Below are 72,089 nucleotides of genomic sequence, written 5' to 3'. Positions count from 1 at the left end.
TAAATGTACAATTCAGCAGCACTTGCTACATTTACACTGTTGTACAGCTGTCCTATTTGTTTCTAAAACATTTTTATCAACAAAAATGATAAACTCTGTAATAACCATTAAGGAATAACTCCCACTCCTTCCTCCTTCCATCCCCTGATAACATCTAATCTACTTTCTGTCTCTATGAATTTGCCTATTTTACATATTTCATGTAAGTAAGTGGAATCGTATAACATTTGTCCTTTTTTGACTGGCTTATTTCACCTAGTATAAAGTTTTCAAGGTTCAACCATATAGTAGCATGTATCAGAACTTCATTCCTTTTTATGCCTGAGTGATATTCCCTTGTTTGTTTATACCACATTTTGTTTATCCATTCTTCTGTTGATGGATATTTGCCTTGTTTCTACCTTTTAGGTCTTGTGAAAAATGCTGCAATGAGCATTGGCATACAAGTATCTCTTTGAGACTGTTTTCATTTATTTTTGGTATATATGTAGGTGTGAAATTGCTGGGTGATACAGGAATCTATGTTAAGTTTTTTGAGGAACTGTCAAACTGTTTCTGCAGTGTTTGCATCATTTTACACTCCCTCCAGCAATGTACAAGGGTTCCAATTTCTCCACATTCTTGCTAACACTTATTATTTTCAAATTTTTTGTTATAGTCATCCTTATAAGTATGAAGTGGTATGTACTATGATTTTGATTTGCATTTCCATAATTACTAAAATTTTTGAGCATCTTTTCATGTGCTTGTTTTCCAGTGCATATCTTCTTTGTAGAAATACCTATTTCAATTCTTTGCCTGTTTTTTTTAAATTGTGGTGTTTTTTTGTTGTTGAGTTTTAGTTCTTTATATAATCTGGATATTAAACTCTTATTAGATATATGATTTTCAAATATTTTCTCCCATTCTTTAGATTGTCTTTTCACTTTCTTGATAGTGTCCTTGAATGTAAAACATTTTTTGATGTTGATGAAGGCAAGTTTATTTTTTCTTTTGTTGCTGATGCTCTTTGTATTATATCTAAGAATCGATTGCCAAATCCAAACTCATGGATGTTACCCTTATGTTTCCTTCTAAGAGTTTCATGGCTTTAGCATTCATATTTATATTTTGATCCATTTTGAGTTAATTTTGGTATATGGTATGAAATAGTTGTTTAACTTCATTCTTTGCATGTGGAAATCCAGTTGTTGCAACACCATTTATTGAAAAGATGTTTTTTCCCCCATCAAATGGACTTGGCACTCTGGTGAAAAATCAGTTAGTCAGATCGTTCTCTTTGTTCTTCATATCCATACCATTTCATGCCTTCTTTTGGGTTATTTGAACATATTTTAATATTCCATTTTAAATGATCTATTGTGCTTGGCTATATCTCTGTGTGTATATATATATTTTTAGTAGACAGACTCAGGATTACCATACACATAATTAACTTTTCAAATAATTAACTTTTTACTTAGAATCATCATTTTATCATTTCATGTGGAATGTAGAATCTTTGCCACCATGTAGCTACCTTTGCTATTGCCCCTTTATGTTATAATTTTCTTATATATTACACTTACATACATTAAAAAAATCCATTAGACAATGTTAACATTTGTACTGTCAAATACCAAATAGTTTTTAAAAACTCATGATGTAGCTTTTCTTGCAAAATAAAGTTGGTTATCTCAAAATGAATCTGTATTTTTGTGTATCCATGAAATGGAAATGAATGTATCATTATAATGCAATTACTCTTGTACTTTTTTATTACATCTGTAATGATAAATTCAACCCAATAAAGGAAATTTCATAAACTATATCATTGTATTATATGCAAAGAAAATAAACTCCGTAATTGAAATGCAGCATTCTCATTAATATTCATACATTTAAAACTGAATTCTTTTGTTGTTGTTGTTAGTTGCTTATTATAATTGATTTATTGTACAGAAACTAGAAGTTTTCCTTTTGACCACTAGGTAGAGCTGTGATATTAATGTAGTAAACAAGAGCCACTAAATCTATTGAAAACTTGATAGTTGTCTTATATACATGCATTGCTTTGCCTCTAGATGTTTTATTTCCAGACCTGTTTAACTAGGCTCTGAAAAGACATTTAATTTTTTCCTTTGTCATATAAAGCATGAGTTAGAAATTCCCTTACCTCAAAGCATGTCACTCAATGTTTTGTCCATAGCTCACTGCAGAAATGAGATGAGAATCAATTGGTTCTCCTCTAAGAAGCTCTAAAGTCAAAGAAGTAACTTTGGACCAATTTAAGGAATAATTAATAATTCCTAATTATTTGTGTCAGTGACCAGATTTATTAGACTGGTTGAGATAAAACTGTTTTCATTAAATCATAATCTAATCTTTGAGAAAATTCAATTGAAACATTACTAGTGTTGACCATAAGCATATTTAGCAGCTTCCTGAGATAGGAGCAAATGGTCTTCGCCAAAGGCATCAACTTCTTTATGTGTTTATTGATCCCCTGTGTAGGAACTAAGGGAAAAGACCTAAATATTCCCTCTCATAGAAGAATTGACAAGCACTCTTGGGCTAAGGACCTCTAGGTCTGAAAATAGTTCAGAACTAGGGCTGGAGAATCCAAGTAAACCCTCACACATGGCATAATCATTCTCCCTGCCTGGAGGGGAATTTCCATGGTTTCTACTGCTCAAACTATAAAGACCAAAATTAGGAAAAATTATTTTCTATATTTTTTAAAGTATAAGGCAAAGTGCACATGTATAGTTATCCCTTCAAAATTATATTCCAAAATTGGCAAGAAGTTTGATTGAACAATTAAAGTACCTGAAAATGTAGGCAAGACACCAAATTTTATGGAAGGTTGATCACAAATATATTTCAACATGAAGAAAAATGTACATATCAAATCAATTGGGTGGTGGGGCTATGGATTTGTTTATTTTTACTCTCTATTTTTCTAACATTTAAAATATGTGCTTAATTTTAAACTGGGACAAATACACTTTTAAAAAACAAAGGAAAATGGAACAAGAGAAAATTTATATATGTAAAAATTATCCACATTATTAGATCATCAATCTTCCTTACATTAAGGACAAGTAGTACCACTCAACATTCAAAAACAAAAGCGAGATACATTTTTGCCCAGAGATACTGCAATTTTCAAATAGGACGAAAAGAGTTAGTGAGTATTTGCTAGTGGGCTCCCTCGTTGATTTTCATCTGGAGACTAACGGATAAGTTCTTGTCCACTCTACTAGTACTTATATAGTTGGACATAGACTGAACACTGTCATGGAACATGGAAAAAACATTCATCTAATCCTATGGATTAGAAGGTACACACCAAAGCACACAAACAGAGAAGCTAAATGGCATGCTGATTCAAATAACTAAGGGCAACATTATTTCTGAGTTAAGATAGCAGTATAAGCATGAGCATAATTACACAACTCCCTACTCCTAAAATGATCATTGATCAACTACGTAAATATACAAATGGGAAAAACAAAATTCATCAACAATGAAAACCGAGTAGGTGTTCCACACCAGAAGGTCCTATTAGAGAGCCATGGAATACATGGAAGGAACCCAGAGAAGTAACCTATTTTGACAGAAAGTGATATTTCCAGGAAGTAAGTTGTAGGAGTCCCTTTCAGAACTGACACCAATATTCTGTAACTTATAGTTATGGCTGACATTATATGTGACTGAATAAAAAGGCAGACCAACGAGCTGTTAGGAGATGCAACAACTGGGTTTCTTCTCACCTCTGGATATGGGTATCTTTGCGATTCCATACTGATGTAAGGCAACATCTAGGTGTTCTTCTAAATCAAAGGAATAGACCAAGTCTTGGAGAACAAGACTCAGTTGTGGAAAAATTGGAGAGGGTCTTGCCCTACATAACCTTACCCTATTGGTGGCTCAGAGCAGAAGCTTTGAGGTAGTGATACCAATTGTTGACCTGGTATCACTGATTCTGTTTAGTTTTCTTTGATGAGGTCACAGGCGCAGGTTGGGAGAGAGAAGGCGTTATACTCAGAGCAAGGACCATGGGCTTTTGGTTCACTTCCCTTTATGTAACTGACTTGTACCTTCGTGACCTGCTCAGACACAATCACATAAATTCCACTTCCATTTGATAATGGAGTGCTGCTGTGTCCGCCCAGATTTATAGCTTGGTGGGTCCGAGAGCATACAGTTATGTGTAGCTCAGGCTGCCTGGTAAATTGGTGTCCCATCGTCAAGAATTCAGTCTCTACTTAGGCCCAGTAGCAAACCAAGAGCTGTTTCTCAAAAGGAGTTACCTGTGGATGATGGTAGGGCCTTGTTCTAAGATTCTAAAGGCCTGCACTGTGATTGACCTTTAGGGGCCTGTCAAAGGCTCCAAACAACATCCCTCTCTGCACTGATACTTCAAGGGCCATTGCATCTTCTGGATCATGTGGCCCAAGTGGCAGAGCAGCCCGGACCTGGGGCAGAACCTTCTCTTGCTCTGGGCCCTACTCAAAATGAGCAGCTCTTCTGGTCATACTGTAATAGGCTGGAGTGGCACACCCACGAGAGGAAGATTTTGCCTCCAAGCCCAAGGAGGCTTACTAGGCATTGTGCCTCCTCTTTGGTTGCATGAAGGGCCAGATGCAACAACTTATCTTTCACCTTAGAAGGGATTTCTCACATGGTCCGCACCACTGGCTCCCTAGAAATTTCACTGAAGTAGAAGGCCCCTGAATTTCAGTCAGATTTATCCTCCACTCTCTGACATGCAACTATCTTAACAGTAAGTCTAGTGTAGTTGCGATTTCTTGCCCACAAGTTCCAATCGGCATAATGTCATCAATGTGATGGTCCAGTATGATACTGTCTAGAGAAGAAAGGTGATCAAGATCTCTAGGAACCAGGGAGTGATGTCACCAAGATGGTGGAGTAGGAGACCCCAGCCTCCATCCACCCACAAAGATCAACATTAGACAGCTATCCCGTGAAAGAAAATACACGTGGGAGAGATCAGGAGTGAATTTAAGGAGCTTCAGCAACAAAGTGGAACAAAAAATCCTGAGAAGAACTGCACAATAAGGGTAAGAACAGCTTCACTTTGCCTGCATCTTCCTGTTCCCCAGGTCAGCAGTGCCCAGCACCAAGAATGAACCCTCAGGCTCAACAGTTTCCCTGCTGGGAAAAGAACAGCGGGTGAGTGACCCACTTCCCCAGCCTTTCATGGCACTGGTCAAAGGACTCACTTCAGTGTCCCCTCACCCAAAGACCAGCAAAGCTGAGACATTTAGGAACAAGGAAGAAGGGCGGGGGTAACCAGTACCAGCCAGGCAGCGGGAGGGTTGTTCCCAATGCCCTGCTCTGCAGACGACCCCGGCAGCCTGTGCTGCTACACACCTCGACAGCCCTTGTGGACGTTGCAGACCCACTCAGCCTTAATCACTGAGGACCTCACCACAGACCCCAGCTGACCGTTCTGCGGAAGACCCCAGCAGCCTTCGCCACTGTAGAAACCAATGGCCAGCACAGCAGCCGTGGAACCCCTGCCGATCAGCCGCTGAGGTTTTCACCGCACCAACCGGCTTGGCATTTGCAGAACCAGCTGCCGGAATCCCTCCCGCTCCCTTCCCTCCCCTTCCACTGGAGCCCGGGATCCACGCCGGCAGCCAGGTGCAGCCTCCGCAGCGATGAGTGTGCAAAAGGTCAGCCTAGCCCCCGGGCTGAGAGCCAAGATCACAGAGCTGCTTGTGGACCTGGATCCTGCCCTGGGTCCCATCTCTGGCCCACACCGTTGGGCTCACCTGAAGCCAGCAGCTGCAGCTGTGCACCTGCGCTCTGCCGGCCGCCTGCATCACTGCAGAGGGACCCAGCCCTGCCACTAGCCCCGGGCTTAACCACTCGGTGTGTATACACACTGCGCGCGCGCGCGCGCGCGCGTGTGTGTGTGTGTGTGTGTGTGTGTGTGTGTGCAGCCTGCCCTCCCGCTACACAGGAGCCTGCAGCTGCCTCCACCCCTACCCCTGCAGCTGAGGGTGTGCTCCTCACCAGCTCTGGCCACCACTTAGCTTGGGACCTGCAGGTACTGCGGTGGACCCCAGACTCCCCGGCAGCAGCTGAGAACCCCCCACAGAGCTTGCCAAGGATCACGCAGTAGGTGATGTCGTGGGCCCCAGCGGCCTGAGCTGATGAGACATCAGGACCAAGCGGACATGGAGCCACCGCACGCCGGTGTACTTGGTACCCTGCACTACTAGCCTTGGGGTCACGGCTCGCTCCAGACAGCCTCCACCCGCGGGCGAAGGTCTTTCCTTACCGAAGTCAAATATCATTTGAATATAACTTTAAGGTCTAATTTGAAGGGAAGATTAATCATGGGGACACATTTTAAACCCTAGGGCAACAACTCAATAGCGTATGGCTTGGCAAACTTTCTTTAAAAGGCCAGATACTAAATATTTTAGACTTCCGGGCCATGTAATTCTATTCAACTACATACTCTGCTTTTGTAGTGTTATATATGTAAAGGAACGGGCTTAACTGTGTTCCAATAAAACCTCATTTATGTAGAAACAGACAGCTGGTCCATGGGCCACAGCTTGTTGACCTCTGCTTAATGGTGGAGATTAAATGGAATAAAAATAGTCCAAAAGAAAGCATAAAGAGAGTAAAAATAATACATAGAGTAGGTGTAATAAAAAGACAGCTACTAGCAAGATGGTAGATTTTAATCCAACCATAATGATAATGTCATTAAGTATAAAGTTCCTAAAACACAAAGTAAAATATAGGCTGGATTTCAAAAGGCAAGACACAGATATAGGTTCTATACAAGAAATCCTTTTCAAATAAAGATAGATATATTAAAAGTAAAAGGATGGAAAATGTATAGCACTAAAAATCTAAAGAATGATGCAGTAGCTATATTAATCAGACAAAGTAGACTTCAGAATGAAGAATATTACCAGAGATAAAAAGAGATATTAACCTATTTATTAAAGGATTAGTCCTCCAAGACGTCATTCTAAGTGTGTGTGCTTCAAATAATAGATCCGATAGAAGAAATAGGCAAATCCACAACTTTATTTGGAGACTTCAACATTCCTTTTCTAGTTATAGATGCAACAGTTAGAAGGAAAGTCAGTAAGGATGTAGACGGCCTGAATGACACTCAACCACTTTTCTCTAATTGACATTTATAGAACACTTCAGGCAACAACATCAGAATATACATTTACTCAAGTGTACATAGAACATTTGCCAGTATAGATAATATTCTGGGCTATAAGAAAAGCTCAATGAATTTAAAAGAATTCAAATCATGCAAAATATTATTACTGACAACAAAAGAATGAAAATAGAATTCCGAAATGGACAAAAATCAAGAAAATACTCAAATACTTGGAAAAATAAATGACACACCTCAAAATAACCGGAGGCAGGGCTTCCCTGGTGGCGCAGTAGTTGAGACTCCGCCTGCCGATGCAGGGGACTCGGGTTCGTGCCCCGGTCCGGGAAGATCCCACATGCCGCGGAGCGGCTGGGCCCGTGAGCCATGGTCGCTGGGCCTGCGCGTCCGGAGTCTGTGCTCTGCAACGGGGGAGGCCACAGCGGTGAGAGGTCCGCATATCGCAAAAAAATAAAATAAAATAAAATAACCAGAGGCAAAGAAGAAATCAAAAGGAAAATTAGAAAGCATTTTGGGAATGAATGAAAAGGAAAACACAACATATCAACATTTGTGAGTGATTCACCCAAGGCAGTAATTAATTAAAATTTTTAAAGCATTAACTAACACACCATTGTAAAGCAATTATACCCCAATAAAGATGTTTAAAAAAAATTTTTAAAGCATTAAAATCCTACATAAAAATATCTGAAAACTTGATCAAAAGTTCCACCTTAAGAAACTACAAAAGTGAGAACAAATTAAACCCAGATAAGCAGAAGGAAGTAAATAATAAAAATAAGAGCATAAATCAACAAAATTGCAAAATTCGCAACTCAAAATATTAACTGCATATAGCAAAATAATTTGTATGGCACATATTAATTTGGACTTATATGTATGCCAGATGCCTGCAATGATTTCTGTTAGACTCTTAGTTCTCCAAAACCAGCCCCTGTCATCTGAGCAGAGGTGACTATAACTGAAGTCACTCTCGCTATGGTGCTCACAAAAGGTATGCAAATTCATTTAATCATCCTGCTTCACTCAAAATCCTCACACACAGGTGCAATCTAACTCCTGCTTCAGTATTCAGAAGAAAAAAATGGACAAACTCCATCACTAGCAACTGACCTCTGCAGAACTCAACTTCTCCATTCATAAAACAGTTATTTGCCAGAGTGCAATTATTGACTTGTCAAGTCAATACTATAAATTGTTAAAAAGTAAATTAATTATTTAAATAAAATATATGTTCAGGGACAATGTTGGAACACTGTTTGGCTTCTGAGATTTAGAAGAAAGGTTGAAGTATAATTAATAAAAGACTATTTCTTAATATTTCTCCCCAGGATTACTTTCTCATGGATTTGCATGAAAGGACATTTATGGCAAAAAAATTATTAAAAATATATTATTAAAGCAAATCCAAATATTATGGAAATTGCCAAATTTTCTGAAGTATTGAATTCCATAAGTGCAACCGTGAAATCAGAACAAATTGTTCTAGAATTCCAGGTGTATGTTTTGTTTTCAGGGAGAGAACAAATGCCCTTAAAACGCTAATAAATTCAAAACTGCTGTTACATCTCTTTTAATTAATGTTTTAATTTACACAACTATCAGTGAAGGAGAAAATAGAAATCATGCTAATGAAATCAAATGAGTATATTTCAACAATAAAAGAGAAAACATTAATATTTGTGACTTTAATCCATTGCAAACTACAATTAGTTGATTCTCCTCTAAACTATGCTGAATATTGCATACAAATTAAACCATTTACAGATTATGCCTACAGCAAGTAAGCATGCTTAGGTTAACATGTTTGACAAACTATCTCAAATGTAATCGTTTGCAAGATTGTTTCATGTGATTTTTAAGAGTTTGCAAATCACAATATATAACATTTGCTAGCATAAAAATAAAGTTTTTATTAATTACCAAAAAAATAAAACTAAGTGAAAGAAAACTTGCAAAGCTTTGTCTTAAAAACACCAGAGGAAGATTATTATTATTATTAAAATATATTCATTTGCTTTGGCTCCTCCTGACTGCTTATAGCAAAAATTGAGAAAAGAGAAATGACTTAAAGATAGAATTGTTAAACAAAAAGGAAGCAGAATTTCACCTCACACAAGTCAGAATGGCTATCATCAAAAAACCTACAAGTCGGGCTTCCCTGGTGGCACAGTGGTTGAGAGTCCGCCTGCCGATGCAGGGGACACGGGTTCGTGCCCCGGTTTGGGAGGATCCCACATGCCGCGGAACGGCTGGGCCCGTGAGCCATGGCCGCTGAGCCTGCACGTCCAGAGCCTGTGCTCCGCAACGGGAGAGGCCACAACAGTGAGAGGCCCGCGTACTGCAAAAAAAAAAAAAAAACCTGCAAGGAATAAATATTGGAGAGGGTGTGGAGAAAAGGGAACCCTCCTACACTGTTGGTGAGAATGGAAATTGGTGTGGCCACTGTGGAGAACAGTATGGAGGTTCCTTTAAAAAACTGAAAATGTGAGTCAGCAATCCCACTCCTGGGTATATATCTAGAAAAAATGAAAACTCTAATTCAAAAAGATACATGCACCCCAGTGTTCATAGCAGCACTATTTACAATAGCCAAGGTATGGAAGCAAACCAAGTGCCCATCAACAGACGACTGGCTTAAGAAGATGTAGTGTACACACACACACACACACACTGGAATATTACTCAGCCATAAAAAGATGAAAGGGGCTCCCCTGGTGGCGCAGTGGTTGAGAATCTGCCTGCTAATGCAGGGGACACGGGTTCGAGCCCTGGTCTGGGAAGATCCCACATGCCGCGGAGCAACTAGGCCCGTGAGCCACAACTGCTGAGCCTGTGCGTCTGGAGCCTGTGCTCTGCAACAAGAGAGGCCGCGATAGTGAGAGGCCCACGCACCGCGATGAAGAGTGGCCCCCGCTTGCCACAACTAGAGAAAGCCCTCACACAGAAACGAAGACCCAACACAGCAAAAATAAATAAATTAATTAATAAACTCCTACCCCCAACATCTTAAAAAAAGAGATGAAAGACTGCCATTTGCAGCAACACGGATAGACCTAGAGAATATTATACTTAGTGATGTATGTCGGACAGAGAAAGACAAATACTGTATGATATCACTTATATATGGAATCTAAAAATAATACAAATGAATATATATATAAAACAAAATAGACTCACAGACATAGAAAACACACTTATGGTTACCAAAAGGGAGAGAGAGTGGGAGCAGAGAAGTTAGGGGTATGGGATTAACAGGTAAAAACTGCTATACATAAAATAGATAAGCAACAAGGATTTACTGTATAGCACAGGGAATTATATTCAGTATCTTGTAATAACCTATAATGGTAATTATAATCAGAAAAAAAATAACTGAATCTCTTTGCTATACACCTGAAACTAACACAATATTGTAAATCAACTATATGTCAATTTTTTTAAAAAAAGAAGCAGAATGTAAATATTTGGAAAATTCTCAGCCTATCCATATTGCAAAAAATGAGAACACTAAGGGTGTGGCCAAGTGACCATTTGATAGGAAAATCAGTCTGAGTATAATCTGCATACTTTATCAGCAACCCCAGGAGGAAATCTGCCATTTTTGAACTGAAAGGAAAGGAGATGAGAAGGAATGAAGGAAGACTGTTGAACTTCTTGGCTTTTACAGGATAGGACCGTAGAGGTATATGGCTGAGCATGTGTGCTATTCTTCAAAAAAAGAGAATGACCCTGAAAATGATTCAGAGATCATTAGGGCTGCCTCCTCAGTTTCAAAAGGGGGGAAGGGGCTTTGCTTATACAAAAAAGGCAAAACAACTGTTCCAGTGTGCCCAGAAGACAGGATTGCCACCCCAGTGGGCCTGAAGGGCAAAGCATGGAGCCAAAGGAAATTATTCTAGAGCCTTAAGATCTCATGGAGTTTGTCTTGCTAGATTTTGGACTTGCTTAGGACCCATCACTCCTTCCTTCTTTCTTATTTCTCCCTTTTGAAATGGGACTGTCTATATTATGCCTGCCCCGGCATTGTATTTTGGAAACATAATTTGTTTTGTTTCTTATATTCACAGCTGGAGAGGAATTTTGTCTCAGGATGACTCTTACCTTGAGTCTCACCCATATCTGATTTAAATGACATTTAGATGGGCCTTTGAACTTCAGACTTTAGAGTTGATACTGGAACAAGTTAAGACTTTTGGGGGTTGGGGGGTGGAATCAATGTATTTTGCATGCTAGAAGCACATGAATTTGGGGAGGACGGGGCAGAATGTTACAAACTGAATGTCTGAGTGTCCTCCAATTCATATGTTGAAACACTACACTCCAGTGTAATAGCATTAGGAGGTGAGGCCTCTGGGAGGTAATAAGTATTAGATGAGGGCAGAGCCCTCATGAATGGGATTAGTGCCCTTTCAAAGAGTTACTGGAGTTTGTTTCCCCTCTCTGCTCTCCACCATGTGAAGATTCAGTAAGTCAGCAGTCTGCAACCTGGAACAGGGCCTTCACTCAAACCTAGCCATGCTGGCACTCTGATCTCAGACTTCCGGCCTCCAGAACTATAAGAAATAAATTTTCTGTTGTTTAGAAGCCACCTAGTCCATGGCATTTTTCTTATAGCAGCCCAAACGGACCTGTATTTACAACAAGAAAAAAGTTGGACAATCTGAAAATCAATGATTTTTCTCTTAGATCCATCAGAAAACTGAGTTGAGAGTCATCCAGAAGTCTGGAAAGACAGGTGAATCCAGAGTCACAGCCAATATCTGCTTACCTAGAATAGAAGCCACTGTGACCATAAACTGGTAAGAACACTAAAATGGTAATTTTGATGAATTTCTGTTGGCTTGCCACTAACAAATGACCAATCAATGGCAACTAAATTTATGTCTATTTTTTTATGCTGTATACATTCATATTATAGATACATAGGGATTATATTAAACCAGTCCCAATTATTTGCTTCAAATACTTCAGTATTGAAGAAACTGCAGTGATCATCCCTGCACATAATTTTTGGGCACATGAATAGTTATCTTCTTTAAAAACATCTGTAAGTGAAATACTTAATTCTAAGAGTATTCATTTTTTTGACATATAATTCATACACCATGAAATTCATCCTTTTACAATGTATAATTCAGTGGGTTTTAGTATGGTCACATGGTTGTGATACCATCCCACTATTTAATTCTGGAACACTTTCCTCTCTACAAAAAAGAAACCCCACTCCCACTAGCAGTCATTATTTGTGATAGTCAAATATTCATATTTTCATCTTTTCATTTTGGGGCCCCCAAATAGAAGCAATCCAAATATCCATTAACAGGTTTTCATATATCCCTACAGTGGAATTCTCAGCAGACAAAAGAGTAAACTATTGATACACACAACAATATGGATGAATTACATAAGGAATTATGTCAAGTGAAAGAAGCCAGACAAAAATAGTAAATACTATCTGATTTATTGACATAAAGTTTCATAAAATAAAAACTATTACATGGTGACAGAAAGCAGATCAATGGATGCTTAAAGATGGAGTTGGAGAGAGAGGCAGAAGAGGGTTACCAGGAGGCATGAGGAAACTTCTGAGTTTTTTTTTTCCTGAGCAAAACAAAATCAAATTTAATGGTCTTCAGTGCAAAAGTAAAAACAAAAAAGCAAATGAAAATTAACAGAACAACCCTAAACGTCAAGGCAGTTATGAGGAGAACTTTGAGCGTTAATCTTTAAAACTACAAATCAAAGATTTTTATTACTAGATAATTGGAAAAAAGTAGTTTTCTGCTGAGTGTTCATATGAAAGCAAAATTTCAAACAAAATCTGATGAACATAGAAAAAATTGGGGCGCTCACAAGATGGGATATGAGAAAAACAATGCTCAAATACTTATGTGTTACTAAAAAAAAATAGAACAATCTTACACATTCAGGCAATGTTAAATGCTCTTGAAAACTGGAGAACTGATAGTGAACCACAGTATCAGGTGTGTGTAGCACCACACATGCAAGGTGTGGACAGAAATTTGGGACGTGAGAGTAACAACACTTCTCCAGGTGTGCCTGGAGCTTAGATACGACTTGGAATACACTGGACTTTCCCTGAAACTCTGGTCCGTTCCCAGTGGCACTTGCACTTGTGAAACACCCAGATATGTTCACTATCTGGATTTTTTTTTTTTTTTTTTTTTTTTTTTTTTGCGGTACGCGGACCTCTCACTGTTGTGGCCTCTCCTGTTGCGGAGCACAGGTTTCGGACACGCAGGCTCAGAGGCCATGGCTCACGGGCCCAGCCACTCCGCGGCATGTGGGATCTTCCCGGACCGGGACACGAACCCGTGTCCCCTGCATCGGCAGGCGGACTCTCAACCACTGCGCCACTAGGGAAGCCCGACTATCTGGATTTTGGTGAAGGTTTCACAGGTGAATACATAGGTCAAAACTAATCAAATTGTATACTTTGTGCAGTTTACTGTATGCCAGTTGTATTTTAATAAAGCTGGCTTTAAAAATACTTTCTATGAGAAATAAAAAGCCACTTTGGAAAAGATCTTTAGGAGGAGGAGATTATTTCATCACTGGCATTACTTAGAAATGCTGGAGTATGGTGATGTTAAAAAAAAGACTGGCTTTTACTTGGTTTTAGTCTTGCTTTAAAATTCTCTACAATGCTGTCCTTTATTGCCTGCATGGAGGGGGGTGGACCACCCCACTCCTCACCCTTGGGAGGCCACCACTCCCCTCCAAAGTTTCTTAGCAAGAAAGCAGTCTTACAAATGCCAGGTTTGTGGCATCTGGTTTAGTTTCCTATGCAAAGGAAAGAACATGCATCAAATACATTAGAATAACTGCCTAGGAGAATGGGGCTAGGGAGTGGAAATAAAGGGCAACAGACAGTGAAGAAACAGGAGAGGGTCCTGAACAATTAACTCGAGGAACATGATTAACTCAATCCTCAATCCAGACATGAGTCAAAACAAAACCCCTTCAAAGTGTGGAACAACCAACCACAGGTGGGGAACAACCAGCACAAAGCACAGAACAACCAGCCACAAGGACTCAAGAAATGGAGAGGATGACCCCCTGTCAATCCAAATGCAGAGACAGTGTCAAGGTCGGATGCCCCTACCCATGATCCTCCTCTTCCTCATGGATCCCCCACCCCAGACGCCTATGCTGTCTGTGCAGAAGGCAGCCAAGCAGGTACACTTGATATTAAAACCCCTTCACCACCATCCCCCGAAAGTAAAGACTTGGGGGAAGAAGAGTATTTAATAACTGACATTATTTATAAATGTCATGGTGTGGAGGTGATGATAAAAACAGGACCAGCTTTTACTTGGTTTACCTCTTATATTAAAATTCTTTGCAGACTGTTCCCCGGCTCCAGGGGCAAACCACTCTGCCCTGTCCTGGGAGGCTACTGATCACCCCAGGTATCTTAGCAAGAAAGTGGCCCAATTAGTGTTGGGTTTGTGGTCTCCAAATACCTTTAGTCAATGAAGATGGTGTGCCGCTGGTAACTTTTAGTGAGATGAGTTTCTTAGTCCTTGCTTACAGCACAGGGTGGAAAGCAACAAATACCACTATGAGGTAGATGGCCTGGAGTCAGTTTGACATTTGTGGGTGGGAATGCCACCCACACACATCACAGTCTTCTTTATCTGGGTTCTGGCAATCTGAACTCTGATGCCTTCCCAAACCTCCATCCCATTCCATATTTGCGCCTCCTCCCACACACATACACTCATTCATGCAAACTCCAAATCCTTTTCTTCCTGCCCACGGGATAAAATGTTCAGGAGGAATCTGTCTTCAGGTCTCAGTCCTCACCTCATCTTTATCCCCCATGTCTGGCTAACTGTGGGCCTGCAGGTCTGGCCCCTGACTCAGCAGGACTCTTCTCCCAGCCCTCAGACACACCTGCCCCTCCCTTCCCTCCCTCCCTCTCCACCAAAACAGAGAACTGGCACACGTACCCCCCCCCCCCCCACACACACACACCTCTTTCTCAGATCTTGTTGATGTTATTTCAACCATCACCACCTGTGTACGCTGTTGGCGCCCACTTTGGTGTCTGCAAGGGTGGCCGTTTCTCCACGGGCTCCTCTGGGGACGCAGCAGACAGCTGCTGGTGTCCAGGCCTCTCTAGACACAGGGCCGTCTGGGACGGGCCGGGTTGTCCGCGGCGTCTTGGTTCTGCTCCGGCTGCAGCCGTGGTCTCTGATTTTGATTCCTTCTGCTCATCAGCTGGAGGTAACAGTCGGAGGTCGTTGCCCTTGTTTCTCTCGTGCGCTTTCTCGAACAGGTGATAGATGGTTCAGGGGATCTTGGGAGTGCACACTCTTGCAGGGACATTTCTACCCACCTGGTTACCTTCTGCACTGGGTGGGGGGGTGGGGTGAGCACGGAGCACAGCACGAGTTTGGGGGAAGAAGATGGAGACTGGATGGGGAGGGGGCTTCACATGGAGTGCAGGTTGAGGATGGGGTTTGTGCCTGGCACAGACAGCATAGGCGTTTGGGGTGGGGGATCCATGAGGAAGAGGAGGAGCATGGGTAGGGGCATCTGACCTCGGCACTGTCTCTGCACTTGGACAGGGGGCATCCTCTCCATTTCTTGAGTCCTTGTGGCTGGTTGTTCCCCACCTGTGGTTGGTTGCTCTGTACTTTTAAGGGGTCCTGTTTTGACTCTTGTCTACAATTAGTAGTGAGCATACCACCCTGTCATGTGATAATTTTAGGAAAAAAATCAGCAGACTGCATCAAATAGGGCAGGTCAAAAAATGATTTTAATTGTTGGAGGTAACAGCCTTTCATTTTTTATATAATTTTTTTCTAAATTTGTTTACCAAAAATGTCTTGAAGGGTCTGCTGCTACTCAGTGCAAATTATCGAAGTATTAGGAACACATTCAGTGCATATTTTGTATTAAAATGTTGCAATTGACTTTATAAAGTAACTCTCATTGATATCTTTAGTGATTCTCTTTTACATTTTCCACCAAAATGAATGACAAAAAGTTAAAGGTCCTCAGCGTGCACTGAGTTCGTTTTTACTGAAATTTTCCATTTCCGACATGTTCAGTTTTCAAGAATATTCTTCCACCTTCCAGGTTGAGGAGCACACTCAAGGTGACTCTCCCACGTCACACTGCACATCAGAGACACATCCAAGCCCAGAACCAGGGGCACCTACTTCCTTCTTCAGTTCTTGTTTTCTGGGCCGCTGTACAAGTGGTGATAAAAAGTGACACTCATGTCATTATAATAATAACCCTCAACTACTTTTGCAATGATTTCCTTCACCATCTTGTCTGTTTTAACTATAGAAGTCAGGTTTAAACACTCCACAGGGCACCAGATACAGGATGGAATCTGCTTGAGCGTTTGCTTCACTCTGGCCACAAAGGGCAGGTGTTGGAGGTCAGCCATCCGTTCTCGAGTCCAAGCACAAAAGACAGGAGAGAGCTGTGTGAGGACGATGGGAGGGGTACTTCCCACACACTTTGCCAGGATTCGCCACGTGGCTTTGGACAACACCAGAGCCTTCACCTCCACCGCAAGCTCCCCGCCACTTAACACGCCTACTGCTAGGAGCAGATTCCTGCACCAAGACCCGACCACGTACAGACTCTGTCCAATCATCTAGTACCAGTCAGAGTGCAGGAAACAGGACGCATAGAGAGATAAGGAGCTGGGCACAGGGAGACCGTCAGGGAGAGGGCGATAACGCAGAGCTCGCAGCAGCCCAGCCGCTGTCACCTCAGGCCTAAAGACACGGGAAGAGGGAGTGGTCACCCAAACCTGGAAAGATCACTTATCATGAGGACAAGGCCATCTTGGGAAGAGCAGTGACCTCTCCAAGAGGCTGAGCCAGTCCTCGATGACTAGCAGGGAGGGAGCCGGGAGATGAAGCACCCCGCCCCCACTCTCCTCCCCCCAACTGTCCTTGGGGCTCCCCAGCCGCCAAACCCAATGGAGGTCCCGGGGGCCCCTTGATATAATCCACAGGACACCGCCTCCCAAGATAGAGAGGGGGTCGAGAAGGGCAGAGAGTGGATCTGGATGTGCAGAGGGAAGATGCCTAGCAGAGATACAAGATGCACAGCAGTCGCAGGAGGTGGGTACCAATTACCGTTCCCACTGACAGTTCAGGGAATTGAGGCTCAGAGAAGCCAAATAACTTGTGCTACACTGTGAGGGAGGACCAAGACTCGGGTTCCCCAGGCCCTGCGTCTCGTGTTCTCTCTGGTCATCTGGATAAACTACATGCCCTCTCTAGGCTCCAGTTCCCCATTCATGGGACGAGGGAATTGGGATAACTGATGCTAACCTGAGAAAATGTGCTGTGGTTCTATAATTCTCACTTTTAATAATATTATGATTCCTCTAAATTTTCATCACTATGATTCTAGCCAACCGGTCTTACAACCCGGAAGTATAAAATGACAAGCGAGGGGCCATCCCGGCTGGAGCTGCTCTCTTGCTCTTTTGATTCACTCATCCCGGGACGGACACCAGACCCAGTCGGCCCCAAAGAACAAGGTCTCTGGTTGAATCTGGGGGATTATCCTGGAAAGAGGGCGCTTTAGACAGAGGTAAGCCATAGAACAAAGACTGTTAAGCCACTCAACAACCCTTGAAGAAGCATGTGTTCTTTGTCGAGCACAGAGATACAGAGACCAATAAGACATGGCTCTCGTCACACGCTTTCTGAAGAAAATGTATCTGCTCCATGCCTTCCCGAATGGGTACTTCCTCATATGGCATCCTGAAGAGACGTCTCAAAGTCATTTCCATGCTAATAGAAAATAAAACTGAACTCTTTTTTTTTTTGCGGTACGCGGGCCTCTCACTGCTGTGGCCTCTCCCGCCGCGGAGCTCAGGATCCGGACGCGCAGGCTCAGCGGCCATGGCTCTCGGACCCAGCCACTCTGCAGCATGTGGGATCTTCCCAGACCGGGGCACGAACCCGTGCCCTTCATCAGTAGGCGCACTCTCAACCACTGCGCCACCAGGGAAGCCCAACCTGAACTCTTAAAATCAAACATTCTGAATATTCAGACATTTTCTACAATGCTCAACACTTTAAGCTTTTTTTTTTCCTCTGAAATGCCTAAGGCTATGCAGTGTGACCCTTTATTACTAAGCCTAATATGAAAAATGCTTTAATGCCACATTATGGATGGAACATCAGTTTGCAGTAAGAAATACCTTCAATTGTACATATCAAAGAGAGAGAAAAAAGCATTCTGATTTCTTTTTGCCCCGTGGCCTGACAACTTGAAAGAATATTCTTTTATTCCAAAGAGGCTATTTGGGGGCACTTTTCTGGAAATCATTGCTAGGTATTTAGGTATTTTGAGAGTGAACAGAAGATCGTGGTGTTAAAAGTTTTTGCCTATCATAATAACAAATCAATAAAATAAAAACAAAGAGACAATACACATAGGAACAAAACAAATGTGGATTCTTTAAAAAGCCTAATAAAATAGGTAGATATTCAACAAGAATGAGCAAGAGAAACAAAAGAAGGCACAAAGAAACACTATTGGGCATGAAAAGGAGCCATAACTATAAATAAAGTGAGGATGTTTTTTTAAGTATGAGAATTCGATTCTCTACTTTAAAGCAGTAAAACTAAAAACAGATGAAATGGAAGATCTCCTAGAAAAATATGTTACCAAAGTTGACACCAAAAAATAGAAAAAGAACAAAAGCTGCTGAATGTATCTTTATAAGTTCAGTCTAAAGCTATACTTTAGAAGTAGACGGTACAAAAAAGGAAAGCAGTAGGTCAATCTCAGTTAAAAACATCAATGCAAAAATCCTAAATAAGGTATTAGCAAATATATCCAGCAGTGTGGTGTGTGTATAAATGTATATTTATTTTAAAATATGTTTTTGATATGATATACATCATGTATCATATATATCATGATCACATATATCATATTTATCACATGGTAAATATATGGTATGTGTGTGTGTTTGTGATGACCAGTAAGTCTTATCCCAGAAGCTCAAGGAAGATTCAACATTAGAAAGTCTTACTGTAATTCACCACACTGACAGATTAAGAAGGAAAGACTAATCATCACAATAGATGCAGAAAAAACATTTACAAATTTTAGTACCCATTCACAATTTAAAAGTACAATAAAATACCTAGCCAACCAGGAATAGAAGGAAGTTTTCACTAAGCAGTTTCTGCTAAAAACCTACAATAAACTTTAGGAACATATTTCCTTTAAAGTCAGGAACTAGACAAATATGTTTTTTCTAACACCACTCCATTCATCATTGTGTGACATATCTGGCTGACACAATAAACAAAGGAAAAGGACTTAGAGAAATAAGGATTTGAAATGGAAAAAAAAAAAGAAGAATCATGTGCACATAAGATTGTCTACATAGAGAATCCATGAGAAACTACAAACAATTAAAAGTCATAAGAGAGTTTGGCAAGAATGCTGGAGACAAGATTAATATACAAACATCCATGGCATCCTGATCAGCAACAACGAATTAGAAAATGTAATTTTTAAAAGATCCCATTAACAATAGCAATAAACTATGACAAACCTAGGAATGAATCTAAAGAAAGAGGCGCAAGAGTTAAATGAAAGCAAATTATGAAACTTCACTGAAAGTCCTAGACCTAAATAAACAGAGATATATCTCATGCTCAGGGATGAGAGGATTCAGCATCAATATCAGTCCCTCCTAAGTTAATACATAAATTGAATGTGATTCATATTAAAGTCCCAGAAAGGTTTGTTTTTGGTTTTGGTTTTTTTTGCGGTACACGGGCCTCTCACTGTTGTGGCCTCTCCCGTCGCGGAGCACAGGCTCCAGACGCGCAGGCTCAGCGGCCATGGCTCACGGGCACAGCCGCTCTGCGGCATGTGGGATCTTCCCAGACTGGGGCACAAACCCGTGTCCCCTGCATAGGCAGGCGGACTCTCAGCCACTGCGCCACCAGGGAAGCCCCTTAGAAAGGTTTTTCATGAACATTTTTAGCTGGTTTTAAAATTCATATGGAAGAATTAAGGCCAAAAAACAGCTAAGCCAATATTGAAACAGTATAGGATGGACACTTGTCCTACCAGATATCAAGACGTTTATTAAAGCCTTACAATTAAGACACAATAGGATTGGTGCAGGGTTAGACCAACATAATAGAGAGAGCCCCTCTGTGTATAGGAACTTGGGATGTGACAGAGGTAGCATTACAGAACTGCGGGAAATGACTGAACTATTTATTAAATGGTCCCGGGACAACTGGTTATTTACAGGGGAAAAAAATGGATCTCTAACTCATGCTATATCCAAAAATGAATTCCAAGAGAATTACACTTAACTTTAAAAGATTTAGGAGAAAATAAAGACACTATTTTTATAATCCCAGACTAGGCAATGACACAATAGCACAAACCATGAAGCAAAAAAAGAAGAAAATGTTGACCAACATGATTTTAAAACTTATGTGACAAGACACCAAAAAACAAAGGTTAAAGGCAAGAAATGGAGAGAGCTGGAAGCTGTAAGAGGCCAGGCTTGCTGACACCTTGATTTTAGCTCTTTAAGACTCATTTTGGACATTGAACTCCAGAATTGTAAGAAAATTAATTTTTGCTGTTTTAAACCAAAACAAGGCAAAACAGAAAAGAAATGGAGAGAGTAGTTTTGTTTCTGTTTTTGTTTCTGTTTTTTAAGTGTCCAGGATATGTAGTGAACGTTTGGTAACTGTAAGGAAAAACACAAATAACCCACTACAAAAAATGAGCAAAATCTATAAACTGGCAATGCATAGAAAAAGAAACCCAAATGACCAACAATCATGAGAAAGAAAAGCATAAATCACCAGAAATCCAGAGAAGTATAAATCAACACCACAATGAGATACCTTTCAATCTATCAGATTAGCAAAATGTAAAAGCCTGATAATGCCAAGAGTTGGAGAAGATGCAGAGCAACGAGAACTCTCATACACGGTTCTGGAAGTTTAAATTGAGAGCAATTCAGCAACATCTACCAAAGTGGATGATGTTTGTCCCCTAAGACCCAGAAATCCACGTCTGCATCTATACCTTTGAGAAGCTCACATGTCCACATGGAAACAAGCCCAAAGAAGTACACAACAGGGGCTTCCCTGGTGGTGCAGTGGTTAAGAATCTGCCTGCCAATGCAGGAGACACGGGTTCGAGCCCTGGTCTGGGAAGATCCCACATGCCTCGGAGCAACTAAGCCCGTGCGCCACAACTACTGAGCCTGCGCTCTAGGGCCTTCGAGCCACAGCTACTGAAGCCCGCGAGCCTAGAGCCCGTGCTCCACAACAAGAGAAGCCACCGCAATAAGAGAAGCCACTGCAATGAGAAGCCCGTGCACCGCAACGAAGAGTGGCCCCCGCTCGCCACAATGAGAGGAAGTCCGCGCACAGCAACGAAGACCCAATGCAGCCAAAAATAAATAAATAAATTTATTAAAGAAAAAAAAAAAGAAGTACACAACAGCTCTGTCTGTAAAATGAAAAGGTGGAAACAATCTAAACTCCCATCAATTAGAGAATGGATATATTATGATATATTCATTGAAAGGAATAATACAGCAGGTAAGGAAACTAGCTCTACATCAATTAATTAGGATAAATCCTAAAAACGTACCTTTGAGTGATAAAGCAAGCTGAAGAAAGATGGATTACTGAGTAAGAACATTACCATAAATGTTTTAAACTCACAAAATAATAGTAGTTATTGTTCATGACACATAGCCGGGAGCCAAATGCAACAACATGTATGTAACAACACAACCTTGGAAGACTGGCTCCCTCTAGGAAAGCTGCAGGGGAATGGGATCAGGGTGAGGTAGAAAAGAGGCTTTAACTGCAACATTTTCTGCAAAAAAAAAAACAAAAACTTTAAAAAATGTGGCTAAATGTCAACATTTATTAAATCTGATTAGAGGACGAAACAAAAAAAAAGGTTTTTGCCTATCAATATTTAGAATATTTCCTATTTTAATTTTTTTAATTAATTAATTTATTTTTGTTTGTGTTGGGTCCTCGTTGCTGTGCGCGGGCTTTCTTTTAGTTGCGGCGAGCAGGGGCTACTCTTCTTTGCCGTGCGCGGGCTTCTCATTGCCGTGGCTTCTCTTTGTTGCGGAGCACGGGCTCTAGAGCGCAGACTCAGTAGCTGTGGTGCACGGGCTTAGTTGCTCCGCGGCATGTGGGATCTTCCCGGACCAGGGCTCGAACCCGTGTTCCCTGCATTGGCAGGCAGATTCTTAACCACTGCACCACCAGGGAAGCCCCTATGTTAATTTTGTCATGTTACCAGTGACAATGTAAATAAAAACCTAGAATAGTACAGAATTGAAATTTGCCCCACATTTTTCTTTACCCCCACGTGTATCCTGATGAGAAGAACTTCCTGTTTTACTCATATTTTAGACTCAATCATCTTTCCAAGGCCTTCTGAACTCCAAGCAGAAAAGTACCACCTGAAGGGCAGTTCAAAGACAGAGGTACTTAGGTCTGCAGTCCACACATGTCTCCAAAGTGAACCCCAAGGTGTCTTGTCCCTCTAACCATGTGAATACACCAAGAAGGGGTTTTATTACTATAAAGATTAAACTGTTTGACATTTAAAAATCATTTTATCAATTTCTATAGCCTTAATTAAATTATAAGTTTCAGGAAATTATAGTACCAAGCAGAAATGTCATAAAGCCAATAATAGCCTCGCTGGCATAAAAGATGATCCCCATGGCTCCACGAATAATCCACGTCACTACTGTGCAGCCCACATTCAGCTTGAAGTCAGCTCTTCTCACTTACCCTGGTTTACTTTCCTCTCCAGCTGATGGCTATTCTGAATGGGTGCACTTGGCAGATACCAACATATTTGCCAGGCATACTTACCTCGGTTAGAGACTATTGAGTTCACTACCCCAGGAACATAACCATTTAAGATGCATTGAAAATTTTGTTTTAGAATTTCCTTTCCAATCATTAAACAATAAGCAACTTTTTCCTGCTATTTACTTACACGTAAGTATGATATTTTCTGTTGTATAGCACTTTACATTTAATAGAACATTTGCACTTTATAAAGCATATATTTCTAACACAGGAACATATAAGTATAGGTAGGATGGGTGGTGGTTCTTTCTCATTTACATTCATCAGAAGAGCGGGCTCCAATGGGCCACTGGATGAACATACACAGACCTCCATTTCTAACAGACCCGTTCTGTTCCTTCCACAGGGGACACAATCCACCTTTCACCTAAGGTTCACACACTCCCTCTGAAGCCCTTTTGGTTCAATCAGAATCAAGAGCTGTCGTCTGCGAAGCTGTCAGGATGTCACAGAGGAGAACATGGATTCCACATGCTCTGCCGGGGGGATTCCAGGACAAGGAGGAAAGTAAGGGCAGACAGATATCCAGTTTTCCAAAAACTGGACCTAGAATTAGCAAAGTTCTCACTCGGGATGAGCTTGGCTCTAGGATCAATGACAATTACCCACTGGCAATGATAGGGAAAAATATGCTTTTCACTAATAATGGTTTGTTTCAACAGAAGTCTGCAGTTAAATTTATTTTGTCCTTACGTGGGAAGATGCTTACATTTCACCAGGATCAATCTGATCATGAGAAAAATTGTGGGTGCACTGCTGACAGATAACAAGGATTACAAATGGTGACAGAATCCCATGAGGTCACCCCCAGAAACAGCCAAAGTCATGAAGACATCCGTGTCATATTACTGGACATCCAGACGCACTTGCAGCCAGAATGCATTCTGCCCCTAGGAGCCCAGCATTGGATGCCCGCACCAGAGAAGCTCATGGGGATGCCAGGGTCCACTCCTCAGCATGTTCCCCATTGAAATCCCTGATCATCTCCTGAGCTCCTTCCCTGGGCCAGGCACTGAGCTGTGAGGGACACCCCGATGAACTGACATGTAGTTTCCATGGGAAATAGCATGTGATATGGCATGAGCAAGAGAGACAGTTAAAGAGGGGTAGGGGACATTGTCGGGGCTCAAAGAAGGGCAGATCATATATTCACAATGGCCAAGATGTGGAAACAACCTGTGTGCATCAATGAATGAATGAATAAAGAAGATACACACACACACACACACACACACACACACACACACACACACAAAATGGAATACTATTCAGACATGAGAAAAAAGAAAATCCTGCCATTTGCAACAAGATGGATGAGTCTTGAGAGCATTAAGCTAAGTGAAACAAGTCAGAGAAAGACAAATATGTATGATCTCACTTATATGTGGAATCTAAAAGAGCCATACTCGTAGAAACAGAGAGTAGGCTGGTGGTTACCAGGGGCTGTCAACTGTCACTTATCAATGAGTTTCTGCTACTTTTTCTTATACCCATTATATTTCATTAATTTATGTTGCCTGTCTGACCCCCGCAGGCCTTGACTTTGCAACGCCTGTTCTCATCCAATCTCCTCCTTTTCCAGATAAGAACATAGCAACCCGGAAGGAAATGAAAGGACTTACTTAAGTCACACAACTGCTTTGTGGTGGGTGGGGTTAAAACTCAAGTCCCTGACTCTCAGTCCAAATCCCATACAGCATCATCCAGTTTCCCCCTCACTCTAGAAAAGGTTTTATAAATGTCACATACTGTTTATTTTGTTCAAAAATAATCAGGAACAAATTCAAGAACAGCAAACACATAGTATCTCCAGAGGGCCAGACACTGCTCTGAGTGCTGGTGGAGTAGAGATGGAGCAGACAGGACCCCTTCCTGCTCAAAGAAACTCTGTAAAAGTCTATGGGAGGATGGAGGAAGGAGCTCCTCAACCTCCTGAGGAGCCAGGAGACAGCAGGGAGAGGCTGATAAGATAGAGGGAACTATGCCTTTGCCCAGTGAAAAGTCAGTGGGGGCACATAAAGGGGGAAAAGTTACTCTGGACAAAGAGAGTCAATCATCTTTTTCCTTAAAATTCTTCATAGCATGTAACAATATAGGAAGTCAATTTTCCCTGGCAGATCTATATGCTTGCAAAAACAGGTCCAAACAACTCAAGTCATATACTTGGAGTTGGGGATGGAGTGAAGAATTTGATCCCTCACGGCTCAATGCCAACCGAACATCTGTTCTTGAATCCTCTTTTAGTTCAAATCCCAGCCCCACATCAGATGAGAGAACTGTACATCCAATGAAAATCAGCTCCATCTGTTAGGCCACCCTCTGGCAGAATAAGGGCACCTCACGTCTCACCAGTCAGTAGAACCCACCTTCAGACTGGCATTACTAGGAACGTTAAAAATCACTCAGGAGAACAGATGGTCCAGAAATAGATAATCATACATAGACAACAGATGTTCAACAAAGGCAAATCAATGGAGAAAGAATAGACTTTTCAACACATGTTGTTGGAGCAACTGGACATCCATACAGAAAACAAAATTAAACCTCAACCTAAACTTCATACCTTATAAAAATTAACTAAAATTTGTACATGGACTTAAAAGTAAACTTTAAAACTATAAGGCTTTTATAAGAAACCATAGTAGGAAATATTTGGAACTTAGGGCTTGGTGAAGAGTTCTTAGATATGACACCAAAAGCATGGCCCATAAAAGAAAAAAATGAATGAACAGAACTTAATCAAAATGTGTAAAAAAAAATCTTTACTCTGAGAAAGTCACTATTATGAGAATTAAATGACAAGCTACAAACTTGGAGAAAATATTTGCTAATCTTTTTTTTTGGTGTGCATATATCTTTTATCTTTTAATTGGGGTATAGTTTCTTTACAAAGTTGTGTTAGTTTCTGCTGTACAACGAAGTGAATCAGCTGTATGTATACATATATCCCGTCCCTCTTGGACCTCCCCCACCCCATCCCACCCATCTAGGTCACCACAGAGCACCAAGCTGAGCTCCCTGCACTGTATAGCATGTTCCCACTAGCTATCTGTTTTACACATGGTAGTGTATATATGTCAATCCCAATCTCCCAATTCATTCCATCCCTCTCCACCCCCCCACCGTGTCCACACGTCCGTTTTCTACATCTGCGTCTCTATTCCTGCCCTGCAATATATTTGCTAATCTTATATCTGACAAAGAACTTGTATACAGAGTAAAGAACATTTAAAGCTCAACTAAAAACCAATTTTTAAAAATTGGCAAAGCTGTGAACAGACCCTTCACCAAAGAGATAGAGAAGGCAAATAAACACATTAAAAAGGTGTCATTAGGAAAATGCAAATTAATGCCACACTGAGCTACCACTATACCTGTTAGGATGGGAAAATAACAATCTGGCAATACCAAGTCCTGACAAGGATGCAGAACAACTAAATCTCTCATAAACTACTGATTGGGATGCAAAAAGGTATGACATTTTTTGAGAATTATTTTGCAGTTTCTTATAAAGTTAAACATATATTCACCATATGACCCAGCAATCCTACTCCTAATGTATCTGCCCTAGTCATTTACCCAAGTGAATTATGTTCACATAAAAACCTGTAACTGAATGCTTAATAGCACCTTTATTTATAATCATCAAAAACTGTAAATAACAGGAATGTCTTTCTGTGGGAGAATGGATAACCAGAAGTGGTACATCTATATAATGGAATACTACTCAGTGATAAAAAGGAACAAACTACTAATATAAGCAACCTGGATGATCTTCCAGAGAACTATGCTGAGAGAAAAAAATGATAATCTCAAAAGATTATACACTCTAGGATGACTTCCTTAAAAAGGCAAAACTATAGAAAGAAGTACAGATCAGTGACTGTCAGGTTTCCTGGCCGGGGGAGAGTTTGACAATAAGGGGGCGACATGAGAAAATTTTAGGGGGTGATAGAACTGTTTTGCATCCTGACTGTGTTGGTACTTATGTGAATTTATGCATGTGTTAAAATTCATAGAATTGTACGCACCAAAAAAAGTTAATTTTATAGTATGTTAATTAAAAACAATCACAGAGACAAGACTGGAGTTGGGGAGGGTTAAGTATGTGAAAAAAAATAGTGGTATTAGTCAGGATTCTCCAGAGAAAGAAACCAATAGAATGGAAGGATGGATGGATGGATGGACAGGTAGAGAGATAGATAGATGACAGATACATAGATATATAGATACACAATAGATATATTTATTATAAAGAATTGGCTCATGTGGTTACGGAGGATGAGAAGTCCCAAGACCAGCAGTCAGCAAGCTGGAGACCCAGGAGCTCTGATGTGGAGATCCAGTGTGAGTCCAAAAGCCTGAGAACTAGGAGAACCAATGGTGTAAATTCCAGCCCTAAGTTGGCAGTCTCAACTGTACTTGAGATCCAAGTCTACTATGGATGCTTTTATTCCTTCTCTTCCTATTATGAGACTTGTTTGGTAATATTGCTAAACCTACATCAAACATGGAGGCTAGAAACCAGTGACATGGACATATATACACTACCAAACGTAAAATAGATAGCTAGTGGGAAGCAGCCGCATAGCACAGGGGGATCAGCTCGGTGCTTTGTGACCACCTAGAGGGGTGGGATAGGGAGGGTGGGAGGGAGGGAGACAAAGGAGGGAGGAGATATGGGAACATATGTATATGTATAACTGATTCACTTTGTTATAAAGCAGAAACTAACACACCATTGTAAAGCAATTATACTCCAATAAAGATGTTTAAAAAACCCAGATATGAATCGCTTTAACGTCTCAGACAGCAAAATCTGATGTAAATTCCCCAACCCTAGTGCTATGGATTGAATGTTTTTGTCCTCTCAAAATTCATATGTTGAAACCCTAATCCCAATGTGATAGTATTAGGAGGTGAGGCCTTTGGGAGGCAATTAGATCATGAGGGTGGAGCCCTCAGGATGGGATTAGTGTCCTTATAAGAAGAGAAACAAGAGAGACATGGCTCCCTCTCTCTCCCAAGATGGGAAGACGGCCTTCTGAAAACCAGGAAGAGGGCTCTCACCAGACACTAGATCTGCTGGCACCTTGATTTTGGACTTCCCACCTCCAGAACTGTAAGAAACAAATGTCTGCTGTTTCTGAGGCACCCAGTCTGTGGCATCTTTGTTACAGCAGCTCGAACTCATGAGGACCCCTAGCAGCAATGTGAGTGCCTCGTGGAAGAAGGAATAGGTGACTCGGTCAGTGTTTGACAGGATGAGGTTCCAGGATCTATGGGGAAATCCAAGTGGAGACGCCAAGGAGGAAGCTGCGTCTCTAGAAGATAGGTGTGCACGGCGGATCTGGGTGTGAGGGTGTCGGCAGTGAGGGTGAGGATGAATGAGGGCCCCTGACCACGTCTGAAGAGCAGGAATGCCCAGTGCACAGGGCAGAGGTTCAGGAAACATAAACTTTTAAAGTGTGAGTAGTGAAAGAGGATTATCCAGCAGAGTCTGAAGAAGGATTGCACTCAGGATTGCAATCAGGAGAGAATGGTTTCACACAAAGAAAGCATATCAGGAAGAGGGTGGTCACAGTGCCAACGACTGCAAACATTCCTATAGGAAGAAAAAACGGGGAAGAAGAAAGTATCTCGTTCATGGATTATTTGAAAAAGTCCAGACCACTAATTTTCTATTGTGCACCCACTTTATCCAGGGAAGATAATGTTCTTCTGATTCGAAATGACAGAGCAGACAGTTCAAGGAGGGAATGGCAGCCACAGGTTAATCGGGAGACGGCAGGAGATTATTTAACCATTTACAACACATACAGGCCCTCCGGTCAGCCTAACGAATGATGTTCCTGCTACTGAAGGACCACACAGGTATCATCTCAGTCACTGTCAGTAAATTTTGTCATCACTTGTAGAACAGGAGACAGATGACAGGAGATTGGGGATGGGCAAAGGTTGCTGAGAATTTCAAGACAAGGGAAACAAATGTGGACTTAGAGAATAACACTGTCAGTCTGGCCCTGCATCCTAACAAGGTGTTTGGAAGCAGGAGGGGTCAGAGGTGACTCCAGGGCTTAGGACCAGGTCACTGATTGATGGTGGGGACATCATAAACTAACAGAGAAGCCTGGGCCACACTTTGGCAGGAAAGAGAATGTAACTTGGCTCTCTGGGGCCCGAGCTGATGCTGGGCTGTGCACATGTAAACACTGCAGACGAGGTGACACTCCAGAGAAGAGGACCGTCCCAGCTGCAGATTCACACATGGGAGCCCCCGCATGGCTGATGTTTCCTGTAATGGTATGAAAATAACCGCTCTCAGAAAGTGGTAGTAAGAGGAAGGCCCTGGGCTAAGGACTGGGCCTCGAGTGCTTCGTGCTGTTGGCAGTGAGAGGAGAAGGATGCTCAGGAAGGTCGGGGGAGAAGCAGGAACAGGCAGCGTCAGGAGTCCTGTGAGCGCACCAGCCTCTCGCTCCGCTTGTGACCTTTCACGACTTGTCCCCTCTACCTGGGATGCCCTTCCCCCACACCCCAGCCCATCACCAGGGAAACTTCTCTTCCCCCTTAAAACCGCATCTCACGTGTCACCATCTCCAGAGGACCTTCCCCGACCTCCTCCCTTCTGCCCCCTCAAACACACACACACACACACACACACACACACACACACACACACACACAGCTCACCCCCACCCCATTCCTTTCCTGTGCATGTGTTTTTACAGGCGCGCACACCACACGAGTATCAGCTGCCTGTGAGGGAAAGATCTGCTCCAGGCCTCTCTCCTTGGCTTGTGGATGGCCGTCTTCTCCCCCCGTCTCTCACATCATCTCCCCACTATCCATGCCTCTGTGTCCACATTTCCCGTTTTCATAAGACAGCAGTCACATGGGATCTCATGGTGTTTACTTGGTTACCTCTGTAAAGACCCTGTTTCCAAATACAGTCACATTCTGTGGTCCTGGGAATTAGGATTCAACATGCGTGTTTTGCAGGATACCATTCAACTCTTAACGATGTCCAAGCTGAACCCGTTTTCTAAGGGCTGGTCTTCTCCTTATTACCCATAAACAGAACAGAAAAATAGTGAATGATGATATCCTATGTAGAGGGTCCAGTCCTCAAATCCTTTCCATTTTATGTGAAAGAAAAACAGAAACGTTGGTATAGACCCATTTGAACACATGTACAAACACAAAACCAAAGGAGTTCTGGAACTTCAGCCTCATCTCCAAATGCTTCCCTAGAACAGACCCATCCCTGCCTTGGCTGCTCAGCTGACTTAGGGTTACTCATTTACCAATAGCGCGAGTCAGAGGGATCTCAGAATAAGCAAGACGTCCACTGCTGCCAAACAGAACAGGTCACAGGAAGCCCACGGCCAGGTAGAGCAACAGAAGGAGCCAGGCCGAACCTGGGAAAGTCTCCTCACCTCTCTCAGCCCCAATTTCCCATCAGTAAAGTGCAGATGAGGATAATAGTACAGCCCACTGGCTCATTCTAAAGATTAAGCAAGATATGAAGCTAAAATGTACATCACAGTGCCTGACAAATAGTAAGTGGTCCATAAATGTTAGCTTAAAAGGATGTAAGCGTAGCCAGGTGTGAGCTAAGTACTCATTCTTCCTGGTTCACTGGATTTAGAAGCGATAACCAGGTGGCCTCTTACTTCACTTAGCGTCCTCTGGAGGCCCCAATGCTAGCCCACTCCCATTGCTGGAGTTTAATGTGTTAAGACAGCTTCGCTCAGATGAGTCCTCGTTTCATAGAAGGCTTGCTTTGAGATCCATAATACAAGAGGGGTTCTCCCAAACACACACAGGCAGTATAGACCGAGGCAATCGTTTCCATGACAACAAGGAACCTAGGAAAGTGACAGGTAAATTTCTGCCACGTCCGTACCTCATCCCACTCTTCTCACAGGTGAGTTTTTTGCCTCATGGTTTTGAGACACTGAAAAATACAGCAGCCCACCTTAGAATATGCGCCACAGAAAAGATACTTAAAAGGCAAGTCCAGTCTGCCTAAGGTTTTGACTGGACATCAATCATTCCTTTAGATTAATGCAGATGTCAGACCAAGGGTAAGAGAATGTATGTATAGGGTGGGGGGGCATTCATAGCTTGTCATTATGTGTTGAAACAATTCTTTTTTTTTTGCGGTACGCGGGCCTCTCACTGTTGTGGCCTCTCCCGTTGTGGAACACAGGCTCCGGACGCGCAGGCTCAGCGGCCGTGGCTCACGGGCCCAGCCGCTCCGCGGCATGTGGGATCCTCCCTGACCGGGGCACGAACTCGTGTCCCCTGCATCGGCAGGCGGACTCTCAACCACTGCACCACCAGGGAAGCCCATGTGTTGAAACAATTCTTGATTTCACTGAGGATAGGCAACAAGAAGCTCTTTTCTTCAGGTCAACAAAGTCTGGTCAGGTGAGCTCTGGGGCGCTTGCTTCATTAAAGCAGAGGTAGGAGATAAAAACACAATATGCAATTGCAACTGGTATAGCTACATTAACATGAAATAAAATAGAATTACAGCAATATCAATTAGTAGGGAGAAAGACTTTAACTTCAGAATGATAAAAGGCTTAATTAATCATGAATATATAACAAAGTGTCCATCATTTTGTTTGTGCTAAAAATATGGCCAACAATATATAAAAAGATAATTAGTAGAATTATAATAAAATTGAAAACTTTTCAAACATTGCATACTGGTCTCCTTAATGGATAGGTCGAGCAGACAAACATATTAGTAAAGATATTGAAAACTGGAATTAAACCATTAACAATTTAAACTTTATAACTGCTGTGTAATTCCTGAAGAATACATATTCTAAAAACCATACACTGAACACTTGTAAACATTGACTATATCCTTGGCTACAAAGCTCGTCTCAATAAAAATCAAACAATTTCAGTTATGGCATATCCTCTGTGATCACAATGTCAGAAATCAACATCACAAAGATAAAATGAAAATTCTTGCTTTTCAAAATTTTTAAATATGCTTTAAAAATCTTTAGGTGAAGAAATAAGTCTTAATGGAAATTAGAACTATTTTGAAATAAAAGTTAATACAAATGCTATATCTAAATGTGTGGGATGAATTTAAAGCCATGTTTAGCAGGAAATTTATTCCTTAAATACATATATCAGAGAAAAAAATAAAGGATGAAGATTAATGCAGTAATAGTCTATTTTAGTAAGTTTAGAAACAAAATGGAAGAATTAACCCCCAGAAGATAAAAAGAAAATATTAAAGATGAGAGCCAAATTAACGAACCAGTACATGAATATACAATAAAAGAGGGTCAAGAAAACCAAAAATTTGTCCTTTGACATAAATAATAAAATTGATAGACTTCTGGTTTCAGCACTTATAGGAAAAGAGCTTGAAAGTCGCCATTTCATTTCTTACAAAAAGAAAAAAGCTGAACAATTGAAAATCAACAACTTTTCTTGGATCCTTCAGAGAATCAAAGTATCAGAGCAAACTGCGACCCCAAAGTCTATAATGACAGGCAAATACAGAGACTCATAACAGAGAACAGCTAACATATAGCAAAAGGCACTGGAGATAACCCTTAAATGGTAACAGACAAAATGTTGGAGTTTGAGTGTGGCCTAGCCAGAAAATGAGAAACTCCTGGGGACCCAACCTCAGGGAGAATCCCATGCTTTCATGGGCTTTCACTCCAGGAACCACACCATGTTCGCCAAGTAAGGATCCAGGAAAAATTTTCCCTTTGTTTCTAGCAGGAGGGGAAAAATAACCTCTTTGAAATATTCCCAGAGAGTTCTCCACAACAAAGACCTACCCTCCAGCAGAAAAGACTTTAACTGAGCCTTATCCCACCTGGGGGATAGAGCATGTGCCTGACTGCCAGCACCCTCTGTGTGTCACCTAAAAGGGGGATATCTGAGAAGCGCTTCCGAAGCTCACAGTTCAGGGACATAGGACCACTAAAATTTTAACTGTAAGATTATAGAACATTTACCCTTTGACACACACCACCACCATACCAATATAATTCACAGATGGAAGCAGAGACCCAGAGGAAGTATTTTCATGGAAGCCAGTAGACAACAGGGGAGACAAAAAGAAAAAAGAAAAAAAAAAGACATGACAAGAATTTGAAACCTCTGTCATCTACAGCTACAGCAAACATTAAATATAGGCAAACTTAACCAAAATGCATAAAACCTCACACTACAAGTTTATTTAACTTAGTGTGTATCACTCAATACATCATGCCTAGTTTTAACAACAAATTACAAGGTATGTTAAATAAAAAGAAAAAACAGTCTGGAAAGACAAAACAAGCATCAAAATAAGACTCAGATGTGACATATATTTTGGAATTATCAAGCAGGAAATTTAAAATAACAATGATAATATGTTAAGGAGTCTAATAGAAAAGTAGACAATATGAAAAAATAAATGAGTAATATAAGCAGAGAAACAGACACTATGAGAAGCAATCAAAAGAAAATTCTGGAAAACTAAAACATGGTAACATAAATGAAGAATGCCTTTGATGGGCTCATCAGAAGAATGGGCATGGCTGGAGAAAGAATCAGTAAACTCGAAGATGTGTCAATAGAAACTTCCTAAATTATAATACAAAGGGGAAAAAAGAATGAAAAATAAAAGAACAAAATATCTAAGAATTCCAAAAATGTGTAACACATGAATAATTTGAATATCAGAAGGCGAAGAAAGAGAACAAACTAGAATATTTGAACTAGGACTTTCGATGTCCAAGGGCAAGAGAAGATGGATGTCTCAGCTCAAGCAAAGACAACAAATTCACCCTTTCTCCACCTGTTTGTTCTATTCAGGGGCTCAAGGGATTGGATGATACCCTTCCACATTAGTGATGGAAGATCTTCTTTACTCAGTTTACCAATTCAAATGCTAATCTCTCTAAGAAACATTCTCACAGACACACCTAAAAATAATGTTTTACCAGCTATGTGGGCATCCCTTAGTGTAGTCAAGTTAACACATAACAAGGTTAGGGGGCCTCTCTTATTTTCTAAAGCCTTCAACTAGTTGGAAGAGTCTCACCCAACTTATGGAGGAAAATCTGTTTTACTCAAAGTCTGTTGATTTAAATGCTAATCTCACCTTTAAAAAAATAACTTCACAGTGACATTTAGACTTGTGTTTGACCAAATATCTAGGTACTGGGCCCTAGCCAAGTTGACACTTAAAATTAACCAGAGAGGGGCTTCCCTGGTGGCGCAGTGGTTGAGAGTCTGCCTTTCAATGCAGGGGACACGGGTTCATGCCCGGGTCCGGGAAGATCCCACATGCTGCAGAGCGGCTGGGCCCGTGAGCCATGGCCGCTGAGCCTGAGCGTCCAGAGTCTGTGCTCCGCAGCAGGAGAGGCCACAGCAGTGAGAGGCCCGCGTACCGCAAAAAAAAAAAAAAAAAAAAAAAAAAATTAACCAGAGAGGACTTCCCTGGTGGTCCAGTGGTTAAGACTCCCTGCTTTCACTCCAGGGGGTATGGGTTTGATCCCTGGTCAGGGAACCAAGATCCCACATGCCATGTGGCACGACAAAAAAGAAAAAAAAAAAAAACAGATTAATGAGGAATATTACATAATGATAAAGAGTTAAATTTTATAAAAAGACATAATGATTCTAAACGCATATGTTAACAACAGAGTGCCAAAATACATGAAACAAAACCTGATTGAAATTTAAGGAGAAATAGACAAATCATCTATTGGGGTTGGAAACTTTTGTCAAATAAAAACAATTCTGGACTTAGATAAGGAGAGATTTTATTCAGAAGAAAAACTATTGTAACAGGGAGATCTACCCCATCTCAGAAATCTGCAAGCATCTCAAAATCAAACAAAAACGTAAGCAGTACCTTTGGTACTGCCAATTAGAAGAAATGCCCAGCAGGGTCTGACAGGACACGTGTCACAATGTGGTCAGCCAATTCTCAATATAAACTGATAAGGGAAGATGCTCTGCACTTTAGTACTTGCTCACACTTGGGGACAAGCAAAGTTCAGGGGCCCTAGGGAAGAGAGAAAACTGACTAAATTTTGGTCAAGACAGAATAGAGAGTAAGAAATAGACAACTGTGGACACTTGGTCAGTCAAAACTCCCCTGTTAGTAATTGATAAATCAACCAGGTGGAAAATCAATAGGATGTAAATGACCTAAACAGCACCATCAGGTAAACTGGTCTAATTGAGACTTATGAAATACTCCATCCAACAAGAGTAGAATTCACCTTCTTCTCAAGTCACATGAATTTTCTCAAGAACAGTCACCAAGATAAACCACATTCTAGGCCATAAAACACACCTTAACCCCTTTAAAGGAAAGCGTATGGAGTGATATCAGCAAGATGTTGGAAACCATGGATCTTCCTTCCTCCCACAAACAAACTGGTTCAGCAACAATTCATGGACAAATTCCCATTGTGAGAAATCTAGAAACTAAGAGAAAGTCTCCTGCACCCGAGGAAAGCTAAACCAGACTCACTGAAGCGGGTAGGGAGATTTGGGACACCTCTCACTGGGGTCCCTGATCCCAGCCCAGCTCCATAGGATCCGGAAGAGATCCCCTAGCTCCCAACTTCACCCAAGGAAATGAAGGGGTTGGTTCACATATCCAACACCCCAACTTTTTCAAAGGGGCTCCCTAGAGGACTGGCTTTTGTCTTGCTAGTTGGACTTCTGACATGTCCGGCATAGTCTAGCAGCCAGGGCAGAGCTGAACTGATGGCTTGAGCTGGTAGATGCCATAGATTCTTTCCTCTGCTCAGCACAGAATGAACAGATGGAAAATCCCAGCTTTCATCTTCCTCCTGGGGAAGGAAAGAGTTGATCCGTGCAGCCAGCTTCCCAACTTCTCCTGAGATGCCCAAAGACCTAGCATCTATCTCACTAGTCCTAGAGTTCAAACAGGTCCAGCACCATCTACCAGCCCCAGGAGAGACAGAAGGCAATTCTCCAGAAACTAATCCTAATAAAAGAAATCACACAAAGTATATTCTCATACCACAAAGCAATTGAATGAGAAATAAACAGCAGGAAGGTAGCTCTAAAGTTCCCAAATATTTGGAAATTAAACAATACATTTTAAAATAATACAACAAAGAAAAAGTCTCAAGAGAAATTTTGAAAAATACTTTGAACCTAATGAATATAAAATACAACTTATAAATTTTGTGAGATGAATGGAAAGTAGTGCTTAGAAGGAAATTCGTGGTATAAAATACATATTTTAGAAATGAACAGTGATCTATTATCCATAATCTAAGTTTATATCTTAGGAAACTAAAGAAAAAATACATTTAAGTCTAAAACTAGAATAAAAATAGAAATAATAAATATTAGAGCAGAAATCAATAGAATTTAAAACAGGACAGAAATAGAGAAAATCAAAGAAACTTAAAGCAGTTTCTTTGAAAAGATAATAATAAATGATAAACCTGCAGACAGGCTAACTGAAAGAAAAAGAGAGAGTACAAGATACAAATATCATAAATGAAAGAAGGATCATATAACTGATCCTATGAAAATTTAAAAGATAACAACAGAATACTATTAACAATTCCATGCCCACAGTTCTCATAACCTGAATGAAATGGACCATTTGTTTGAACGACACAAACTACAAAAAGTCACACAAAGAGAAACAGATAATCTGGGTAGGCCTAAAACTATTACAGAAAATAAAAATTAATAGCCTTCCAAAAAGGGAAGCACTAGACCCAGATGATTTCACTGGTGAATTCTACCAAACACTTAATGAAGAAATAATATCGATTCTCTATAATCTCTTTTGGGAAATAGGAACAGAAGGAACACTTCCTAACTCATTTTATGAGGCCAACATTACCCTTTTATGAAATCCAGATAAAGATACCACAAGAAAGAAAAACTATAGACCATTCTCCCATGAGCATAGATACAAAAATCTTCAACAAAATATTAACAAACTGAATCCCACACTGTATTAAAAAATATACACCATGATAAAGTATATATGCAAGGCTCATTCAACATGCAAAAATCAATCAATGCAAACCATATCAATAGTCTAAAGAAAAAAATAACATGTGATAAGGTCAATTGATGCAGAAAAGCATCAGACAATAACTTACATCCATTCATGATAAAAGCTCTCAGTGGGGCTTCCCTGGTGGCGCAGTGGTTGGGAGTCCGCCTGCTGAGGCAGGGGACACGGGTTCATGTCCCGGTCCGGGAGGATCCCACGTGCCACGAAGTGGCTGGGCCCGTGGGCCATGGCCTCTGAGCCTGCGCGTCCGGAGCCTGTGCTCCGCGGTGGGAGAGACCACAACAGTGAGAGGCCCACGTACAGCAAAAAAAAAACTCTCAGCAAACTAGGAGTACACAGACAGATTCTCTACATGGTAAATAATACAAAAAATCTATAGCTAACATCATACTTCATGATGAGAAAGTAAATGCTTTACCACTTTGGGGAACAAGGCAATGATGTTCTCGCTCGCCACTCCAATTCAAAATTATACTGGAATTCCTAGCTAGTGCAAAAAGACGGGGGGGGCGGGGTAAGGGGTTACAAATTAGAAAGGAAGAAATAAAAATATCTTTGCAATTGTGATTTTCTATGTAGAAAATGCTCCCCCAAAAAGGTCAAGATAAACTTCTGGCACGAATAGCAATTATAGTAACTTTGTATTATATAAAGATAATATAAAAATGTCCATTGCTGTGGAGACCTTCAAGATGGCATAAGAGTAAGACGTGGAGGGCTTCCCTGGTGGCGCAGTGGTTGAGAGTCCGCCTGCCGATGCAGGGGACATGGGTTCGTGCCCCAGTCCGGGAAGATCCCACATGCCGCGGAGCGGCTAGGTCCGTGAGTTATGGCCGCTGAGTCTGCACATCCGGAGCCTGTGCTCCGCAACAGGAGAGGCCACAACAGTGAGAGGCCCACGTACCGCGTAAGAGAGGTGGGATAGGGAGGGTGGGAGGGAGAGAGACGCAAGAGGGAAGAGATATGGGAACATAGATACATGTATAACTGATTCACTTTGTTATAAAGCAGAAATTAACACACCATTGTAAAGCAATTATACCCCAATAAAGATGTTTAAAAAAAAAGGGTAAGATGTGGAGGTCACCTTCCTCCCCACAAATACATCAGAAATACATCTAGATGTGGAACAACTCCTACAGAACACCTACTGAATGCTGGCAGAAAACCTCAGACCTCCCAAAAGGCAAGAAACTCCCCACATACCTGGGTAGGGCAAAAGAAAAAAGAATAGGGACAGGACCTGCACCAGTGGGAGGGAGCTGTGAAGGAGGAAAGGTTTCCACACACTAGAAGCCTCTTCGCAGGTGGAGACTGTGGGTGGAGGAATGGGGGGGCTTTGGAGCCGCGGAGAAGAGCACAGCAACAGGGGTGTGGAGGGCAAAGCGGAGAGGTTCCCACACACAGGATCGGTGCTGATCGGCACTCACCAGCCCGAGAGGCTTGACTGCTCCCCCGCCGGAGCGGGCGGGGCTGGGAGCTGAGGCTCAGGCTTCGGTCGGAGCGCAGGGAGAGGACTGTTGTTGGTGACGTGAACACAGCCTGCAGGGGGTTAGTGTGCCATGGCTAGCCGGGAGGGAGTCTGGGAAAAAGTCTGGAGCTGCCTAAGAGACAAGAGACTTTTTCTTACTTCTTTGTTTCCTGGTGCGTGAGGAGAGGGGATTAAGAGCGCTGCTTAAAGGAGCTCCAGAGATGGGTGCAAGCCCGCGGCTAAAAGTGCAGACCCCAGAGATGGGCATGAGACGCTAGGGCTGCTGCTGCAGCCACCAAGAAGCCTGTGTGGGAGCACAGGTCACTCTCCACACCTCCCGTCCTGGGAGCCTGTGCAGCCCACCACTGCCAGGGTCCTGTGATCCAGGGACAACTTCCCCGGGAGAACACACGGCGTTTTCTTTAAGAAAATAATCTGGGCTTCACAGGCAAATTCTATCAAACATTTAGAGAAGACCTAAAACCTATCCTTCTCAAACTCTTCCAAAATACAGCAGAGGGAGGAACACTCCGAAACTCATTCTACGAGGCCACCATCACCCTGATACCAAAACCAGACAAAGATGTCACAAAGAAAGAATACTACAGGCCAATATCACTGATGAACATAGATGCAAAAAACCTTAACAAAATATTAGCAACAGAATCCAACAGCACATTAAAAGTATCATACACCATGATCAATTGGGGTTTATCCCAAGAATGTAAGGATTCCTCAATATATGCAAATCTATCAATGTGACACACCATATCAACAAACTGAAGGAGAAAAACCATATGATCATCTCAATAGATGCAGAAAAAGCTTTTGGCAAAATTCAACATCCATTTATGATAAAAACCCTCCAGAAAGTAGGCATAGAGGGAACTTACCTCAGTATAATAAAGGCCATATATGACAAACCGACAGCCAACATCGTTCTCAATGGTGAAAAACTGAAACCATTTCCTCTAAGATTTGAAACAAGACAAGGTTGTCCACTCTCACCACTATTATTCAACATAGTTTTGGAAGTTTTAGCCACAGCAATCAGAGGAGAAAAAGAAATAAAAGGAATCCAAATCAGAAAAGAAGAAGTAAAGCCATCCCTGCAGATGACATATGATAATATACATAGAGTATCCTAAAGACGCTACCAGAAAACTACTAGAGGTAATCAATGTATTTGGTAAAGTAGCAGGATACAAAATTAATGCACAGAAATCTCTTGCATTCCTATACACTAATGATGAAAACTTTGAAAGAAGAATTAAGGAAACACTCCCATTTACCATTGCAACAAAAAGAATAAAATACCTAGGAATAAATCTACCCGAGAAGACAAAAGACCTGTATGCAGGAAACTGTAAGACACTAATGAAAGAAATTAAAGATGATACCAACAGATGGAGAGATATACCATGTTGCTGGACTGGAAGAATCAACATTGTGACAATGACTATACTACCCAAAGCAATCTACAGATTCAATGCAATCCCTATCAAACTACCAATGGCATTTTTCACAGAACTAGAACAAAAAAAATTCACAATTTGTATGGAAACCCAAAAGACCTCAAATAGCCAAAGCAATCTTGAAAAAGAAAAATGGAGCTGGAGAATCAGGCTCCCTGACTTCAGACTATACTACAAAACTACAGTAATCAAAACAGTATGGTACTGGCACAAAAACAGAAATATACATCAATGGAACAGGATAGAAAGCCCAGAGATAAACCCACGCACATATGGTCACCTTATCTTTGATAAAGGAGGCAAGAATATGCAATGGAGAAAAGACAGCCTCTTCAATAAGTGGTGCTGGTAAAAATGGACAGCTACCTGTAAAAGAATGAAATTAGAACACTCCCTAACACCACACACAAAACTAAACTCAAAACAGATTAAAGACATAAATGTAATACCAGACACTATAATACTCTTAGAAGAAAACATAGGCAGAACACTCTATGACATAAATCACAGCAAGATCCTTTTTGACTCACATCCTAGAGAAAAGGAAATAAAAACAAAAATAAACAAATGGGACCTAATGAAACTTCAAAGCTTTTGCACAGCAAAGGAAACCATAAACAAGATGAAAAGACAACCCTCAGAATGGGAGAAAATATTTGCAAATGAAATAAGTGACAAAGGATTAATCTCCAGAATTTACAAACAACTTATGCAGCTCAGTATCAGAAGAACAAACAACCCAATCCAAAAACGGGCAGAAGACCTCCAAAGAAGATACACAGATTGCCAACAAACACATGAAAGGGTGCTCAATATCACTACTCATTAGAGAAATACAAATCAAAACTACAGTGACGTATCACCTCACACCGGTCAGAATGGCCATCATCAAAAAATCTACAGACAGGGCTTCCCTGGTGGCGCAGTGGTTGAGAGTCCGCCTGCCGATGCAGGGGACGTGGGTTCGTGCCCCAGTCCGGGAAGATCCCATATGCTGCGGAGTGGCTGGGCCCATGAGCCATGGCCGCTGAGCCTGCGCGTCTGGAGCCTGTGCTCCGCAACAGGAGAGGCCACAACAGTGAGAAGCCCACGTACCACAAAAAAAAAAAAAAAAATCTACAAACAATAAATGCTGGAGATGGTGTGGGGAAAAGGAAACTCTCTTGCACTGTTGGTGGGAATGTAAACTGATACAGCCACTATGGAGAACAGTATGGAGGTTCCTTAAAAAACTAAAAATAGAAATACCATATGACCCAGCAATCCCACTACTGGGCATATACCCTGAGAAAACCATAATTCAAAAAGAGTCAAGTACCACAATGTTCACTGCAGCACTATTTACAATAGCCAGGACGTGGAAGCAACCTAAGTGTCCATCGACAGATGAATGGATAAAGAAGATGTGGCACATATATACAATGGAATATTACTCAGCCATAAAAAGAAACAAAACTGAGTTATTTGTAGTGAAGTGGATGGACCTAGAGTCTGTCATACAGAGTGAAGTAAGTCAGAAAGAGGAAAATACCGTATGCTAACACATATATACACAATCTAAAAAAAGAAAGAAAAAAGAAAATGGTCAGGAACCTAGGGGCAAGACGGGAATAAAGATGCAGACCTACTAGAGAATGGACTTGAGGTTACGGGAGGGGGAAGGGTAAGCTGGGACAAAGTGAGAGAGTGGCATGGACATATATACACTACCGAACGTAAAATAGATAACTAGTGGGAAGCAGCCGCATAGCACAGGGAGATCAGCTGGATGCTTTGTGACCACCTAGAGGGGTGGGATAGGGAGGGTGGGAGGGAGGGAGATGCAAGAGAGAAGAGATATGGGAACATATGTATATGTATAACTGATTCACTTTGTTATAAAGCAGATACTGTTACACCGTTGTAAAGCAATTATACTCTAATAAAGATGTTAAAAAAAAAAGAAAAGATGAATAGAAGTAACTTTACCCTGGAGAAACCCTACCTCAGCCATGTGATCAAGGTCATTAAAAGTCATAAGTCTTGTTGATAGTGTATAACCGAACCCCAGTCTAATTATAAGAAAAGCATCAGACAAATCCCACTTTAAGGATGTTCTATAAAATACCTCACCAATACCTAAAAATGTTGACACCGAAACTACAAGGAAAGTCTGAAAAATTGTCACTGTCTTAGAGGAGCCTCAGGATACATGACAGCTAAATGTGATGTGAGGTCATTGATGGGATCCTGAAACAGAAAAAGGACATAATGTGAAAAGTTAAAAAAAATTGGAATAAGGTATGGACTTTAGTGAATAACAGGATACCAATATTGGTGGCTTGTTACCAAATTTATGATACTAATATAATATGTTAATAATAGGGGAAACTGGGTGCAAAGTATACAGGAAGTCTGTACTGTCTTTGCAATTTTTCTGTAATTAAATTTTGCAATTTTTCTGCAATTAATTAAAATTAAAAATAACATTTATTCTAAAAATTCAATAAATGTCTGCCAAGACACATTAAGAAGGAACAACAAAAGATTGTCACAGATCTTTCAGATATTAATAAGGGAATGTCATGAACAACTTTATGGCAATACACTTAATATTTAGATACAATGTATAAATTTCTAGAAAACTATAATTTACCAAAAATTTCCCAGAAGCAATTTAATACTGAATAGTTCTTTAATGATTAAAGCATTTGCATTAGTAATGAAAATCTTCCTACATTGAAAGCTGCAGGTACAAAGAGCTTCACTAGTGGTTCTACCAAACATTCAAGACAGCAATAATTCCAGCATTACGCTAACTATCATTCCCAATAATTGAATAAGAAGGTACAGTTTGCAACTCATCCTGTGAGTCTAACAGCTTGTTAAAACTCTAACAAGAGTTGTATAAGAAAGGAAAATTACTTGTGAATCTCATTCCAAAGTATACGTGCAAAAATCCTCACAAAGTATCAGCAACAGGAAAAAAGGATAATATATCATTAGATTGTGGAGTTATTTCAGAAATGCTTGTTCTGTTTTGCTCTAAAATTTTAATTAATGTAACGTACCATATTACCATATTAAAATGGGAGAATCATAGGATCATCGAAATAGGTGGAGTTAAATCACTTGATATAATTAATAACATAGTCATAATAGAAAGACTTGGCTAAATTTCTATAAGAAAACTAACTTCCTTTAAGGGAATTCCCTGGCAGTCCAGTGGTTAGGACTCTGCTTTCACTGCTGAGGGCCTGGGTTCAATCCTTGGTTGGGGAACTAAGATCCCACAAGCCGCACAGTGTGACCAAAAAAAAAAAAAATTTTTTTTAACTTTCTTTACTTGAAAACTGACGGTTACAAAAGATACTTAATGGTGACACACTGAGCAATTTCCATTGAAATGTGGAACAACACAAGGAGGCCCACTACCGCCACTTCAATTTAACATTTGTACTGAAGTCCTAGTCAGCATGGTCAAGTTATATTCAGCAGAAAGGGGGCAGGGCAAGATGACATTATATATATATATATATATATATATATATATATATATGCACATTGTATATATAATTATGCACATAGAAATACAAAATAATATAGAGATAAATTTTTAGAATTGATAAGTAAGTTTAGCAAGTTCTCCATAAAAAAACACATAAAAGAGAATGGTATTTCTATGTACCATCAACAACAGATAGAAAGTGACGTTTAAAAAGATAACATCTGGGACTTCCCTGGTGGTGCAGTGGTAAAGAATCCACCTGCCAATGCAGGGGACATGGGTTCGAGCCCTGGTCCGGGAAGACCCCACATGCTGTGGAGCAATTAAGCCCGTGAGCCACAGCTACTGAGCCTGTGCTCTAGAACCTGCGAGCCACAACTACTGAGCCCATGTGCCACAACTATTGAAGCCCATGTGCCTAGAGCCCATGCTCTGCAACAAGAGAAGCCACCCCACAATGAGAAGGCCGTGTACCGCAAAGAAGAGTAGCCACAACTAGAGAAAGTCCACGTGCAGCAACGAAGACCCAACGCAGACAAAAATTAAATTAAATTTAAAAAATAATTATAAAATTTTAGTAATTAAGGCAGTGTGGTGTTGGTATAGGGACAGTAAAACGGACAGAACAGGAGAAGGCAGAAATAGAGTTGCTATCATTGTTTGGGTCACCAATTTCCAATGTGGTGAGAGGAGTTTTTCCATACCAACAATTCTTGGGACACCAGCTGGGTGTCCTACAAGTTATCTCAATTCTGACACTATCTACCTGAAGATAGCATCACATTCCACAGGTTAAGAGCTCAGTTCTACAAGACTGCTCCTGACCCCAACTTCAGAGGCCAGTCTCAAGTCCAAGTTATCACCTGTTCTTCTGACCAACAAGCTATAAATCAAAGGTTCCCACAATCCCCTCTTTGGGCTTGATTAACTTGCTACATCAGCTCACAGAACTCAGAGTAACGTTTTACTTACTGGATGGATCACCGGTTGGTTATAAAATGACATGACTCAGGAACAGCAGGATGGAAGAGATGTATAGGCAAGTCATGTGGGAGGGGGTGCAGAGCTTCCAAGCCCTCTCAAGGCACACCACTCTCCCCAAATCTCCACGTTTGCCAAACCAGAATCTTTCCAAACTCCGTCCTTTTGGGGTTTTATGGAGGTTTCATTACATAGGCATGATTGATTGAATTCAACCTTCAGCCTCTAGGCCCTCCCCAGAGGTGGGGGAGGTTAGTGAAAGTTCCAACCCTCTAATCACGTGGTTGGCTCTCCTGGCAATCAGCCCCCACCCATAGGTTTCTCAAGTGCTTTCCAAAAGTCACCTCATTAACATAACAAAACACCATTATGGCTCTCATCCTTAGGAAATTCCAAGTGTTTTAGGAGCTCTGAGCCAGAAACAGGACAAAGACCAAATACATACTTCTCATTATAAATCATAATATCACATAGAACCTTGCATAAATGGATATTTGATTTTTGACAAAAGTAACACTGCAGAGAAGTGGAGAAAGGTCAGTTTTTTTTCTTCTTAAATGGTGCTGAGACAATTGGGTATACACAGGGAAAAAAATGAAATTTAACCCTGATTTCACCACACACACATACATCAATATACAAAATCCCTCCTCATTATTTACAGATTTGGTGCTTGTGGATCCATTTGCTCACTAAAATTTCTTTGTAATCCCCAAATCAATACTTACCGTGTTTTTGTGGTCATTTGTGATCATGCACTGAGTGGTGAATTTGAGTCTTTCAACACAGACATTGCCAGCTGAGGTCGAATAAGGCAATGCTCTCTGCCTTATTTCAGCTCTCATACTGTAAACAATTGTTCTTTTCAAGGTCTATTTAGCGCCATATTTCTTGCATTTTTTTTCACTTGTTTGCGGTGATTTTGCTGTTTGAAATGACCTCCAAGCACAGCATTGGAGTACTGTCCAAGTGTTCCTAAGCAGGCTATGATTTGCTTTATGAGTATTAATAAACTTTGTTCAGGCATGAGTTACAGTGCTGTTGGCCATGAGTTTGTCAACCTAAATAAACCTAGGAGGCAATAATCAAGTAGAAAGCATTTATTTGTGTCGACTTAAAAAATACACAACGTGAGAGTTGCAAGTTAAGTTTTATTTGGGGCAAAATGAGGACTGGAGCCCGGGAGACAGCATCCCAGATAGCTCTGAGAAACTGCTCCAAAGAGGCAGGGCGGAAGGCCAGTATATATGTGATTTTGGTGAAGGGGGAGTACATGCAATAGAGCACATATTTTTTTACAGAAGGTTTCTGCTTGTCTCGTGCAGGTTACTGCTAGTCACAAGGAGCAGATGTCACCATGAAGGCTTTTCGTGCTTTTCTAGATATGAGGAGATGCAAGAATTGGGCTCATAAAATCAGCTCCTGAAAATATCTAACTATCTGAAGACCTGTTCTGCCAGTTTTTCCCAGAGCACAGGGTGCCTCATTTCTGCTCTCCACCCTGAACTGCTTTCAGGGGTGTTGAAAGTCAGCAGCTGCAGCAGCACCTGAGTTAATCCTTGTAGCGATAGATGGCAAGTGCCAATGGCGAGTGCCAATTCGTAGTTGACATTTGAGATCAAAGAAGTGCAACTGGGGCACAAAGATTCGGGTTGCAACCCAAAGTGTCTCACCAGGGAGTAAAAGTTAGGAGCTTTTAAAGGCAAAGAAGAGGGTTTTGCATTACAAGGAATTTTAATTGGAATTCGGGGCAGAAGGGAGGTAAAGTTCCTTACTGTGACAAGTTGCAGGTGTTCTTGCCGACTCCCATTCCTTGGTCTGTAGTTTGACCCAGTTCAAAAGTTCATGGCTCTGAAACTGTGCAACACGCTGGGACTCGAACCCAGCCAGAAACCAGATTGGGGTTCCACCCATTTGGGACATGCATAAAGTCCACCTTGGTAATGGCCTCCCAGCTCTATTTTAAGACCCCTTAACATAAGTGACTCCATTTTATTTCACATTTCACAACTTCGAAGTTAATGAGTCAACGATTTGGTATATCCAGAAAAAGGAAGAGGAAATTTGTCCATCTTTACATCAGGCAGCTCTGGAAAGTGCTAAAGTAACAGCTATAGTGTGTGATGATCCTATGGAAAAGATGGAAGAGTGGTTAAGTCTGTGGATTTATAAGATGATAACCAATTAATAAAAGCATAGTGGGCCTCAATGTTGTGAGGCTGAAAGCCAAAGAAATTTACAGTCAGATTACTCAGGGTTAGGAAAATATTAAACCTCCTTGACTAATCCTGGCTGATTGGCTTGCTTGTTTCAAAAGGCAATATGGTGTGAAAAACGTTAAACTTGTAGGTGAGGCAGGTTCTGCAGGTCAGGAGGCTGTGGAAGAATTTTAAAAGTATCCACTAAGTGTTGTACAGGAAAAGAGTAATGGGAAGAGAAGATTTACAATGCTGATGAGACTGGCTTGTTTTAAAAGGACATTGGCAAAGAACCTATACAACACAAATGACACTTCAGTCGGTGAAAATGTCACCAGAGACCCGTAGGAACCTAATCCTGTATTCTTCCTAAGAGCATAGTTCATCATTTGCTAATTCAGTGTTTATGGTGACTTTGTAGAATATAACTATTGTGAATAATGAGAATCAGGTATATATATATATATAATCTTACAAATCAATAAGGAAAAGACAACAAAGACCTCTACAGAAAAATGAACAAAAGATTTGAACAGTTCCTTCAAAACAGGGTAATTCCACATGTCCAAAGATCATTTGAAATGGTACTCAACTCAGGAAAATATAAATTAAAACCACAGTACCAGAGGCCTTGCAGATGCCGCCGCCCTGAGCCTCCCACGCTGCACACCTTGGTCAACTCCATCATGTTCTTCGACATCGCCATCCAGGGAGAGTCCTTGGGCTGCATCTCCTTCGAGCTGTTTGCAGACAAAGTTCTAAAGACAGCAGAAAGCTTTCGCGCTCTGAGCACTGGGAAGAAAGGATTTGGTTACAAAGGTGCCTGCTTTCACAGAATAGTTCTGGGATTATGTGCCAGGGTGGTGACTTCACACGCCATAATGGCACTGGTGGCAAGTCCATCTATGGGGAGAAATTTCATGATGAGAATTTCATCCTGAAGCATATGGGTCCTGGCATCTTGTCCACGGCAAATGCTGGCCCCAACACAAACAGTTCCCAGTTTTTCATCTGCACTGCCAAGACTGAGTGGTTGGATGGCAAGCATGTGGTCTTTGGCAAGGTGAAAGAGGGCAAGAATATTGTGGAAGCCATGTGCTTTGGGTTCAGGAATGGCAAGACCAGCAAGAAGATCACCATTGCTGACTGTGGACAAATCTTATAAATCTGAATTGTGTTTTATCTTAACCACCAGACATTCCTTCTGTAGCTCAGGAGAACACCCCTTCACCCCCATCTGCTTGAAATATCCTATAATTTTTGTGTTCTTACTGCAGTTCTTTCGGTTCCATATTTTCCTTATCCCCCTCCAAGTTTAGCTGGATTGCAAAGTTGTTTATGATTATGAAATAAAAACTAAAAAACAACAACAAAAAACCCGACAGTACAAGATCATTACCCACATTCCAGACTGGCAAATTTTTACAGTCTGATAATATCCAGTGGTGAAAAACATATAATTCTAATACTCTATCAGTGGACGTGTGCAATTAATATAACCACTTTGGAAAACAGGAATTATTTAATAAAATTGAAGACACACGTACTCCGTAGCCCAGCAATTCCACTCTTGAGTAAATACCATAGAAAAGTGCTTGTATATATGCATCAGTTTTCTTAATAAGTATGGAAAATGTTAGAGCTCAGAGCAGCCTCCAGAGAATGGTAATGTGCTCTAGTCTAGAAGTAACCGAGATCTTTTTACCAGATTTGCTCTATTTTTAAAAGCATAACAATTTTCATTTTCTTAGCTTAAGATTCCATTTAAAATATTTTAAGTGTATTAGCATATTAAAATGTACAGAAAGCTAAAGACCCATTCCCCTGCTGTTGTTATGTTAATGGACATGTCATTTCTCATTTTAAGTTTTATTGTCCTTACCTATTAAATAGCGATGAGCCAATTCCATTAGCTAGAAATGTATTAGCAAATAACAGAATACCTGAAGAACAGTGGTTCAAATAGGAGTTATCTTCCCTCACAATAACAGAAATACAAAAATGAGCAGGCATTGTTTGAATTAAATGGTCTTTGAATTAAAAGACTTAGTCCTTTGAATTAAAGGACTAAGGCTTTTTGTGTTTCACCATCATTACTGTAGGGGAGTAAAACTTGCCACCCCAAAATGTCTCTTTGGCATGCGGATTATTTGGAGCTGAAAACAATCAAGGCCCAAAAGACTCAGGAAGAACCTTTGACTTTCCCCCTAAGTGCCTAAAAGAATGTGGATAGAGGACCTGTTCCAGGAAGGGAGCTATCCCTAAAGATAACTACAATTACGAACTAGGTGTGTGGACAGGGACGGACTTAGCTAAGTCTGTTGGTTAAAATTCCTTTCTGTGGCCCAATGTCTCCGCCTGGCCCAGCAAACATTTGCTTTTCCATCTCCATGTCAATTGCCTTTCTCCCCCGTGAAATCCCAAACCACTAACTACATCAACATCCTCTTTTGTTTTTACCTGAGGATGGTATATAAGGTGAGGGTTTCAGCCATTTTGGTGAGTTACTCAGTGTTCCTGGGTCTCTTCCATGCATACATGTTATTAAACTTTGTTTGATTTCCTCCTGCTAATCTGTCTCATGTCAATTTAGACTAGCCAGAAGAACCTAGAAGGGTAGAGGAAAATTTCTTCCTCCCCAACATTACCATGTGGCTGTACTATGGCTCCTGTACTTCCAGGCATCACATCTGTGTGTTATAGGTAAAGAGGGTAAAGGAATGAGGCTAAACACATGTTATCTGTCCTTCTTTTCATCAGTAATCAAAATGATTTCTCAGAACACTACTTAGATTTTTCTTTCTTTCATCTTTTTGGCAAGAACTATGCCACAAAGTCAGTCTTGGTTGCAGGGGAGACTGGAAAACAAGAATTCATCTTTCCAGCCTCTGGAGTAGAAGAATGTAAAAGAGAAATGCTTAAGGAATGAACACTGTATGAGCCAATACGATGCCAGGTACACTCACCTTACCTACCCCAAAGGGTTGTTATGAGGATCAATTGTGCTGTCAGATTTGAAAACCTTTAGAATTTACAAAGTACTAAACACATGTAAGGAATTATTATGCTCACCTTTTGGAACGAAGTATTATTTGGTACGTTAGTGAACACACATTATGATTCAATGGTTAATTACTGAGAAAAAAATCTTCTATGCAAGTATTATACTAGATGATTTAAATCTATCTATTTTTATCTATTTTGAACATCAGCTAGCAACTGCTAGCTTGGGACTTTGCTCAGGATAGGATATCTCTACTTAATGAACCAATGTAAAAAATTCCTTTCTTTTCTGGGAGATGAATCTGGGAAGCTTGTCATATTATTTGTCTCTGACTAAAGATTCTACTGCGGATGGATGGAAGGCAAAGAGAAAATATTCCCTATAGAAATAGGCAAAGGAAAACTGATACTGATTTTTAAGATAAATTCAGAGCAAATCTCACAGGCTCTGGGTATATCTAGGTCACTGGAAGAAAAAAAAAGACTGTAGCACTTTGCTGACAGATAAGAGAAATATAGTTATTTCTTATACGTGGTTATTAAATGGATTCAGAACTTTTTATTATTATACCAAGATTATTTCAACCAAGTAGGAACTACATACATATATGAACAGAATGCAAGAAAATAATTTTGACAATACTATGCATTTAGATCGGTTTTGAATAAGGAACTTGTGGTTAAATTAACTTTAAAATCCCAAATAAAATGACTTACAAATTCCAATCATTTCAAAGTGGCAGCTACTTCACACATGATTATGTGGTCCAAAAAGAATACAGTGAATTCGTCAGTGGTTATTTCTCTCTCATCCAACTCCAAAATCATTCAAGATACCGCAGGGCCATTCTAGGTGTTTTCAGAATTACTAGCCTTAAGTATTGACTGAAGTGGTAATTTAGCAATCTCAACAAATGAATCCAATGGACTACTTAATCAGTCAACAAAGATATATTAAACACCTAATACGCGGCAAGCTCTACACTAGGCACTAGGGATACAATGGTGAAAGAAAAGACATATCTGCCGTGTCTTTTTATGCTACATACAGTGGAGGGTAAAAGACAAATTTTAAACGTACACTCAAATGATATCGTCCTTAAATGCTTAACACAATTCCTAGCATATAGTACTCATTCAATAAATGTGTACTGATGATATAAAAACAAACAAATAAATAGTGCTATGAAAGCATAAAGTAGGAGGACTAAATCTATTCTGGAGAGGTCAGAAAATGCTAGCTCTGATGTTTAAAGCAAGTTCTGAAGGGTGAGTAGGTATTAACTCAGCAAAAAGAAGGCATACACCTTATTCGTTTCTAAAATGAACACTATATGCAGATTGTTCTATTCTCTGATCCCTAAAAATTCCTACAGTTACACGCTGATAACTTTGCTCAAGTCAATATCCCCTATTCAATGCTTTCCTTCCACTTTTCACCAGTTCTGATCTCATTTCTTTTTCAAAGCCTAAATCTGTGGAATTACTCTGCAAAATTATGCCTTATTCCAAAAGTGATATTTGGTCTTAATCATTAGTTATCTAGGAGCTAAGATATTTGGAATGTATCAATAGATGTGGTACTTTATTAAATAAGTCTTAAGTGTGTACAACTGGACTGTAAAAAGAAAGCCAGAAAAGGACAGAAATAAATATTTGGAGAAACACTGGTGAAGAATTTTCCAAAATTAGTGACAGCAAACCAGATATGCAAGAACCTCAGAGAATAAAAACACACACACAAACCTCGAACAAATATAAGCGTATCATACTCAAAAACAAGGACACCTTCCTATTTCAACTTCAACATGTAGAGAGCTTGGAAATCATCATTGCCATACATACAAGAAAAAAACTGAACAAACTGAAAACCAGTGACTTTCCTTGGAACCATTAGAGAATAAAAGTTGTACGGCAAACCACTATCCCAAAATCTGGAGAGAAAGGTGAATACAAAGAAGAGTTGAGATCAATTTACTTGGATTAGATGCCAGTAGAGTCATAAAGTGATAAGAGCACTCAAACCATAACTTTGAGAAATTACTGGAAGCAGTGTGTAGACTAGTTTGAGAGCGAGGAATCCTTAGGGACTGCAGTCTTAGGGAGGTGTCCACACTTGTGAGTTTTACCTCCAGAGATCCCACCAAGTTCTCATGTTAAAAAGCCAAGAAAAATTCTTTCATTTCTATAAAAAGGGTGGGGGAAGTAACCAAGACCCAACTCTATGTTGTTTACAAGAAACTCACTCTAAAGGCAGAGGTTAAAAATAAATATATGGAAAAACTATACCATGCAAACATTAAGCAAAAGGAAGACGAAGTAGCTATATTAATTTTAAATGATGCTGACTTTGGAACAATAAAAATTATCAGGGATAAATAGGATCATAATCATAAAAATGTCAACTCTCCAGGGAAACAAAAAGACATGTGTGTAACTCAACAACAGAGCATTAAAATTTGGGAGACAAAAACTGTTAGAACTGCAAGGAGAAATAGAGAAATCAACTATTATACTTCAACAACTGTCTTTCAGTAAGAATATAGTTAACCTGAACAGCACTATCAATCAAACTGATCTAATTGACTTTTATAGAATACTCTATCCAGCAACTACAGAATACGTGTTCTTCCCAAGCTCACACAGAACATCTGCCAAGACAGACCACATCCTGGGCCATAAAACATACCTTACCAAATTTAGCCGGCTGTATAGCACAGGGAACTCTTCTCAATACTCTGTAATGGCCTATATGGGAAAAGAATCTAAAAAGAGTGGATATATGTATATGTATGACAGATTCACTTTGCTGTACACCTGAAACTAACACAACATTGTAAATCAACTATACTCCGGTAAAAATTTTAAAAAACCTTACTTTACCAAATTTAATAGGAATTATGCAAATTATGTTCTCAGACAACAGTAGAATTAAACTAGAAATCAATAACAGAAAAATACTTGGAAAAGTCCCAAATATTTGGAAGTTAACCAACACACTACTAAATGACATATGGGCCACAGAAAAAGTCTCGAGAAATTTTAAAATATTTTGAAATAAATTAATATGAAAATACAACCTATCAAAATTTGTGAGATACAGGGAAAGCAGTGCTTACAAGGATGTTCATAGTCTTCAATGCATATATTAGAGAAAAACAAAGATCTACAATCTATAACTTATGCTTGCATCATAGAAAGCTAGAGAGAGAAGAGCAATTTAAACCTAAAGCAAGTATAAGAAAGGAAATAATAAAAATTAGAATATAAGTAAATGAAACTGGAGACAGCAAAATAACAGAGAAAATCAAATAAATCAAAGCTGGTTCTCTGAAAAGTTCAGTAAAATTGATAAACATCTTCCATGCTCACCAAGAAGAAAGAAAGAGGATGCAAAACACCGATATCAGAAATTAAAAGGGGTACAGCAGAGATTGGCACAACGTTGTAAATCAACTCTACTTCAATTTAAAAAGTTTAAAAAAAAATTTAAAAACCCAAAACAATAAATAAATAAAATTGATGCAAAGAGAGAAAGTTAAAAAAAAAAAAGGAAAAAAGGGGCCATAGCTATTGATCTCAATGACACACATAGAACTTTCAATTATGATGATGGGGAGTCTGTCTTGGTTTTAATTATACAATGCTTTGGACACATGAAAGGTTGGAGAGAAACAAAGAAAGATGAAGGTAACAGTTCTGTTTTATAGTAGTACTAATCAACTGGAATAATGAGTATAAAAACCCGTTGAAAATAGAGATAATAATAAAGTACCAAAGAATATTTATTAAGAAAAGTTCAGGAAAAGTATTAAGTAAAATGCAAAAATTTACACTGAAAATAATTAACTCATTTAACAAACATCTATTGAGTACTTACTATATGTCTGACACCATTAGAATTTCTTGGGTTATAGCAGAGAATAAAACACTAAAATACCTCTGCCCCCATGGACTTTATATTACATTGAAGAAGAGAGGTAATAAGCTGTAAACATATATAATAAGAAAATTGTATATTAGAATTTGATGACTGCTATGGAAAATTGAAATATGGAGAAAGATAAAAGAGTAGGTATATGGCTACAAGTTTAATACAGCACAGGATGGTCAGAGTCAGCCTCGTTGTGAGGTTGAGAGTTTAGCAAAAAAATAGAAGGAGATCTTGAGACATAAAGTAATACAGATATCTGGGGGATAATGTTTCATGGCAGAGGACACATGGCACAGGCATTCTAGGATTGAAAAGAAAAGCCATTAAAGAATTTTGGGGAAGAAGATTAATACAATATAGTCTCTTTTTTTTTTCGGTACGCGGGCCTCTCACTGTTGTGGCCTCTCCCGTTGCGGAGCACAGGCTCCGGACGCGCAGGCTCAGCGGCCATGGCTCACGGGCCCAGCCGCTCCGTGGCATGTGGGATCCTCCCGGACCGGGGCACGAACCCGTGTCCCCTGCATTGGCAGGCGGACTCCCAACCACTGCGCCACCAGGGAAGCCCTATAATATAGTTTTAAAGGGATTATTCTGGCTACTGTGTTGATCACAGACTATACAGAGGCAAGGGTAAGATGCAGAGAGTCCTGTTAGGAGGCAATTTCCAAGATTTTGGCCTGAGCAACTAGAAGGATGGAGTTGCTAACAACTGAGATGGAGTAAGCTCTGGGTGAAGCAGGTTCATAAGGGAAATACTAGGAGTTCAATTTGCAATGTGCTGAATTAAAGAAGCTTATTAGATATCCAAGTGGAGACGTAAACAGTTGATATACTATTATAGTTTAGAGTTGGAGAAAGTAGACTGAGGTATGTAAATTTGGGAGTTGTCAGCCATAGATGGCATTGTAGAGCTATGCTTCTACATGAGATAATGAAGGAAGAGAGAAGAGAGATGAGGACCAAGGCCTCAATATATTCAAAATTTAGAAGACAGAGAGACGAGGAAGAACTAACAAAAGAGACTTAGAAAGAATGACCAATAAGGTAGAAGTAAAGCCAAGAGAGTGAAATGGAATGCCTAAGGATTGAATCCAGGAGTATATGTATATTTAACTCTCTTTATGAGAAGATTTACTGTTGTAAAAATGTTCATTTTCCCCCCAAATGCATTACAGTTTTAAGGCAAGTAAACAGGGAGAGACTAAAAATCCCAGCACTATATTTTCCCCCAGCTTTTTATTTTGAAAAATTTTTTAAATACTCCAATGAATACCTGTATAACTTAATCTAGACTCACCAATTGTTACATCATACCATACTTTCTCTTTTTTTTTTTTTTTTTTTTGCGGTACTCGGGCCTCTCACTGTTGTGGCCTCTCCCGTTGCGGAGCACAGGCTCCGGACGCGCAGGCTCAGCGGCCATGGCTCACGGACCCAGCCGCTCCGCGGCATGTGAGATCTTCCCGGACCGGGGCACGAACCCGCGTCCCCTGCATCGGCAGGCGGACTCTCAACCACTGCGCCACCAGGGAAGCCCCATACTTTCTCTTTTTGCTGACCCATTTGAAAATAAATTACATAGATCTTGACATTTGACCCCTAAATACTTCAGCCTGTAATTCCTAATAATAAGAATACTTTCTTACATACGGTAAGAAAGTTACTGTAAATTCAACATCATCTAATATCCGGTTTAGATTTGTATTTCCTCAATTATCTTCAGAATTTTCATTTATAGGTATTTAATTTTCAATCCAAGGTCAAATCTAGGGTCATATTTTGTCTTTGATTATTATGTCTCTTTAGCTTCTTAATCTAGACTAGTGTTCCTGACTTTATTTCTCCTATGATGGTGATAATTTTGAAGAACCCAGGTCTATTGTCCTTTAGAATGTCTCATGTTCTCAATTGTCTGTTTCTACATTAGTAGATTCAGGTTAAACATTTTGACAAGGACTTTATATGATTTCCTATATTTCTTATATTGCATCAGGAGACATATAATGTCAAATGTCCCATATTGGTGGTAATAATTTTGAATACTGGATTAGAAGAGTGACTGCCAATTCTCTCCATTTTAATAGTATCTTTGTTTCTTTGTAATTAATAAGTAATCTTTGGGGTAATATTCAAGGCTATGTGAATACCTCATTGCTCAATAACCTTTCACGCAATTGGAATCTTTTGAATACACTTGATTGAATCAAATATTACATGGGGAATTGCACAGTGGCAATTAAAAAATTCTACCATCATTTCTTATGTAATTATTAGTTGGCATCGGTACAAAGGAGATTTCCCTTTTGTCCTTCTCTCCCTTTTTTTAAGGTATCATGATAGACTCATGTTTTCTTTTAAGCCATATATTATAATCCATTGTAATAATTATTTTTTTGAAGTCAGTAGAATATAATCAGCATGCATTGTTAGAGCTCATGCAAAAAAGAGGTAAAACTGAGATAAATTCCAAAGAAATGAATAATAAAGTCATTATTAACACCACTGAAAGATCAAACTTTTATTTAGCATGAGATAAAAACACCTAACAGATATATAAGACAAAATATGTGGCTCAGATTCTTTGGAGAAAATTTTACATTTGAGGAAAAATTAATATATATATAAATGCAATGTATACTGCAGAGACAAAAATTTCATCTAGAGAAATAAACATAAGATTTTGAGATTAAATTAATTTGCAAAATAATACACAAACACACACAATGATCTTGTTATTATACATAGAATGAACAACAAAATTTCTATGTACTGAAGTGAGAATAAATTACATTCATGTGTGTATATATTTGCACAGCTGTGTACTGATTTGTTTGAGCGCGGCGAAGGATATCCCAGGATATGTACCAGGCTATTAACATTGAGTAGTACCCTTGGGTGAATATAGTGGGTTGTAGTAATGGGAAAGTTTTGACCAGAAACAGAATAATGGAGGAACATCGTTACTTATCTGTATTTATTTTTGCAGTTTCTCCAGCAACAATGACCATATATTCCTATTGAAATAACAATGTTAATTAAGAAAATATATCTTAAAAGATGAAAAATATTGGATTATCACTTTTTCACTTTTTGTGATCTTACAAAAGGTATTTTTCAGGTGTCCTTTTATGTAAGCAAAAGAACAAATTTATTACTAATGAAAAGAGCAATAGCAGCCTCCATTTATTTATTACTTATGAGGACTCAGCTACTATGTTTCATGCAGTTGTATGGATTGTCTAATTTTATTTACCGCACAATAATAATAATAGAAACTACTATTACTATATTAAAGGGTTGTTGAAAAGATAAGTGCTCACATATATGTGTTTTTTAAATTTAATTTTATTTATACAGCAAGTTCTTATTAGTTATCCATTTTATACATATTAGTGTATACATGTCAATCCCAATCTCCCAATTCATCACACCATCACCCCCCACATATATGTGTTTTAATCATGTAAGCTGATAATCAGTATAAAAGTTAAGGGGTTATAAGTATCATGAAAATACTTTACAGCATAACAATACATGATAATAGGTTGTATGCTTATGTAAGGCCTACATATTTACTGCATAAGAAGATAATGTTAGAAACCATCCTACTAACTTGTTGCCTTTACCTTCTGCTACAAAATTCCTTTTATTCTGCCATAATGAAGGATCACTAGTGAGTTTAGGTTTTATGAGTAGGCATTATAGTGCACACTAAGTACGTTATCTGAGAACCTATAGCATGGTTGAGACATAAAACACAGTTATATAAGAAAGGAATTGTCTGGGTGGAGAAGAGGGAATCAGTGCCAGAAGTATATCTGCTGTCACATTTGTTCTGTATGACCAAATGTAGCATAAACTGAATACGATTCACTGAAATGTGAATTGTTTCCAATACTACAAAGCTTCAAACACATTGATGATATTATAATTATCTACCTAGAAAAATCTAAAGAATCATTAGGAAAACTGATAAGTTACAAAGTAGTTCAGAAAAGTGTATAGACAGAAAACAGGTATATAAACATTTAACAGAATCTTTATATACTAGTAATAATCTTTCGTAAAAGGCAACAGAATTAAGAAGCCATTTACAATAGAAAGAAAAAGCAAAATGCTCAGAAATAGGTTTATCATGAATGGTTAAAACCTATGTAAATTTAGGTGGAAAAACAATCATTTTCCTGGAAAGGATGAATCTAGGTGAGACTGGGGTAATTTCTACATAATTAGTTTGATATTTAATTAATTTATATTAATATATAAGTTAAAATTCCAATGAGGCTTTATTGTTATTTGAAAAAAGTTGTTTGATAAAATATTACCTGCATGAATACGGGTAAGGTTAATCAAGATAAACCACCGAAAACAAAAAGAATGAAAATCTCTGATGTATCAGGCAGGAAATTGTATGGCAAAACTGCAGTGAATAAAAAGAGGCAGATCTGGCTCGAAATTCAGAGAAAGAGAGAGAGAGAGAGATCACTGAGAGAACATGAATGCATAAAATATTACTGAATGAAATTCACCAGGCAGGTTAGCACTGATTATGGAAGAAGTATAGTATGAAAGATATGTACCTGTGGGGATTGAGGATTTTTTTTTATAAGTTTGCATATTTTTGTGAGAAAAGTTACACTTGTTATTTATAATATCAACTTAAACATACATGTATGTAAGCATATATGATGTATTTGTGTATGCGTGTGTGTTAACCTTAGAGCAGACACTGAATGTAGGACTTTAAAGCAGTCATTTAACCCCCACAAGCCACACGTGTGCCTTCTGTAAAAATCCAGTAATTGCTCTTGAAATTAAATAAGAAAAAAAATATTAAGTTTTACTTAATGGTTACATATCAAGCAGGGGCTTAGTAACTACATTTAGGTGTTATATAATATATATCACTTAGAAAATCCAAGCAAACGACTAAAAGATGAGGTCTACCGGATAAATACTTCAGTAAGAAAGGCAGAGAGCAGAAAAAAATTAATGGCTTCCCAAAGGCACAAGTATGCATGTCTGAGAAGGAGAGGAGGAACTACGGAGACATAGAGAATGATCACTATTTCTGGTAAAAAATTTCTGGTAAAAATTCAGCTCCAGATGCCAGGCTTACCTCTTTGGGTTCCTGTTGGTTCGCGAACTGGTCCCCTTACATGGGGGGCAAGGAGAGAGGGAAGGAAGAGGTAGGCCGCCCCAGATTGGTAGGTGGCAATTTACTGAGTAAGGGAATTTACATACAAGGCTTGTCTCCCAGGGCTGCATCCCCACTTGCTTGAGTCTTAAAAGTTCATATAGAGGCCTTAACGGGGTTCAGTCATATATTCAGTCCAGATGGTCTCAGCAACACCTCGCTCTCTCGAGGCTGTGTCCTTGGAACAGCTCCCACTGTGGGAACAGTGAGCAGAACGTATCTTCCAAGGGAGGGGAGGGGAGAGGAACCTCTGATTGCTCTGAACCAGATCACAGGTCAAGCAGCAGTCACATCCTTCTCCAGGAGCTCCCCCAACAGTTTCCTTCTTCCAGATCTTGTTTCTATAATATCTCCCTGCCTTGTTAGATGATTTTTTGTTGGTTTGTTTTGTTCAGTTTTGGTTTCGTTTGGTAATATTAGTGGTGCTCTTTGAGAAGAGTGGCACAAATTTCCTAGTCTGCAATTATTCCAAAGGTAAGTCCATACATAGAGTTTCAGATGGATTATGCTCACTTCATTTTCACAACAAAGCTATATTCTTGAAACGTACTAATTCCCTATCAAATATTTTATAATGATTGTATACAGCACAAAATGAACCAAATATTTTGATGCTTTCATTGTAAAGCAAACCAACAAATAAAAAATTCTTTTGGCTGTGTAAATAGGTATAATGTCTATGTACAAATAAACGTGAGTGGGTTTTTTTGAGCATGGAGTAGGTTGTGGAAGGGTATGTATGAGAACACTTGCCATAAGAACATTGGGGTGCATACTGCAATCAGAAGGGTAATGAGGGACATCAATAATTTCTCTGAACCTAGTTTTCTACTGTGTCTCTAGCAATAATAACCAGATATCTTGAAAATAAATAAGTGTAACAGAAAAAGACATGTTTAATAAACATCTTAGGAGAATTACTTTTTTCCAGCATCACTGAGATTTAATTACAAGTAAAAATTTATATCTTTAAGGTGTTCAAAGTGATGCTTTGATATATGTATATATTATGAAATGACTACCACAATCAACCTAATTAACATATCACCTCACATAATTACCATTTTTTTCTGTGAGAACAATTAAAATCTACTTTCTTAGCAAATTTCAAGTTTACAATATAGTATTAAGTATAGTCACCATGCTGTACATTATATCTTCAGAATTTATTCATCCTGCACAACTGGAACTTTGTATGTTGGTAATTCCCTGGTGGTCTAGTGGTTAAGACTCTGTGCTTCTACTGCAGGGGGCACGGGCTCCATCCCTGGTCCTGGTCAGGAAACTGAGATCCTGTATGCCGCGTGGCACAGCCAAAAAAACAAAAACAAAAACACGAAAAGATGTTCAACATCATTAGCCATGAGGGAAATGCAAATTAAGACTGCAATAAGATATCATTACATACTATTGGAACAGCTAAATTAAAAAACAGTGATGATACCGAATGTTAGCAAGGATGCAGAGAAACTGGATCTCTCATATATTGCTGAGGAGAATGTAAAATTGTACACCTGCTCTGGAAAAGTTTGGTAGATAATTTTAAAACTAAATATACACTTACCACATGACTCTTCAATCTTCCTCCTCAACATTTATCCCACAGAAATAAAAATTTGTCTAAAACAACTGTTGTACATGAATGTTCATAGCAGCTCCGTTTATAATAATCAAAAAGTGGAAATAACACAAATGACCTTCAATGAGTGAATGGTTAAACAAACTGTGGTACATATATACCATGGAGTGTTACTCAGCATTACAAATGAATGAACTATTAACACTCACACAAGTTAGATGGAGCTTAAGGTTATTACACTGGGTAAAAAAAGTAGAACCTCAAAATATTACATATTTATGATTTCATTTACATAACATTATCTAAATGAAAATAATGTAGAGGTGGAAAACAGATTCCCAGGGTCTAGACATGGAGGTGGATGAGGAGTGTGTGACTGTAAAGGGGTATATGATAGAGTTCCTTTGTGGTGATGGAACAATTATGTATCCTTACTGTGGTAGTGGTTATACAAATCCATATATGTGATAGCATTTCATAGAACTTACAGACGCACACATACACACACACAGAGGGAGAGAGAGAGAGAGAGAGAGAGAGAGAGAGAGAAATGACTGCATGCAATAACTAATGAAATCTGAATAAAGTCTATAATCTAATTGATAATATTCTACTAAAGTCAATTTCCTGATTTTGATAATGTACTATGGTTACGCTACCATAGTACCTACCATATGGTAGTATGCTACCATAAAGGGAAGCTGAATGAAGGATACACAGGAATTCTTTGTACTATTTTCACAATCCATTATGAATGTAAAATTACTTCAACATATAAAGTTAAATAAAAGTAAATAATAATTAAAATAATTAGAATAATGATCATTTGTGTTAGTATTAATTGATGGATAATCTCATATGATCCTCACAGCAATCCTATGATTTAGAAAATATTATTAATTCTACATCACAGGATTGCCATGAGGTGTCAATGAGGAAGTCTTTTGGAAAATTAAAAGCAGCATAAAATTATAAGCCATTATATTATCACAACACATCTCAAATTTTTGTATACATCCCCTATAAAAGTACACAGCCATGTACACACACTTATATAGACACATTTACAAATCACAATGGCCAATTTCACATATCAGAAAGGAGAAAACTCTGTCTTGGAAAGATCTTTCATTTCCTTTAATTTAGTCATCCTAGAATAAAAGGCTGTCATGAATTTGTCAAATTAACACTTGTTAAGTGGAGCCCAGAGTGTTGGATCACAGCAGAATTTGAAATAGAGAAGTTTATTACTCACAGGTCCTGGAGGAATTACCGGGAAACCCTTGAGGGGTCACATAGGGAGGTCAAGGCAGAGTGCAGCCAGAGGGAGAGACAGGACGTAGGGCACATGCCTTTATTAGGGTCCATGGGTGGAGTGCTTTGGGATTTCCAGGTTACGGTGGAATTGATCAATTCAAGTCAAAAGAGTGGAGTTTTGGTAAGCCCCATGGGTGTCTTATCTAAAGGGCACGTAAGAGGGGAGACTGTTGATCACAAGGACTCTTGGGGAAGTTGTATCAGGAACTTATATTTACTTATAACTTTGCCAGCTGCTATGTAGGGCATGTGCTTGCATGAAGGACTAGTGTCTGTGTAAGGCCCCCGCAGGCCATTTGGTTGAACAAAATGGATGTCAAGGCAGCAATATCATGGAGTAGCTTAGCTAAATTTTCAACAAAAGCACAAAGTGACACTTTCATAAATATGGAAAGCCAATATTTAGATTAATATCTAAATTTAAAATATTTCATGAAATCCTTAAATAAAGAGGACATAGCAGGCATTTGAAACACCAGATCCTCAATGATATTGTAATGCTACAATAATGAAAACTTTGTACTATTGGCTCAATTAATGACAAAGATCAATATACTTAACTGAGAGTTGAATTGCTCTTGCATAAAGTAGGTATTTAACAGAAGTAAACATCCACAGATATATTGTCAATTTATAACATAGCCAAACTCAGTCCATGTGTGTTAAAATTTAGATTCTAAAAAAATTAAAATTAAAAAAAGGCATCATTATTTACAATTGCTAAGACATGAAAGCAACCTAAGTGTTCACAGATAGATGAATGGATAAAGAAAATGTGGTACATATCTACAATGAAATATTATGCAGCCATAAAAAAGAAGGAAACCTTGCCATCTGTGACAACATGGATGGATCTTGAGGGCATTGTGCTAAGTGAAATAAGTCAGACAGAAATAATCTCACTTATATGTGGAAGCTAAAAATAAATAAATAGAACCAAATTCATGGAAAAAGAGATCAGATTTGTGGTTACTTGAGGCAGAGGATGGGATTGGGAGAATTGGATGAAGGTGGTAAAAAGTCATACACTTACAGTTATAAAATAAATATTGGGGATATAATATAAAACATGATGACTATAGTTAACATTGTTGTGTAGTATATTTGACAACTGCTAAGAGAGCAAATAATAAAAGTTCTTACAAGGAAAAATCATTTTTTTATGACCATATGAGGTGATGAGTGTTAACCAAACCTCTTGTGGTAATCATTTTGCAGTATATGTGTGTCAAGTCATTATGTTGTACGCCTTGAAATTATACAGTGCTCTTTGTTAATTATATCTCAGTAAAACTGGAAAAATAAAATAATTTTCAACACCCTCCCCCCAAAAAAAAGGCATTACTTACTTTCACCCAGATGGAGGTTCATGGTGAGTTATTTAATGAAAAAGATGGATTATGTAAGATTAATTCTACTTGGTAAAAATGCTATTTTGTTTCAAGGTCTCCAGTGGGTCACCAGATCAAGATGTAGCCTTAGTCAAACTCTATAACCTCCCTTGGAAAATTACTCCAAACTGATTACCTGAAAGCTCAGGTAACAGCCCAGCTAATGGACAGGTGTTGAAGTCAGTGAGAAAAACACACATGATCCCATGTTTTCAGAAGCTACCAAGGCCAAACTTTATGGACTGGCTTTGAAGAGACAGAGAAACATAAATGCTGTTATCATCACAATATTTGATTCTATACAACGACTTGCATGCATGCAATTTTGGAGTATTATATATATTTCTAAACGTGGCAAACGTTGAAGAAAATGAACTAGGCAATTAATATTGATTAAAGAAGAAGTATGAAATGAAGGGTAATGGAGAAGGTATTACTTTTGTTTTTTTATGTTCCTTTGCCTGGTGTCACTAGCAATGGTGAAAAATAATTTGCAATGTTATTAAGAAAATTATTACGAAAAATAATAGAATAATTGATACCATAGATCAGTTATTTGATATGCTGTTGCAAATAAGAAAAAAATGATAATAATGATAATCATTAACACTTGATGCTTACTTACATTTTCTGGCAGAGAGCTTAGTGCTTATATGTAGATTATCACCCTTGACCCTCACAACAATCTTACTCTATAAAAATATTATGAATTGTATATCACAGAATTTTCATGAGAATTCAGTGAGGCAACATATGTAAAGACCCTTTTGGAATCTGAAAAGCAGTAACAGAAACATAAACGGTTTTATTTATACTATCACAAAATTAAATTTCATTAAAAATACACATTTAATAACCACATTTGAGGGAGTTCCCTGGTGATCCCTGGTTAGGACTCTGCGCTTTCACTGCCACTGGGAAACTAAGATCCCACAAGCCGCACGGCGCCACCAAAAAATGTTTTTAAAAATCATATTTGATTTGTTGTTTAGAATTCACTTTGCTACCTATGAGATATGAAGTTGAACTAGCCCGGGACAACTACGGTAAGAAAAAGAAGAGGAAGTGAGAAAAGCAGCTGCCCCAGACCCCCTCCCAGCAGCAAGTCCAGGAGGCAGAAGGTGCTCTGGCCTCCAAAAGGAAGAAGCCATGTGTCAGGTACCTGCCCCCAGAAGCCCTGTGACAGCCCTGCCTCCTCCCACGGCAGCATGCTGGACTCCCCGGCCACCGCCTCAGCGGCCTTGGCCTCCCCGGTTGCCGCGGCTGCCACCCACTCGGAGCAAGCCCAGCCCCTCTCCCTCACCACCAAGCCAGAGACCCGGGCCCAGCTGGCTCTCCACTCAGCTGCCTTCCTGTCAGCGAAGGCTGCCGCCACCTCCTCTGGCCAGATGCGCAGCCAGCCCCCCTTCCTGTCCCGGCCCCTCCCCCTGGGGTCCGTGCCCACAGCTCTGCTGACGTCCCCCCTTTCCTTCCCAGCTACGCTCCATGCCCACCAGGCCCTCCCCGTGCTCCAGGCCCAGCCTCTCTCCTTGGTCACCAAGCCTGCCCACTAAGCTGCCCCCTGTCACGTGACCCATCGAGTAGTAATGATGCAGCAGAAGAAGAAAAGAAAAAAAAGGGAACTTTACTGGTCAATATTTGACCACTTCGGACTGTTCTGTAAAGTGACTGGTAACAGCAGTACTTTACGTTTTGTAGATGTAACCAGTAGCTGATCTTAAGGCTTTTTAACAAAACAAAACAAAAACCTTTAAAAAACAAGAACTGAAAAGTAGTGTGTTATTCTTCCTATACGTGCGGCGGTGGATGCACCTGGGCAGAAGGCACCTCTGTCTCTACCTCCTGGACTCTCTGCCCTCCTCCCTCTTCCCATCACCCCCCGCGTCCCGGCTTCCCCCACCCAGCCTGCATGTTGGCCGTTGCTGCCATTTCTAGCCCGTAGCCTCTTCATCTACATCGCATTCCTGGACATTCCCTTTTACTTGGCCCACGTTTTTCTCCTTTGCTCAGCTCCGTGGGTTCTTGCCTTCACGTTCGTCCTCTGCCCAGTGTAAGGCTGTCACCATGTGAGAAGACACCTCGGCCTCGTTTGTCTCCACCAGAGTCCCCTTTCCCTCAGTGGCCCTAATGCCCCAGCCTCCAGCTTTTGTTGGGGGGAAGAGGTCCTCTGCAATGGTTCTTCCCCGGGGACTCAAGGTGCCTGCAACTTCCTCAGCGAAGTAGCCTGTGCTCCACCCGCTTACCAGTCGAGATGTCCCCTCACAGCCCCGGAGTGTCAGACAGGACCTGGCTCTGAGGTCTGGCTCCTGTCACCTGGGTCGGTCCGTGCTAACACAATCTGCCAAAGCTCTAAAGACCCTCCTCCCTCCCCCATCGCCTCACACACTTCTTCTGTATTTCCTTTCATTTTTATGGGGATTTTGGGAACAATTCAAACTCCCAGTTGTTTATTTTCACAAAAGAAAATAAAATTGCCATTGCAAGAAAAAAATGTTTTTTTAAATCTTGTGTGATTTGTTTAGAATTCACTTTGCTATCTATGAGATATGAAGTTGAAGTAGGTTGTTAGTCATATAGTCCCTAAAATAAAAGCTCTGCTTATCTTGTTTCATATGATTATTCATGAAACATTCTGATTACAATGATGTAGTGTGTAGTTCGGTTTTAATATCCCAATGCCCCAAACAAATGAATATTATTAATCACCTTAAAAAACTAAGAAAATCCACTGAAAAATTTTAAAAATCAGTAATATAGTTTGGTGAGAGAAGCAGTATTTAAGAAAGTAAATACAACCAGTGGCTTCCCTATGTATCAGCAATAAATCTTTTAAAAATAACAATTCATAAAAGAATCTATCCACAGCAGAAAGAAAATATTAAAAGATGTCAATGAATAAATTTAAGCATACAAAATGTCCTGGTTGTATATAAATACTGTCCTCTTGTGTGTGTGTGCGTGTGTGTGTGTGTGTGTGTGTGTGTGTTCCCACATGCAATAGATCCTGGATGGAAAAATAACCTACTGAAAATAGCTAATCAAATTATAATTTGAAAGTGATTTTGTTTTTTAGGCATTGGACATAGTATTATTACAGTCTAAGCAAATGTGAATACCACTAAGAAACCAAATAATGCCAATGAATAATATTTAATACATTAAACTGTACTATAAAGATATAATCATTAAAACAACCATTAGATCAATAGCTCAAATGGATATGGGGAAATTCAACACTTGCAACTCAATTCTCACCGTTAAATGGATACATTACACACATTTTTAAAGGTTGTATTTGAAAATATCCCCCAAATAAAAATCTACTAATAAGTACATCCTTAATGATTTGTTGAATGAGGAAAACAATTAGCAGATGAGTGTGTAAGTTATGACTTCCTTTCTGTAAAATAAAAAAAGTTTTAAAAAGTGTCTCTGTTTACATATTAATGGTGAGTATATATAATTTTATGGGAGGAAAATGATGACGAGAAATTCTTACATGCTATTAGTAATTGTTAAGGCTAGGCTTCCACTAAGTTTGATAATTAAATGGAAGTATCAGGGTATATTCTCCATTGCAACTCAATCCATTCATTATTTATCAAATGTGTAATGTGAAAATAATATAATGATAGAGAAGTTAATTCCAACACTTTAGCATTTTACTTACTTTAAAATACATATTATACATTATTTCCAAGTACCAGAGTTAGTTTTCTTAAGTTATATGAAACACTAGTTACCCATACCAATTGTGATACCTTTAAAATTTTTCTATTAAAAAAAGCTATCAGGGGCTTCCCCGGTGGCGCAGTGGTTGAGAGTCTGCCTGCTGATGCAGGGGACACGGGTTCGTGCCCCGGTCCGGGAAGATCCCACATGCCGCGGAGCGGCTGAGCCCATGAGCCATGGCCGCTGAGCCTGCGCGTCCGGAGCCTGTGCTCCGCAACGGGAGAGGCCACAACAGTAAGAGGCCCGCGTACCGCAAAAAAAAAAAAAAAAAATCTATCAGCAACCAAATAGATTTTCTTGACCCACTAGGTGGGACATTGAAATAGAACAATTTGGTAATTGTGGGTTATTAAGATAGAAAAATAATGGAGGAAATGTTTAAGAGTAATCCTGTATCTTTAACAGCAAAATAGCAATATATTTGAACGTTTGTTAATATATAGTTTTGATGCTAAAAACTTAGTTTTGTACTTAAAGTTTTATACTTACTTAGAACTTACCAACATATAAGTAACTTGAGTAAATCTATTAACTAGCTAATATTAAGTCCCAGTATTAAGTTGACATCTCAGTGTTGTTTGGTTTTCAGGTGGCTGTCAGTGCAACCCTGGGTGAGTTGGCACCAAAGTCTCTACAAACTTGTTTTGTGAGGACCTGGATCCCAAAATACAGGAGAGCATCAAATGTCTAAGAGGCTTATATTAGGCATAATCCCAAAATAAGTACCACCTGAATTGTTTGAGAGAAGAACCTAAGGCACATATTTTTGGGGTGATGTGTGTGGAGGATTATTTTAAGTGTGATTCATGAAGAGAGCTATTACCATTCACTTAGGAAAACCAAGAAATTCATGTTGAAAAAAATTGAGAACTTATAGTTTGCTCTGGAAGGAGGCAGGCAGACAGCAATTTTATAATAACCAATAGCTTTACCAATTATCAAAGTTAATCCATCAGTAAGGGAAAAACAAAAACCAAAACAAAATGAAAAGATAATCTAAAATTCTAAAGGATAAACTTATCAGGTATTTTCAAGGACACTTAGGATGAAAAAAAATTTTTTCATAGAAAGATTTAAAAAAGAAGTTTCAAAAATGATAAACATACGGAAAAAAGGCTCAATATTGTAAAGTTGTTAATATTTCATGAGTTAACTTATAGTCATTTTAGAATTAAAAGTCCTAATACAGCCTAACATAATTTTTGTAAGTTTAATTAAGTGAGGTAATGGTAATCTCCAAAAATAAATTGGTGGTATATGACACAGAAGCAATGGATAAATAGAATAGGAAAAGCAATTGAATAATGGTTACTCTACTATAAAGCTATAATAATTTAGACAGTTTGCTGCTGGGTCAGTCATTGGTCATCGCAACTTATTTGAGAGGTAGCTGTAGCACAAAGTCAATATCTGTCAGAAAACCACACATAAATCCTCAATTTAAAACATATGCCTGAATTCAGCCCACATGGGTTAAAATTTAAATTTCATAATTTTCAAACATTTCAGACATTAATTCATGAAGCAATCTGACTTAGACATCTGTGATGTACTTAGTTTTTATAGTGTGATGAAACATGAAAAAATAAATTTATACAATATTTCCCATTGTTAAAAAAACTCAAATACCTTAGAGTTTGTATGTATGTGTGTGTATGTATGTGTATATTAGGATTTCTTTTGAGCATACAGAAAGGTATCGAGGAAATACACTAAACAATTTGCATTGCTTATAAAAGGACTGGAGAAATATATAGGGTGTGATGGGAGATCATTGCACTTTCGTTATGTCTTTACATTATTTACTATTTCAAAATGAGCAAATATTTCTCTTTAATTAAGATACAATTTAAAAAGAAAATGCAATGTGGTTAAAAATGAAAGGAAACTTTGCTTAATTCTTCTATAACTGACAAGCAGTACACTTTGTGCTTTTAAGTGGATTACCTTGTTCAGTCTTTACACACATACAAAAATATAGTATAGTTGTTAGTTCTACATTATAGACAGCTCAGAGTGACTAAAGAGATTGATACATGAGAAAATTATCACTGAAAGAGCTTACAATGTTCAGGTCCATCCTTAAAAATTAAATATAAATAAATATAAAATAGATAAAAACATTTTCACTGCTGACTTTTGAAATGTTATTTAGAATCTATGAATTTTTACTAAAGTTCATCACATTATCAACTTACAATTTTGGAAAGTAACTTACAGTCATCCTCAATTTACAAAAAAAAAGGCAATAAAAAATCTTGTTTTTCTGTGTATATTTAAATACATACAGGCATATGTATTTTTAAGAGAACAATCAGGAAATATACCACATTGTTAATACTTCTTACTATAGGAGATATGAGGCAGAGAAGGTTGGTGTGGGTGAGAAGGATTGCTAATTTTTATTATATATCCTTAGCTAGTTCCATTTGAAATAGTGAAAAGGAGCTATTTTGTTATTTAATATAGTCAATAGAGATAGAGATAAAAATGAAAGGTTCTACAGGCAAATCAATTCACAAGAAAATTTTAAAAGTCACTTACCTTCTAGAAACTATAAGTTTTCTCTTCTGTAAACCAAAGATATTAACCATACTTAATATTAAATTTGGACAAAAGTAGCAGCACTGATGATGATTATTAAGATTTACAGACTACTTACATGGCAGGCTGACTGCTTGGTGTGTATTTGTGGATAATCTCACTTGAACCCTGTAAAAGTTCTATGATACAGATGATATTATTAATTCTGATGATTCAGTTCCTCTTGGAAATTGAGAAGAGATAGAAACAAGCTATTAAATTATCACATTTGCTTCAAAGCCAAAATACACATATAATTATGTTCTCTTGATATCCTCTTTAGAAGCCAATTATCTATATATCAGGATGTGATTATCCAGACTAATCCTTCGTATTAGCTATGCTTAATCACCCCTATTCCATTAATTGTCATTTTATGCCTCAAGGTCTCAGATGAAACTGGAGTTCAAGAAACTTGAAACTCAGTTCAAGGAACTGCCACAGGTAAACACTGTGTATTGGCTGCCATGTGACTCTGAACTGACCACGTGAAGACCAGAAGTTCGGAATAGAGATGAAGATCCCAGGTCTAAAGAACATGGGGTAAGGAGTGGTTAGGAAGACCCAGTCTCTAAAGCATGAATACAGTCTGAGTTGCTCTGTACTATTGTACATGTAATTTGCTGATTATAGTAATGCAGTAAACAGTTGGGGCAGCACTTAACATTTAGTAAATCCAAGAAAATGCAGTAAAGAATGATGACCTTCACTAACATGATTTGGTAGAAGAAACAGTTTTATTGAGGTATAATTTATATGCCACAAAATTCACCCATTTTAATGGTGTATAATTTAAAGATTCTTAATACATTTACAGAGCTGGGCAACTATCACCACAACCTAAGGCAACTACTAATCTACTTTTTTTCCTTTATGGATTTGGAGTTTCTGGACATTTTGTATAAAAGCAGTAATACAACATGTGGCCTTTCTGTCTGGCTTTCATCTAATTTAATGCTTTTGAGTTTAATCCACTGGCAGCATATACTGATACTTCATTCCTTTTCACTACCAAATAATATTCCAGTGTATGGCTATATCACATTTTGTTCATCCATTCACCGCATTGCGTGGACACATGCTTTCACTATTTGAGGTAAATACCTAGGAGTGGAATTATATGCCAAGTTAATGCTAAATGAACATTTAACATTTTAAGAAGTTGCTATACCATTTTCCAAAGTGGCTTCATCATTTTTCATTCCAACAGCAATGTGTGAGAGTTTCAGTTTCTTTACATCCTTTTCAACACTTGTTATCATCTGACTTTTATATGTAATATTTTGCTAGGTCTGAAGTGGTATCTTATTGTGGTTTTGATTTGCATTTCCCTAACGACTAATGATTTTGAGCGTCACTTCATGTACTTCAGGCCATTCCTATGTTCTGTTTGTTAAAATTTCTATTTACAATTTTGCCTGTTTTTAATGGGATTATTTGCCTTCTAATATATTCTGGGTACAAGTTCTTTATTGAATACATCATTTAAAAATACTTTCTCCCATTGTATGAATTGTGTTTTCACTTTATTAATGAAGTCATTTGAAGTACAAATGTTTTTTAATCTTGATGAAGTAAAATATACATTTTTTAAATCTCTTGTGCTTTTGTGTCATAGCTAAGAAATATTTGTCTAACTCAAGGTTTAAAAATTTACCATTAGCTTTTTTCTAAGAGTTTTATACTTTTAAGCTCTTATTTTACATCTATGATCCATTTTGAGTTAATTTTTAGGTTTGGTTTGAGGCAAGAGTCCACATTAATCCTCTTATATATGGTTATCCAGTTGTCTCAGAGTAACTTATTGAAAAGATTATTCTCTCCCAATTGAAAGGTCTTGGTGCCCTTGTCAAAAATCAAATAACCATAGATATATGGTTTTACATCTGGACTCTCAGTTCTATGCCATTGATCTGTATGTCTATCGTTTTCCCAATACAACACTGTCTTGATTACTATAGCTTTGTAGTAAGTTTTAAAATCTGTCAGTGTAAGTTTTCCAATGTTATTCTTCTTTTAAATATTGTTTTGGAAAGAAATATAGATCAATAGAACAGGATAGAAAGCCCAGAGATAAACCCACGCACATATGGTCCCCTTATCTTTGATAAAGGAGGCAGGAATGGACAGTGGAGAAAGGACAGCCTCTTCAATAAGTGGTGCTGGGAAAACTGGACAGGTACATGTAAAAGTATGAGATTAGGGCTTCCCTGGTGGCGCAGTGGTTGAGAGTCTGCCTGCCGATGCAGGGGACACGGGTTCGTGCCCCGGTCTGGGAGGATCCCACATGCCGCGGAGCGGCTGGGCCCGTGAGCCATGGCCGCTGGGCCTGCGCGTCCGGAGCCTGTCCTCCGCAACGGGAGGGGCCACAGCAGTGAGAGGCCCGCGTAACGCATAAAAAAAAAAAAAAAAAAAAAAAAAAAAAAGTATGAGATTAGAACACTCCCTAACACCATACACAAAAATAAGCTCAAAATGGATTAAAGACCTAAATGTAAGTCCAGAAACTATCAAACTCTTAGAGGAAAACATAGGCACAACACTCTATGACATAAATCACAGCAAGATTCTTTTTGACCCACCTCCTA

At 39.3% G+C, this 72,089-nt stretch overlaps 2 pseudogenes; both read left to right on the top strand.

Moving 5' to 3' along the window:
* The first annotated feature begins 17,861 nt into the window (after positions 1-17,861).
* Positions 17,862-47,930, top strand: LOC116747217 (annotated as a pseudogene).
* A 16,265-nt stretch (positions 47,931-64,195) lies between these two features.
* On the top strand, positions 64,196-64,739 carry LOC116747216 (annotated as a pseudogene).
* Positions 64,740-72,089: the final 7,350 nt, after the last annotated feature.

Source organism: Phocoena sinus, chromosome X, assembly GCF_008692025.1.
Source record: "Phocoena sinus isolate mPhoSin1 chromosome X, mPhoSin1.pri, whole genome shotgun sequence".
Taxonomy (NCBI): domain Eukaryota; kingdom Metazoa; phylum Chordata; class Mammalia; order Artiodactyla; family Phocoenidae; genus Phocoena; species Phocoena sinus.
The sequence above is the reverse complement of the archived record's forward strand: the minus strand, read 5'-3'. Positions and strand labels throughout refer to the sequence as shown.